Source organism: Helianthus annuus, chromosome 12 (genome assembly GCF_002127325.2).
Source record: "Helianthus annuus cultivar XRQ/B chromosome 12, HanXRQr2.0-SUNRISE, whole genome shotgun sequence".
Lineage (NCBI taxonomy): Eukaryota > Viridiplantae > Streptophyta > Magnoliopsida > Asterales > Asteraceae > Helianthus > Helianthus annuus.
Window position 1 is genome coordinate 54,021,800 of NC_035444.2, and position 72,089 is coordinate 54,093,888.

Below are 72,089 nucleotides of genomic sequence, written 5' to 3' on the forward strand. Positions count from 1 at the left end.
CAAAGGAGTGCCGGTACGATGGCGTCGAGCTGTGCGAGGTGGAATGCCTCGCGGGTTCGTAAAGGTCTCTTCGCCTCTGTGGTTCTTCACTCCTTGTAGTCGAAGGAGCTTGCGTACCAGAAGGTCCGGCTTCGTGATCGTGATGAGTAACGATCTCTCCTCTGCCTCTTCTTCCCCTTCCTCTTCCTCAGAATATTACTGGCGGCATGTTTCCTGCTTTATAAAACTTTAAATACCAATAATAAAAGAAAAAAAGACAAAATTGGAATAACAATTCGAATTTGTCCTAAGTTCTTGTCTAGACTCAAGTATGTGCAATTGTGTCATTGAGATTAAACACAATAGGATAGTGTTTAATTCACTCAATGATGGCTCTGATACCAACCTGTCACACCCCGATTTCCACGTGTATCACCGGTGGGCCCGGTGGGGGATTACCGTGACGTAGTTGGCAACAATATAGTCAAACCACACAATTATATAAATGCACAGCGGAAGCTTAAAGATAAATATATACTTCAACCTCTGGTTGTAATATCAAATGTATTACAGAAGTCGAATGTATCCACAGCGGATCAAAATAATAATAAAATAATGTTCATTCAGATACGGCATCGAGTTTGCGAGACTATTCGTGATGCCTAGGAAGCTATTACCAGCCCATTTCGTATAGTAACTGCACTTAATCTTTTGGGGAAAAATACGTCAGTTTACACTGGTAAATACATTCAACTGACACATTTGAAAATGTTTATTAAAATTGATTTGAATGCACAAGGCACAAACTCTTTTATAACTTGGGAAAATTATTAAAATCTTGTGAACGTATTACATGTTCTTTTATGCGTTCAGTAGCCCGGATCGTGCCGGGTTAAAGATTAATAGACACACCACATTGCGTAAAACCGTAGTATAGAAACCAACGGCTACGTCTTTTAATTAAGTGTCGACAATATATACCGGGTGTACGCCTACACCGGGATGTCGAGGTCGTGGCCATTTCGTAAAATGATGCCAAGGATATCCGGGACAACGGTCATTAACCCCCCAAAGGCTTTTAAGAAACAAAACTGTTTAAATGAGCCAATCATAATATTTAATTAACCACCTAAGCGATGGAAGATATGATGCTCAATCAAGCGGTAAATATTATACCGTATCCCAAGCCCATATAGGGGAAATAAGTTAAAAGTATTTACCTTTGCAAGTATATTCCTTAATTTGATTAAATCACCGATAGCTTTTACTGGGGCTCCTAATCTGGAACGAAGGTTTTAATTAACCTCTTAGAATCCTAACGGGTCTTTATATTGGCCGTAGCCTAGACCGGTTGGTTCCGGAATATAAATATGGCTTAATCGCGTGAAAAGGCGAAAACCGAGAATGGAATGTGATTCTGCCCCAAACAAGTTCAGAGACTTGTTTTATATGGGTTCAAGGTTCACACTCTGGATTTTGGGGTCCAAATAATATAATTTGACCCGTATCGGCTAACTTATGAAAACTAGTTTCATAAGCCGAACCGTGCGCGCAATAGGCGAAACGGTTAACCATGGGAGTCTTACGCTTATTTCCTAAGTCAATATGCCTTAAAGAGGTTGTGGTATCAGTAGGATACCTACCGTGATGCCCGTAACGAGTTTAAGTTAACATTACGCCCCGTAGGGGTTTTCCGGTCATTTTAAAGACTTTTAAAGAGCTTTTCGAGTTCTACAGGAAATCTGAGTTTCCCGAACAGTTTATAAAGTCTAAAATACCTTATTTATTATTTAAAATCAGTAGTAACTGGAATCGGGTCAAAAGATGTAACACCTCGAAAAATTTCGTCCAATAATGTCTTGACACGTGTCATAAGGTTCCGTTATGTGAAAACATACTTTAGAGGGACTAAAAGTGACAAACAGTGAAAACTATGGAACGTAAGGGTCCAAAGTGTCAACAATGGATAAATAGACTCCATGATAACCCTACATAATGTTTATAACCTTAAACGGATGGTTCATGGATCATACGACGCGGAAATTGCACGAAAGTGAAGTATTGCAAACTATAGGGGCCAAAAGTGTCAACATGTTTAATTTATACCTCTGAGTGAACTTTTGGCAGACCCGAAGCTTTGTATAGCTAAAATATACTCACTAGAAAATGTGGTAAAAATTTCATGAAGTTTCGTCAACGTATGAGAAAGTTATGGCCAAAACCGTACTTAAGGGACTAAAAGCGTCAACGTCGAATTTCATGGCTTTTCGGTTGAGCGCAAAGTTATCCAAGGACATTACCATGTTGGTAAAAGTCCTAAGGTTCTTAAAAACCAAGTTTGGGGGTTTACGGGTCGAGAAAAGTAGCCGAAACATCGCACGCAAGCTCAGGGACTAAAGCTGCCAAAAATAAAAACTTGTTTTGCTGAACCAGGGTCAGGCGACCCGCCTGGTAAAGCCCAAGCGGGCCGCGAGGGACTGCCAGCGAGCAGAAAATCGGATTTGGGTCGAATTGGGTCCGAATTTGAGTGGAATCCAGTTGTCTTTGCCTCCAAATGCTCCAATTAGAAGCCATGCATGGCTAGGCAAACAGTAAACCTCAAAACTTCAGCTTTAAATCCGAATTCATCTCATTTTTGATCATTTACAATTGGGAACAAGAACTCTCAAGACTTGCAAAGGCTCTCAAGACTTCCTGGAGCTAATCCGATCATCAAAGCTGCTTTCTAGTGTTCACTAAACATCTATAGGACCTTTGTAAGCTTTCAATTCGTTCTTTAATCCGTTCTTGTTGTGTTTATTGATAAAAGTCAAACTGGGTGTTCATAACCTTTGACTTTCTGATTAAACGGATTTCTTTCAGTCATTTCTCGAATTGAAACTTGTTATAGATTGGTATTTATGTGGGAAACAAACCCTCTAAAGGGCACTATCTGATTCCCACTACATGCATGCTAAATGTCGAGTCAAACCTATTTCTAAAAAGTCAACAGAAGCGATCTTTGTGAAAAATGACATGAATAATGATATAGATGACATGCAATCTGATTGATCATCATAAATAACTTGTAATACATATAAGAATGTGTTTTAATCATCATCAACTCGACAATCTATAGTATAGCCACGAATCGGAACCGAAAGTCTTGTAAAACGATTATTTCGTAGACTATCGATTCGGATTCGTACATGCATGTTCGAGATCTGTATTGGAAAGTATTTTTGACTATTTTTATTTTAGTTAAACTTTCTGGAATTTTCGTTGATTGAGTCTATGCTTAGCCGATTCGAATGCATGTTTCCGATTTATGCATAAAGTTGACTATTTTGCCCTTTTTGATTTAAAACGGGATTTTTGGAAAAGTGAAAGGATAGAAATCTTTATTCCTAATATATGAACTTGCACCGAAAGTTTCGGATCAGTTGGTGGTCCAGATTGTGAGTTATGGCCATTAGCGTAAAACTATATTATAAATTTACATAAACGGTCCTTTTCGCATAGAACCCGTTTCTGGCCACGTTTTGGTACAAAAATTTTTACCAACTGATGTATTATAATATTCTGGGAATTTTGATGATTTTTAATTAATTTTTGGCTGAACGGATCCTAGATCGCCTAGTCATTTCGGCTTATGTCGGTTTTGACCGTTTTAGCCATAAAATGAGTTTTACACATCCTTTTGACCCGAAACCTTTTTCTACTGATTTTATATGATGAATAAATTATTTTAAGTATTCTGGAAATATAAAAATCTCAGATTTAATTTGAAAACCCGAAAACGCCCTTAAATCGCATATTTAGCGTTTTAAGCGCATAGTGAGCGTTATACTTGTTTTAAACATATAAGACCTATACCTACTGATGTGTTTAGCATATTTTCATATAAAAACAGTACGTATAAGTATATGAACTCAGATTTCCAGTTTTGGCATTTTTAGCCCTTGTGAAATTACTAAATTGCCCCTACGGTGCATAGTTTGGTTTTAAATGATAAATTTGGTATATGGGTCATACCCTACTGATATAATATGTTATATTAAGTATATTTACTGTATGAACCAGACCCGAGACCCAGATTTCTAATTTTACCCTTTTATTATCTTTTAAATGACCAAAATGCCCTTCTAAGGCATAAATTGAGTTGAAAATTACTCCGGGCAATATAGGACATAACTTACTGATATAATAGCATATTTTAAGCATATTATATCAGGGAACTTGCATTTGAATCTTTGGTCTACCCGTATTGCCCTTTTCGCGTTCGGTTCGGTTTACGTAACTAGTTTGCGTAAATTGACCGAAACGGGTCAAACGATATCATTTTTATTTCAAAATCCAGAATGTATTTAGTATACCCATATTATACAAGTATTCAAACTTGTCGGGTCTAAATCACATTCTATCCGGTCTTTCGCTTAATCGTGCGTAAACCATATCATTCCTAAAACTAACCGGTCAAAGCTTAAGCTTAAATAAAAGGCCGTTAGGAATCTAATAGGTTAATTATAAACCTTTGTTCCAGATTAGGAGGCCCGGTAAAAGCTACCAACACTTAGCATTTGTGACTTATACTTGCTCAGGTAAATACATTTTGACTTATTTTCCCTATACGGGCTTGGGGTACGGTATTTAAAATACCGCTTGATCGGGCGCACAAGTCCTGCGCCTTATAGGTGTACAGTCTTGAATAGCTTTTGCGACTTCGTTTAAACAGTTTTGTCTTACTTAAAGGCTTTGGGGGGTTATTGACCGTGTCCCGGATATCCTTGGCATTATCTTACGAGATGGCCACGACCAGAGCACGGGGTGTAGGCGTACACCCGACGTGTATAACTCTTTAATGTGGTGTGTCATTTAATCTCTAGCCCGGACAGTAGATCCCGGGCCACCAGAGATAAAAGTGCATGTAATTCGTTCACAAGTTTATATTATATAATTATCCCAAGTTAATAAAAATATTTATGCCTTGTGCATTTAAATCAATTTTCAATCATTTTCAAAATGAGTCAGTCGATTTGTATTTACCAGTGTAAACTGACGTATTTTCCCAAAAGGTTAAGTGCAGGTACTATACGGAAATAGGCTGGTTGTTTCCTAAGAGCGTCCGCTATAGTCTCGCAAGCTCGGACGACAATATATCTGTTGAACTATTTTTATCTTATTTTATTTGATCCGCCTGTGGATCCATTTCAACTACTGTGATATTTATTATTGCACTTTATTTAAAGTTGAAATGTTTCTATTCTGCTTCCGCTGTGCATTATTATATTGTGTTGATTGTCTATGACGATGCCAACTACGTCACTGTACCCCACACCGGGCCCACCGGTGACACGTGGAAATCGGGGTGTGACAAAAGACCTTGTAGAACTCAAGTTTTGGCCGAAAAGGGCATATTCGGTATTTACCGAACCGTAGCCATAACCGCAGGTTATGAGCAAGGTAAAAATTATTAAAAATCTTTAAAATTCCAAAAATATTATTTTATAACAGTGGGTAAAAGTTTTGGTGACGGAAACTTGGTTTAGATAGGGGTTATGCTAATTGCGCCGTTTATTACAAAAGTTTCTTATAAATGCGCTATTTAGCATAACTCTCATTCTAGACCTCGGATTGACGTGAAACTTTAAGGACATGCTTATAATTTAATAAGCAAGGTTATGGTCTGTTCACGTGTCCGAAATACTCGTTTTATTTTTAAAAGGCCGTTACGGTCAACTTTTAGGCGATTAACGGAAATGCGTAAAAGACTCGGACAAATCATGAACCGGTCACAGAGGGTTATACCATCATGAAACCTGGTCCTAAGAGAGTCCTAAGGCATATCTATACCTTACTAAAACGGGTCAGAACTGAAGTCAAAGCAAAAGTCAAACTTTTGCGACATTCGGCTCCGAACCGGGTCAATATAGCAAATGGTCGATTCAAATGAGCGTAAACAAGTTTATATACTTAATATCATGTTTTATGAGTGTCAAAACAGATTTCATAGCATATACATTACAGATTATGTATAAAACGGCAAAATAGCTTTCTGTTGACTTTTTAAGTGCACGTTTGACTCGACATTTGACATAGTTAGAGTGGTGATCAGATGGAACCCTTTTAGGGGTTTATCACCCACATAAATACCAACTCATAACTACTTTTGATCCGACAATTCACTGGACCATTTGTGAATTATCGCTATGACAACCGTTAGTTACGACGGTTGGGTTTATAAGCTAAATCTATGGAAATACAAGACCACAATGGATGTGAACGACTTACAGAAGTTGTGTCTTGCTTAGGGAGCAGAGAAGAATGCTTGAGAGCTTCTTAGAATGATCAGTTGAGTGTATTTGAGTTGTGTGATAGTTATGAACCAAATGTGGCTATTTATAGTGAAACAAGGCATCTAAGATCATCACACAACCCCTACAACTGATCATGGATGATGGGCAGGTGTCCCATAGAGCTATGGGTCGAATAGGGGGCGCCCATGCTTCACTAATTGATGGTTTGATCGTTAACAAGCTCAAAAGGCATAAAAATCCAAGTTTTCTGCATCTGGGCGTCCCACGCGGCACGCATGGAGGATCCATGCATGTTTTAACGCAGGCCGCCTGAAGTTTAAATCCAGGCGCGTACAATTAGAAGGCTCGCGGCCCGCTTTCACTTAACCCGAAACTTAATGCGGGTCGCGAGAGGTTAGATTTTCAAGTTTTTAAAATCTTTTGTAATGATGACGAGAATCTGGTAATTAATAACGAAATCTTTCGTAATTATTAACCTGACCTTTCGGGTTTGAAGGGGTAACTTTGCGGTTTGGCCCTCGGTTAATTACAACTAAGGACCTCGTGTTATTTACCCGCGTTGTTAAGTCCCCGATTAGTTTATTAATTATTCGGAAAGCCTTAACTTTCATTATTGACGCTTTTAACCCTTCTTATACGAATTCGATCATAACTTTCTCGTTTTAAAACGGAACTTCGCGGAATTTATACAGTATGTTCTAGTGAGCGTATAATACTGTTACAAAGCCTTGGGAACGTTAAAGGGTCACTCAGAGGTATAATTAAACATGTTGACACAGTTAACCCCTGTAGCTTGTAATCTCTCACTTTCTTCCGCGTTTCGCTTCCGTACGATCCATGATTTATTCGTTTGAAGGTACAAGCACCATCTAGGGTTACCATACAGTATATTTACCCTTGTTTGACATCTATAACCCTCGAAATTACATACATTCAAGGTTTGTCAAAATTAGTCCTTTATTTAATATCAATGCCACGTGTAATCAAATGACACGTGTTAACACATCATTGGACACAAAAATTCGAGGTGTTACACCATGTCAGCTCGTAAGCTGCATCATTCCCACGCTTGTTTCGTTCAGCAGTCCACCAATCTAGAGCACGGGACTGGAAGACGCCAGTAGCATTGAGAGTGCGGAGATTTTCGGGGCATTCGCTTTGTCGCAGGGTGACTTCGACCGAGTCGAACCAATGAAACATGGCAGTAGGGCCATCCTCACCGGTGAACTCCTCCGGTCCGCATGCTTTAAACTGCTTGAAGCTAAAGGCAGCCTTGCCGGAATCCTTAGGGGTATCAGCATGAGATCCTTCCGACGACTTGCTAGCGTTTTCATACAACTCACTCACAGCTTTCGCTACGGGTTTGGAGATGATAGCAGCGAGACGTCTGTCTCTCTTTTCTTGGCGGGTCAGACGTTGACGTGATCCAGACGACGACATGGTCTGCAATAGACATCGTCACAGGACTCAACACAACGTAATCGATTCTCACCTCACACGTCTAGATTACTAAAGCTTAGGAACACGTCGAAATACATATCGCATAATCTCATAGACACAAAAGCACAGAATCCACATAATCACAAAAGCACATAAGCAAGTAAGGCACAGAAGCACATAGTCACGAAAGGCACATACGCACTTAATCACAGAGGTAGTCAGAAAACAGAAACCTATCCTTCAAAGTTCGCGTGTCGTTCGTATTGCATATCGAATAGCATCATATTCGCCTAACTTAGTCGCACAGCATAACATAGCATAATATCGTCTGGATGGCAGCAACTGGAGATCGAATGAGGATAGAATAACAGTACGAGTCGTGTGTGTTGATCGAAATGGCAGTAAAATCAAATAATGACCAAAATATAAACACGTAAATAGATAAAGTACACAGAAACACATAAAATCAACGAGTCATCCGAGTACGCGACTGCGGTTCTCAGAATCAAAACACATAAAATCGAGAGATAGATTGTCTGTGGCTACTAGACATCGACTACCCTAGGCAACTCGACTATTCACAGTAGACTTGTCATCATTTTCGACTCTAGAGGTCGTGTTTCTGCCTCGATTCTTGGGCATTCCACACGCGTTCCCTAGGTCATACTTGTGAGTTCAGGTCGTTAGAGTCCGTCGAGGCCTTGGTGAGATAATTAAAGTCCAGAACAAACTGCCAAGGTTAGGGTTTCACCCCTTGGCTTAGTAATCTCTTCCTTGTTTGAAAAAAATTTATGGAGATTGAGCAGATAATTTCGTCGAGAGTTCACGGTATTCACACCTATTCTTGATGAAAATTCTCCTCATACATCTTGGAAAACAATGCGATAAGCATGGAATAATAGATGAAATCAGCATTAGTCAGGCAATTTGGTCAGAAGTTTGCGGCTTTCACACCTATTCCTAACCAAATCGCTTAACTTAAATTGAAATTCGGGTGCAGTGATAGTGAAGAATTGCATAATAAGGCACGTAAACTTGGTCTGATGGTTCCTAACTATAGTCTAGGTCTCTAAGACAGCGACCCGGACTAGGTCGTATCTAACCTAATTCCCTATAGTTATGGCTCTGATACCAATCTATCACACCCCAACCGATGGCGGAATCATCGGGGCGTGGCACTGGGCGAAACAGATTGTTCAGAAGTTTCCATAACAACTATTTATATAATCCAGTTAAAGATACGTCCCATACCGTATCCCGAATAAACAAACATGTCATTACAGATAATCATCCAAACAAGAAATTCCGTTCCGACAACTCAGATTCAAATATTATTACAGCAATTGTTTATCTGCTTCTAGACCCCTATTCTGTTGACTTTCTAGCTGTAATGCCAGAGGACAAGATCTACAGACAAATATGCCTTAGACGCTTGTTCTTGGCAGACAACTATTTGTTGGGGGCTTCTAGAAACTTATTCAAGCCTCGCTTTCCTAGCAAGTAAGTATCCTAATTACCTGTCACATACGTTAAAATAAAGTCAATACATAAAATGTAAAGGTGAGCATACAAGTTTGATAATAGCATATAGAGTTCGAATAGTTTACGCATAACAAGCACGTACACAGAGGAAAAAGAAGCATGTTAATTATCGACATGGACATATCGATACCAATGACTGCGGGTTGACCGTCCGAGACGGTTAGCAATACATGATTACCACCGTAATCCATGCAAGTAATTGTCCTTAACAACCCCCGTGTGAACGGGCGCTCAGTCCAAACTATAGTACTACGTCGTTAATGCAGGTAGACAGCATTCCACGTGTAAACACAATCAACAAGCATTCATTAAGTCACGTAAGACATGCATATTGGTTAGCGTTCAAATAGTTTGAGCAGTGTGATCGTTTATGTTTTGATATAGGCAACGTATGTAACACCCAAAAGTGCTAAAAGCAAAAAGGGATCGAGTATACTCACAGTGATTGATTGTGGATTGAAGGGAGCGCTGAGAGTAGGGTTAGCCTGAATAGTTTGATAGCACAACAATGAGTAACGTGGAAAGATAGAAAAGTATGAATGGATCGAATGGGCTGGTCGATCGAACGGCAGGTTCGATCGAACGGGCTATTCGGTCGGCTGGTATGTCCGTCTGGACAGTCCTGTTCGATCGGCCGGTAGGCTCGATCGGCTGGGCCATTCGAGTGGATTGTTTCTTCCTCTGGTGTGTTTGTGTTTGAGGATTTGAACTTTTGAAGTTTTCGTTGTAGTATATGAGAACACCAAAATGTTCTTACCTTTCAGGTCGGTCGATCGAACGGTCTGTTCGATCGGCTGGCTTAACCGATCGGCTGAGAACTTTTGAAGTGGCTCCCAACAGGATGTCGCTCGCTCGAATGGACTGTTCGATCGGCTGGCATTCCCTACTACGAACGAATTGTAAAATCAATCAAGTGTTGAAGCATAGTATCTCATGATCCGAAGAGTAATGTTTACCAATCGAGTAGCATACTCGATCGAACATCACTTCGTCAATACCATACCTCAAGAAGTCTGAAAAGTGAGACCATGTGCTAGCCGATCGGCTGGCCCGGTCGATCGGCTGGTATGTCCGATCGGCTGGCCCGGTCGATCGGCTGGTATGTCCGATCGGCTGGGCTGTTCGAACAGCCTAGCCGTTCGGCCAACAAGTCTGACCTGGTCGGCCTTTCGTCTAACTCTTGGCTGTTTAATTACTTGTCGTCATATCGAGGTAGTTTTGATAACGAGCTGAACTATGATATCCTCCGTTCCTACTCGTTTCTTCGACTCGGAAAGGAATCACCCAAGTCCGGCCGGTGAACGGTTCGGAACGTCGGTTTAGAGTTTAACCCATCGTCGGTGAACCTAGTATATAGAATCCGAATCTTGAACCTCTTAACTGTTAGAACGATTAGTTAGCCGGTTCAAGCTCCGTTTCTACCGGTTTTAAGGTTTTGAGTGTAAAAGGTTGAAGAAAGTTGGAATTTATCCATAAAAATGTTAAGATTTGTAAGAACCTTAGTTTGTTTATGTGGAAATCGGTCAGATCTAAGCTATTCACGGTTGAATGAGGCCAAAGTTTGGTGTTCTTCAAGAACACCATAATGACATCACCTAAGAACACTTTGATCTTGGTGATTTCACGGTTAGAAATCAAGTTTTGAAAGATAGAAAGGTGTAGAATCATGCAATGATCAAAATCGTACAAGAATTAGAGTGAAAACTTACCGGAGTTGAGAGAAATCTGAGAAAAAGGTGAAGAAGAAGGCTTGTTCGGTCAGAGCTTTCCAAAAATGGAAAGTGTGACAATGACAGCCCTATTTATAGGCTCCAAAAGAGGAAAGTGGCAGCCGATCGGCCAGGAGCTCCGATCAAATGGGCTGCTCGATCGGCTAGGAAGATGCTAGCCGATCGGCTGGCCTGTTCGATCAGGATGCCTCCTGTTCGATCCGCGACCCACTTTGAGTGTTTCGCGATGATTTTCGAGGTTTCGATTTCGATGGACGATGATACGAATACGATAGAGTTCCTAGTCAAATTACTTTCAGTCTCAACCACTATATCTAACATACAATCTTCTACAAGTCCCGTTTCGATGTCGGTTTCGGTTGAGTTCAATTGCCTTTCGAGTTTCGATTCGATTTTCGATTGATTCGCTTGAATACCACACCAAACATAAAGTAAACACGCACAAGTAACACATAAGGCGCACACACACGTATATCCATACCAAAATTTGCATAATTCGAGTCTCGAGTTTGATGAATCGATTAGCTTGATTATTGATTGATTAACTTTATCGCGTTGTTACTTTCTACTATTCACAGTCGTAAATCGGTCGCATTGATTAAACATTCGATCATTTCATTTAGACAACACTTACTCCACATAATACAAAAAGTAAAAAGAAACATTAACAGTCAAAGAAGTCAAAGTTGACTTGGACTTTGACTTTGACTTTGACATTCGAAAACACGGGGTGTTACAGCCTCCCCTTGTTTAGGGAATTTCGTCCCGAAATTAGGTCGAAGGCTACACAACGCCGTGATTTACCAATTTGATGCTTCAGATCTATTTATTTAAACAACTGCGGGTACTTGGCCTTCATGTCGCTTTCGAGTTCCCAAGTGAACTCCGCCTCGTTTGCCTTCCCATCGGACCTTCACGATCGGGATGCGAGAGCGCCTGAGTTGCTTGGTTTGGAGATCCATGATTTCGACAGGCTTTTCCACTAAGTGCAACGTTTCGTTGACCTGAAGATCGTCGAGCGGTACGATTAGATCATGATCAGCAAGGCATTTTCGGAGGTTAGAGACGTGGAAAGTCGGGTGGACGTTACTGAGTTCCTCCGGTAGTTCGAGTCTGTAGGCGACTTTTCCGATTCTTTCCAGAATCCTAAAAGGTCCAACATATCGAGGCGCTAGTTTCCCTTTCTTGCCGAATCGGACTACACCCTTCCAAGGTGATACCTTTAGGAGTACGTAGTCACCAACTTCACATTCAAGGGGCTTGCGTCTTTTATCGGCGTAACTTTTCTGTCTGTTCCGAGCTTTTACCAAGTTGTCTCGAATCTGGTGGATTTTGTCAGTCGTTTCTTGTAAAATCTCGGGACCGGTTAGTTGCGAGTGACCGATCTCGTGCCATACAATAGGCGATCGACATCTTCTACCATACAAAGCCTCGAAAGGTGCCATTTGAATGCTGGCATGATAGCTGTTATTGTACGAGAATTCCACCAATGGCAGGTGTTTGTTCCAACTACCACCAAAATCTATGACACACGCTCGGAGCATGTCTTCAAGAGTACGGATCGTTCTTTCAGTCTGTCCGTCGGTTTGAGGATGGAATGCAGTACTCAGGTTAAGCGACGTACCAAGGGCCGCTTGAAACGTTTCCCACAATCGCGAAGTGAACCGAGCGTCACGATCTGAAATGATGTCACGAGGCGTACCATGATTACAAATGATCTCGTCGGTGTAGATTTGGGCTAGTCGTTCCACCTTGTAGTCTTCTCGTATCGGCAAAAAGTGGGCTGATTTCGTTAGACGATCGACTATGACCCAAATACTGTCGTGACCTGATGGCGTGGGCGGGAGTTTTGTTATGAAATCCATAGCTATACTCTCCCACTTCCATATAGGTATCGGCGGTTGTTCGAGTAAGCCAGAAGGTCTTTGATGTTCAGCCTTGACTCTTGCACAAGTTAAGCAACTTCCAACATAGAGGGCGATATCCCGTTTCATGCCCGGCCACCAGTACTTGTAGCGTAAGTCCTGGTACATCTTATCTGCGCTGGGATGAATAGAATACCGGGACTTGTGGGCTTCATTCATGATAATCTTTCGCAATTCGGTCCGCTTAGGGATCCAAATTCGATCCAGATAATAGAATATCCCATCGGATTTGCTTACCAACTGAGCTCCATCGTGATAGATCCTCTCTTTCTTTAATGTACGCTCGTTAAAGCAAGCATGTTGAGCTTCGCGGATAAGGGTTTCGAGGTTGTGCTGGGCTTGGACGTTTCGGGTACTGAGCACGTAACTCTTTCTGCTGAGCGCGTCGGCAACCACATTCGCCTTTCCTGGGTGATAACGAATCTCACAGTCGTAATCGTTAAGAAGTTCTACCCATCGGTGTTGACGCATATTAAGCTCTCTCTGATTAAAGATGTGTTGTAAACTCCTGTGATCAGTGTAGATTGTACACCTAGTGCCATACAGGTAGTGTCGCCAAATCTTCAATGCAAAGACAACCGCGCCTAACTCGAGGTCATGGGTTGTATAGTTCTTCTCGTGGATCTTGAGTTGGCGAGATGCATAGGCTATAACCTTGTCTCGCTGCATGAGGACACAGCCGAGACCAAGGTTAGAAGCATCACAGTAGACAATGAAGTTGTCGCTTCCGTCGGGTAGCGTAAGAATCGGAGCGTTGCACAGCATATGCTTGAGGGTTTGAAAAGCGGTCTCTTGTGCGTTTCCCACACAAAAGGCTTGTCTTTATGAGTAAGAGCGGTAAGTGGCACAGGGATCTTGGAGAATCCTTCAATGAATCGTCGATAATTGCCCGCTAGTCCGAGAAAAGAACGAACTTCAGACGGGTTCTTAGGTGTAATCCAGCTTTTGACGGCTTCAATCTTCGCGGGATCAACATGGATACCCTGACTATTCACGATGTGCCCCAGAAACTGAACCTCCTCCAACCAGAATTCGCACTTGGAGAACTTGGCATAGAGTTGGTTCCCCTGGAGTAACTCGAGAACCAAACGTAGATGTTGCGCGTGTTCGGCTTTCGTTTTGGAATAAATCAAGACATCGTCGATGAACACGATGACGAAACTTTTATTAGCAAATTTGATTTTATGTGTCAAAATAACGTTTGGGATTTGGTTGAATTACCTAAATCCAAATGCATACGTTAAGACACTAAAATCAATATTGATTGTTATGCTCAGAAGAGAATTATTTATCAAAGAATCATCTTACTTTTCTTACAAAATATTTCTTTGAGGATCATTGTTGTTCTAGTGGCTTATAATCATTTAGAGCTACATAATATGAACATTAAAACAGATTTTCCTTAAACAAAGACTTACATATTCATAAAACAACCTGAAAGTTCTAAACTGAAGGTCAAGAACACTTATTTTGTAAGTTAATTAATTCCATGTATGGGTTTAAGGCAAACATCAAAATGTGATGAAATATTAATGCATTCTTTTCATCAAGAATTAAGTGGATTTATGTACTTACCTCAAGATGAGTGGGAGCAACTAATGTAAACTTGTCCTTATATAGATAGCACTTTTTGGATAAGTATATGTTACACAAATCAAATAATTTCTCACATATATTTTGATATAATGAATCTCGGAGATACCACTTACGTGAGAGATATCAAAATATACCGAGATAGACCCAACGGGACATTAGTTTCGTCCCATAAGCCTTACTCTAAAGCGGGCTCTTACATGTGTAACAAACAATATAACTCTCCTTTAGAGGATAAAATAATAAATGAGATTATTTCCTTATGCTTCATTGATTAGAAGCCTTACGAAGGTTCAAGTCTATACTCGTTTAGATATTGCTCACATTGATGAACATTAGACCACTCTAGTTTATCGTGAAGCATCTTACGATATCTTTAAGAAACGAGAAAGACTATAAAGAAGAGGTTGATTATTCTTACCTTGATTTTGTAATATTCAAAGGAACCTAAAAGTCAATTTGGGGTAATCCTTATGTTTGCAGACAAATTTATCTTATGGAGGAGTCATAAGAAACTGTTAACAACAACCTAAATTATAATGACATAATATGTTGTTAATTAACAACGCAATTGTCACTAAATGTTGGTGGAATTTTATCAGTAGACTCATAAACTTATTAACTCCATATAAATACTATATTGAAGACTTACTGTGAAAAGTCAGCTACCTTATTTCCTCAAACAGTAACAGCTCGAGAGGTGCTGCATTAAACTTTGATACAAAATTATTGTTCGTTTATGGACAAAAAGAGGAAGCTAATTATTTGTATCGAATACATTACATTCATGATATGCTTGCGGATCCGATAACTAAGGTCTACACCCAAAGTCTTTTTAAGAGCTCATAATAAAGACGGGTTTTACTAAAGGCCTAACATAATAGCATATCGTATGAATGATTAGTTATTATTTTTCCTCAATTATACAATTTGTTTGTCTATTAATACGTATGTGCACCTAATGACGTATAGACAAGAATTATACAAATTTATTTTAAAGGGCTTACCTCAGTCATCTTGGTCTTAAATTTACGTATGTTTTGATTTGGGGTTGTAACATGATTAGTGGGGGTCTTGAGTTGAAAATAACTCAATGACTGTATTTTTCTGTTGCACTTTCAATTTGAAACATTGATTAATGTTTTAACTTGGCCAAACTTACTTATACTTATCACAAATGATCACTCGGCCAAGTGGAAGAATGTTAGAAATAACCCATTGATGTGGCCTTACGAATCATTTGGTAACATTACCAATATGACATAACTAGTCCCTGACAATTACTTGACGGTAGTAATTGTAATTATTGATTAGTATAAGGGGCAATTATGATTTCCTTTTAGGTACCTTTAATAGAGAATGTAAAGAGTTTTCATAACCTACCATCTACCATCACTTATGATCATTTTATATTGATCATTGGTATTGATAAAAGGTTATGAAAAACTCCTTAAGAACACCAACACTAAAATTCTCTCTAAGGTGATCCATCAACCCAATGTACCATAACGGGAATCATGGCCTTATCTTGGTCTTCAAAGATGACCACTCCCACAAGTAAGTGTCTCTAATTTGGTATATATATTCACGTTATGATTGAATAAACATGATTAGGTTCTATATTTTGATCCATGTTTATAGATATAATCAACATGCGCAAGAATCTACTATTCATTAAGCTTGGATTCGTCTTCAGAAGATGCCTACACTAGAACAAGAATCTACCAATCTTAAGCTTTTAGCCATCCCGTTTTAAACGCCAGTTGTCAAAGACTCTGAGAACTGGCTGATCAATTCTCTGATGTGGAGCAAGCATAATGTCACTAAGAAATGTCTAGGCCCAACCTTGGTAGCCTTATCCTCACGACCAGTCATATCCTTCTACTCATGTCCCACTATTACATTTATCTGAGTTAGACCTCTTACCGGTGTTTTACCCGTAAATACCAGTATCAAATATACCCAGTACGGTTTGGTACCAGTTCGGTACCGGTACCCGGTACCAAATGCTCATCCCTACATGTGTATGATGCTTTACATGTGATATACAATGCAAGAGGTTGAATTCATGCATGGGAGGCTTAGATGGTGTGCGGGGAGGACTTCCCACAGGGTCCATGATTTCGCGGGGCATATGTTAAATTTTTTTTAAAACGTAAACCCATACAATTTCAAGGCTCATTTACAAATATTTTTCGTAATTGCATTGTTTATCCTTAAGGCATAAGGGCACATTTTTTGAGCTCGAACAGGGTACATGAATTCTTAAAGACGCCACTGAATTCATGCATAGGAGGGAATGTTAAGCCTGTAGTGTGTGGTTGTGTGTTTATATGTGTGTATATTGGACCTGTATACATACGGGTTTAAAACAAAAACATATTACATACATCTTATTTCTCTGTTTATGTGTTCAGCTTATCATTCACATATTACACACCTTAAAACTATAAGAATTTCATTCAGTTGGAAAGTTCTCATATACATATTGTTGGTATCATCGTCATCGGAAACCCAGGACCATTCGGAACGGACGGTGTTGTGACCGCACACACAATCGTTTTCAAACAACCCACAATAATCACAGTGCATCATTATGAATCGAACAAAAAAGAACTTCTGAATGATAACAAACTAACCGAACAGATCTTGAAACGAACTTGAACTTTGAATAACAATAACTTGTAAATACAGAAACTTAACGAACTGTCTTATTGGAACAAGGATTTGCAGCCGTATATATGTGCAACGAAGGGGTACGTCTCATACAGTCACAACGTTTCAACGAAGAGATATGACGTTTCCATGATAACCGCTCATGCGGTTATTTGCTTTGGACGTACCGGTTCGTTCTATATCGGCCCAACCCACTTGTTTTCCAACACAACATAACCTAACTGGACTTAACGTATTGTTCGACCCACTAGACTTGGCCTCCGGCCCAAATACATAATATAAACATAAAACAGTTTTGACCCATTACTTAACTAAAACAAATAATAAACGATACCGGCCCGAACACCGTTTTCGGATGGACTTGATTATTGATCTTCATTCACCGCCCTAAGCAAGAACATCCGAGTCTTCGGCCGTGATCACTCCTTGCGATTGTTGGTGGCCTCTATCTTGACCACCACTTCGTCGTCGCTTGATTCGTCGAGCCAACCACAATTGTTGCTTGAATTTCCAGCCATGCCATCTTCCTTTCTCTCACGCTCTTTCTTCATGTAGTCGAAGTACCACTCGACTAGTTCCAAGTAATAGATGTAGGCGACTTTCATCTCGTATGCATCATCCGGTTCGTAGCCGTACTTGGCCGCAATCACATCCCAACTATTTTTCTCCATCACTTCTTTGAACCCTCCGTTGTGCTTTACGATGCGGTGTAACAATATGAGACTAAGGTCTCGGCCATCGATCAGTTCTGGCGGTATTGCTTTCTCACATACGATCCCGAGAAAATCCGAAATAAACCAAACCAAGACTTCTTCGAACGGTGCATCGAAGAACCTTTGGTGTTTCTTTATTTCCTCGTGCAATGTAATAAGATCTCCCGGTTCCACACAACTTTCCATAATCATGTTTCTTTCAACGACGTCCTCCTCGAGTTGTGAGAGAATTAACGCTCGTTCCCGAAGCGTTTCTCTTGATTGACGCGGGTTATCTTTCTCGCCTTCAATGTAAATCAAAAGTGCCTTTTTCGCTTTCTTGGAATACACAACTTCCTTCTTTCTAACCTTTGAATTTTCACCGTACACTTTCTTCTTGTTTCTTGCTTTCTCGAATTCCCTTTCGTAGTATTCACCCAAACACTCTTGGAATTCTTTCTTCTCCTTCTTGTAGCCGTTGTCAACGCCAAGATTATCATAGAAAGCGTTGAGATAATCTTGTTCCAAGTCGACTTCCGACTTGTCTTCATAAATGTCGAACCCTTTCGAACGACAACCAAACATTTTCTTTAACACACACGTATCCCCCATGGTAACCGTTTCTATCCCTTGAAACAACAGTTGTTCTAGACTTAACACATTCTTGTCTAGACTTGGAGCATAACTTACGCACGGGATCGTCTTGTCTTTGCCGTCCACCGGCACTCTAACTTCTCCAATACCATGTACAAACGAAAAGTCCTTTCTACTTTCGTTTGTCACAACCCCAAAGTGTCTCTTGAAACACTTAAACATATTCCGGTTTCCCGTCATATGTGTTTTGAACGTAGGATCAACAACCCATATTAAATCCCATTTGCCACCACAAGTATCTTTAACAACATAATCACTTTAAATTGGTAACGGTGATAACTTGATATACTTACTTGGGCAAATCGAGGCGATGTGACCAAATTCCTTGCACTTGAAACATCGGACTCCCGGTTTCCTTGGCCTACCCACTGGTGTATTTGATTTCTTACTGGACTTCTTCACGAATCCCTTTGGAACCACTTTCCTTGGAAACTTCTTCACCGGTGATTTCCCGGTTCGCATGGTTGGCTTCCCCTGCGCGTACTCATCCTCTTCCGCCGCCCGGCCGCACTTTCCACTACGAACGATAACATCTTCACCGTAATCGGTTTCCACCGATTTTCCCTTGTCTCCACAAACCCGGTTCCCATCTTGATCACAACTCCTTCCGCTTCCTGTTAAACCTTTGGCTCTGATACCAATGTTGGTATCATCGTCATCGGAAACCCAGGACCATTCGGAAAGGACGGTGTTGTGACCGCACACACAATCGTTTTCAAACAACCCACAATAATCACAGTGCATCATTATGAATCGAACAAAAAGGAACTTCTGAATGATAACAAACTAACCGAACAGATCTTGAAACGAACTTGAACTTTGAATAACAATAACTTGTAAATACAGAAACTTAACGAACTGTCTTATTGGAACAAGGATTTGCAGCCGTATATATGTGCAACGAAGGGGTACGTCTCATACAGTCACAACGTTTCAACGAAGAGATATGACGTTTCCATGATAACCGCTCATGCGGTTATTTGCTTTGGACGTACCGGTTCGTTCTATATCGGCCCAACCCACTTGTTTTCCAACACAACATAACCTAACTGGACTTAACGTATTGTTCGACCCACTAGACTTGGCCTCCGGCCCAAATACATAATATAAACATAAAACAGTTTTGACCCATTACTTAACTAAACAAATAATAAACGATACCGGCCCGAACACCGTTTTCGGATGGACTTGATTATTGATCTTCACATATTTGTTAGAATCACATTGTCGGAGGGCGCCACGATGGAACACCGCCACGGTGGAACACCGCCACAGGTGACGTTAGAGAAGAGCAATGTGGCAGAGGGCAAGGTTGGCTATGATGTTTTGTGGATTGATTCAATGGTTCGAACTCTACACAGTTTCTACAGGCTGACCTGTTTTGGTATGATTTTGGTTTCCCTTCACCATCGTATCTCGATTTAGCCATGTAATAATTTGTCTTGATTATTGTATACTTGTTCAAGTTATACCATGTTTGATTTGTATACGAAACTAAATTTGGTGCGTGGGCATTAAGGTTTTGGGGTTTCGTTATTGATAATTGCTTTTAAATTACATACGTTCAGGTTATGATTATTTACCTAAAAACTATATATTATTTTGATGTTTTGACTTGAAAATGCTGATCTTTGTATATTTTTATCAAAAAAACCTCTTATATAAACAGAGAATGCATGCTGCATTGGTGGTTAAAATGTGCTTGTTTAGCGTGCAGGGACGCGGATTGTTGTTTGGATCTTTAAGTGCCTTTATATGTAAAGAAAAAATAGGAGTCATAATTGAAAGAAAAATTAATAGTTATAATGGGTTGTTGTAAATTTTTTTGAAATAGAGATTCCCTATTTTATCTTATCTATAATTTGAACAAGAACATTTACAAAGAAATGTGGAAGACGAAGAAGCAAAGCGAATTGAACTTAAAGAAACGCATAAAAGTTTTATTTTGTTTTCTCTATAAAGTTTCGGGCATGCTAATGTTTTTGCGGTTTAACGTGTCGCAACGCGCGTGGGTTTTCCACTAGTATTTTTTATACTATAATGATATTCATATCTCATCTCATGATCCATATATCTAAAAATAGTATTTATATCAACTTATCAAGTATTATTATATCATTAATATACATAGTGGAATTTAATTATGATTCATTTACCATAACCTCATAACTTATAATTATTTTTAAAAGTACTTACAATTTTATAATCATTATGTTTTATTTTTTTAGTGTTACTTTTTTTAAGTCATATAATAAGATGAATATAGTATCTCATGAGATAAGGAAAAACTTCAAAAATTATTTTGAATAACTGAAAATATAACTGCTATTTTGTTTTACTTTTTTATCTAATAAGTAGGGCTGACAATTTTACACGAATACACGACACGAACCTACACGAAGTTAACAGGTATTGTGTATGGTCGTAACAGGTATCGTGTACCAAACAGGTAGACACGAGATTACCTGTTAATACCAGTTAGTACATGATAAGAAATTAAATTAAATAAAAGTCATTAGCCATGTGCGTGTGGGTTCCCTAATTCCTTTCTATTTTCATTCCTCACTCAATTCAAAAAAATAAAACTCTAAACTCCCTCTGTAACTCTCAAATAGCATGTCGTGTTCGTGTTTGTGTACGTGTTAACAGGTATTACACAGGTAATTTTCGTGTATAATAGTCGAACAGTCGTGTTAACAGGTATTAACAGGTAATTTTCGTGTATATCGTGTCGTGTTCGTGTTTGAAAAAAAGGACACGATAAGTTATCGTGTCGTGTTCGTGTATGGGATTTCGTGTATCGTGTCTTATCGTGTACGGGTATACACGATATGCCAGTCCTACTAATAAGTCATTTCACCAATAAAGGATTTACTTTTGTAGTATCTAATGAGATAAGTCAAAACTTAGAAAATTATTTTGAATAACTGAAAATATAACTGTTCTTTTGTTTTACTTTTTTATCTAATAAGTCATTTCATCAATAAGTAAGGATTATATACAAGTTTATAATTTATATTTTCTCGTCATTCAAGTGTGTTATTTTGACGTTTTTTTTTTACAAAGCAATGGCAGGTAGTCGGGCAACAAGTTGCGCCGCCACCCCCTTTTAAATAGAAAAACCAATTCTACTAAGGGCATGTTTGGCCAAGCTTTTCAAAGTAACTTATTGACTTATTGGCTTAATCAAAAAGCCAATAAGTCATTTTAGTGTTTGGCAAATTGAAAAGTGCTTTTGAAAATGGCTTTTTGAGATGAATGAAAATGAGCTTTTAAGAAGTCACAATATTGTGACTTCTTGGCCAACTTATAACTTTTCAAGCTTCAAATTACCAATATACCCCTTAGACTACATGGTATGGTGATGGACCATCCTTGGAGGATGATCCGCCACGTAGGGGCCACGTCACATTCCTCTCTAAGATGGTCCATCCTCCAAAACTAGAAGGCATGGTAGGATGATCCTAGTCATAGTCCTCCACCACTTTTTATGTTTTTTTTAATTTTTTTAGTATTCTATTTTTTTTTAACATTTAACAAATATACTAATAAAATATTTTCATTAATATTAAACCCACATTACATAAATATTAAAAAACAAAAACATAAACTTAAAAAAAAAAAATCTCCACATCGTCTTCGGGTTCGGATTGGGTCGGGATCGGTTGAGGTTGAACGGGGGGTGTGGGGATCGGTTGAGGTTGGACGGGTGGGAAGTTCCAAGCACCCCGCATCATCATTTGTTGAAGGACTTGATTTTGGGAGATTTGAGTGAATTGGTTTGGCGAGTGTTGGAATGAAGCAAACGCGTTCGATGAATATTGGGAGAATTGGTTCGGTTCTAGCGTTGGATAATATCCCGGAACCGAAAAAACATTTGGTTGGGTCGGATTGTTGGGAGTATTCAGGTTGTTCGAAGTGTTCGGGTTCTCCGGGTTGTTGAACGGATCCATGAAAATTATGTGGAAGAAGGTTGAGAGAATAGTGGAAGGAGTGTAAAAATTATATGAGAAAGAGGTGAATTTTTGAGGTTAATTTGGTGTTTGATAGTGAAAATGGAAGTTATATTTATATATTTTAAAAAAGTGACCGCTTGGCATTTTCCAATTATGGTTTTTTTGTTTTTTTTTATTTTGTAACGGTCAAAAAACTGAGGTGGACCCACTATTTTTGTATCGTCGCAAACGGCAACATATGGACGGAGAGGACGGGGACGGTAGGGGGCGGCACGGTGTTTGGACCGTCGCCGACCCGCGACGGGCCGGGGCCGACCCCCATACCGTGTAGCCTTATTTACCCCCTTATATCATATAAGCTAAGCCAAACATTTTTTAAAAAACAACTTATTGACTTATTGGCTTTTCCCACCCAATAAGCTAATCCAAACACTTTTTTTAAAAACTCATTTAAAAAAAAAATCTTTTTCCCAAAAGTCCTTTTTAACTCTAATAAGCTTAGCCAAACATGCCCCAAATACAAAATTTGAAACCTTTTAAAGCTATTTTTTGATTTAAAAAATACCTCTAATATGATACCGTCATCGATCCACCACTTGCTAAAACTAAAATTTCAGTCCGTCTATCATAATCCCATCGACGTCTCACAATAATTTAAACCACATGGCACGGATCTTTAATCTCCACCGTCGATCATTTCCATTGACCGCTTAAAATTTCAAAATCCCCAATTCCATCATCAATCCTTTTATATAAAAACCCTAATCCACAACCCAATTTAATTCAAACTATTTCTTTCAAATATCATAAACCCAACAGCTTTTGTTAATCGAAATCTTACTGCAACAATGTCTGGTCGTGGAAAGGGAGGAAAGGGGCTGGGAAAGGGAGGAGCAAAGCGTCATCGGAAAGTTCTCCGGGATAACATTCAGGGTATCACCAAACCTGCAATCAGGAGGCTCGCTAGAAGAGGCGGAGTCAAGAGAATCAGCGGTTTGATATATGAAGAGACACGTGGCGTTTTGAAGATATTTTTGGAGAATGTGATTCGTGACGCCGTTACCTACACGGAGCACGCTCGCCGGAAGACGGTGACGGCGATGGATGTTGTCTATGCTTTGAAGAGGCAAGGAAGAACTTTGTACGGTTTTGGAGGTTAATGGTCAAGTCTGTGATCTTTATCACACAGTTTAGTTTCTGGAATATGTAATTTGTGAAATGAATTTGATTTTAATGGAATCAAAGTGAAAAGTTTGTTGATTTTAATTATAAAAGCCTGGTTGAAGATATTGGCAAAATCGGTGTATCGGGTCGGGATGAAACGGGTTGGGTTTAGAAAAGAACTCTTGAGTAAACTGCAATTTGTGTCCTTGAGGTAACTAGGTAAGAGGCCGCTCTCAACTTGCGTCATCCAAATGAAAATTTCGACCATTAAGTCCCCTATTGTTTGAAACTCGCTACGATCTGAGTCCCTGTTCATTACCCCACAAGATCTGAATCTGCTCATGGTCATGAAGATCTGAATATGCTCATTGTCATCAAGAAACTCCATTTGTTGCCTCATAGTTCCTCTGCTGATGACCCAATTGTTTCAAGAATGGATTGGGATCTTTTAACGATTGTCTGAATTGGACAGGATACCTCTTGAAGACCCTAGTTTTTATATTGATTAGGAAAATTGTTTGAATAATTATTCTTTTGGTTGTGATTTTTGGGTCGGGGCTTGTTGGGTAATCGATTAGATCTAAGGGGATACGGAGTGGCATGCGGCAATCAACGGCAAACGTGTTTGCTGAGCGACAAACACCGCCGCTGGCAAACTTGGGACGCGGCAAAGGAGCAAAATCGGTGATGGATTACCGATTCGAGAAGAGGGAGAAGGAGAGAGAGGGAGGGTATTGTGGGTGGGGTCCATTCCTATCTCAACGAATCACACATTTTTCCTTTTTTAAAAAAAAAAAATAGTTTACCACTTCACCAAGTGTTTAAACCATTGCCAACATTTTTCACCAAAGTTTAAACACTTTTGCCTAATTGACATGGCGCGCTCTCATTGGTCGGTTTTTTGGTTTGCCACTTTAAAGTGTTTAACCACTCCTTATACCCTAAGGGTGTTAATTAGGGCATTGAAAAATTAGATTAGATTTGAGGGTGTTAGAGCATTCTCATCCAAATCATCAAAATATATGAGGGGTAATTTTTATATTATAAAGGGTATAAAAAATGGTAGTGAGTGGAGGAGAGAGAAAATGTTACTGTTTATCTGTATATTTGGGGGGACACTGTTCACCCAGTATAATTTTTTTAATATATATTAAAAGTGGTTGTGAGTGAAGGAGAGAGAAAAATGTAATGATAATATTATTTAATTGAAAAGGAGAAAGAAAAAGTATTTGTTTTTAGTGAAAATATATTGATATAGGAGTTGTTTTTTAGTGGAATGTATGTATAATTTGATGGATTGGATGAGAATGCTCTTATTCTTGAATTTGTTTCTATTTTTATTTTAATAACGTAAAATTACTAAAATAGCCTTTGACATAACGGTCAAACTAACATAATCTTAACGAAGGGACTTTAGTTGTAGCGAATTTCAACTTCAGGAGATTTTGGGGACTCAAGCTGACTCCGCCCGCAAAGCACAGGGACACTAATTTTCATTTTGGAGACTTAAGTTCGTTCCTAATTACCGACGTTTGGCACTTCCGAGTTTCTTCTTCGTAGGTGACACCTAAAGTTGGTATAAACATCTTGCCAAGAACCAGTTACTAGGTACTTGGCTCGAGTTTTCAAAAGCCTTGGAGTTATGGTTTGGTCCTTCCACATATGAAAATGGAATTCGAACAAATTAGCAATTGTGTTGTCGGTCTTTCCGTTAGGGCACTCTTAAATTGCTTTATCGAGTCTTCATTCCAAATCCAAAACGAACCAGTTCTCCACCACTCGACTACACTACACCAAGCATATGGGTTATCTAAATTGTTTGAAAATAAATTAGACTATCTACAATGCTAAGGGCGCACTTAGCTGCCTAATCAGCTGCCACATTATATCCTTATAAATCCTTAAAATCCCCAATTTCACCTCCAACCATACAAACATCCTTACGCATCCTTATATTTTACACATAATCACCTATTTTCCTTTAAATTTAATTACTTAAATTAAGTAAATGTATTCAAATAGTTAATATAAATAATTAAGTAGTATCAAAAAATTAAATAAAAGTTTGGTAAATGAAGTGTATATACTGAGTTGGTGAATATTAGTAAAGTTGATGAATTACAAATTAATTGAATATAAAGGATCAGAGATATATAAATGAAGTACATGTATTGAGTTGGTGAATAATATTTATGGTTTAAGTTGAAGTAATTTAATTAGTTTCTCATTTAAGTTAGAAACAATAATTTGTTAAAAAAATATTATAAAATAAAGAAAATGGCACACTAACCTAAACATATAAAGCCCTTGCAGATGGATATTTGTTTCGGATATGGACTTGGGCCATTGTGCTCCAATGCACCTGGAAAGTTGGACTTATTCCATGTCATCTTGGATGGGTTACGGATTTCACGTTGAAGATAGTCTTAATAGCCGAAGTCCTTAACCCAACCAATTCTACCTCAAAACTTCGATCATCCAACCCACTCTCAAACCAACCTTTGTTGGCTACCCCTAGCGTAAAAAAAAAACTAACACCCACCGAAATGCAGAGAACAAGGGCCGCGGGCCTTTGTTTCAATTGCCTTGAAAAATACCGACCGGGCCACCATCTTTAACAAGGCCAGTTTCTTCTTCTACAAACCGAACGGGGGCTCCTGTAGCCACCATCATAGTTATCAAAGGCGTTAGTCGTAGGGATGAGATCGGTACGATACCGGTACCGTACCGGTACCGATACCGTAAATACCGTTACTGAAATTGAGAAAATGTGGATACCGTTTACCGTACCGTATTTATAGATTCAGTACTGGTACGGTACCGGTATCGGTACCGGTATTTCGGTACTTTACCATATTGGTACCGCTTTGGTGTAATCCATTGTTTTACCTAAAAAAAAATTCATGTGCAACCCATCCATCAATTACTAATTGAACTAGAGTATAATATAGAGGAATATAAACAAAGGGAAAACATATTAAGTAGTCAAAAAAATCAAAAGGTAAACATCCATGGGTTCGACTTTTAACATCGAAATTCCAACATGTTTAAAAAATCATCATAATTGATTAAAAATAGCCATACAAAAGAAATTTGATATTGGTTTTTGTAAAACAATGTTCAAGAAAATATAACTTCATAGTGGGATCTAAGATAATAGCAAAATACATAAAGTCATTATTAAATTCGGTATTAATACCGGTATTTACCGAAAAATACCGGTACCGATACCGTTTTTTACCGATACCGAATCTTGAAAAATCTATTACCGATACCAGTACCGTTTATGATCGGTACGGTACGGTATCGGTACGGTACCGGTATGGTACCGGTACGGTACCGGTATTTCGGTAAAAAATCTCATCCCTAGTTAGTCGCACTCAGGACGCACATTTGGAATTGTGAAAACCTATATTGAATAAAGTAAATAATATCAATTCTAGGCCAAGGTGAGTGCATTTTGACATCCCATATAATTTACCTATATGTGTACTAGTACATCCTAAATTCTTGAGTTTGCGTAGAAGTGTTATTTTGAAATGTAAGAAAGATGTTAGAAGTAATATCTTGACGAATTTGTATTAATTGTGGAACTTATTATAAAATCATATATATTTATGATACATTATTTAAAAGTTAACACTTGCAAGTGAGGGGATAACCTTGGGAACACACGAAGGGCTTTGTTAATTTAATCTACACAAATGGTTTTGATGTTATATACATATTCGACTCACATCTTGCAATTTTTGTTATTTTTTGTACAACACTTTAATGTATTGCTTGCTTGGTGTTATTCTCTGCCGCTTTCGACTCACCTTGCGCCACGTGTGTACCTTAAAAAATGAGAAGGATTCTAGTTCTATCTCATCAAAGAGGAAGAAATTGGACGAACATCTAAAGACTTCACATCCCTAAATCGTGAGACGAGGAAGAAGATTTGAGAATGAAACCCAAATTGCAACTTACACAACAGAGACCGATTTTCTCGATCTAGCGCTTGGTTTAGATGTGGCCTTTGATGTTAAGGGATTATGTTTTCGACTTTGGAACAAAACCCAAATAGCGACTTACACACCTGGGATCGATTTTCCCGAGCTAGCGGTGAGGGATTCTATTTGCATCTGAATTGATTACTTTTAAAGTTGTACAATAAGATTCAATTATTAAAGTCAGTGGCGGATCTAAGATTTTTTTCCACTGGTTCCTTTTGGTAGATTTTACTAATTTTCACTATTTTTTACAAATCATACAAGGTTTCCATTAATTTTTTCTAAACCAAGAGAGTTACTGGGAACCCCCAAAACACCTCTGGATCCGCCCCTCACTAAAGTATTCCAAAAACTTGCAAGGAATGACTTATGATTTGATTTAATCTACAATATGACCAAAATCGTTATTATAAAGTTGATAATTTGTTGTGTGGTTACAGTCTGCTTTTGAAAACCTGGATGTGCCTATTTGCTACTGAGCTAAAATGCAAAGATATAGTGATTGGTAGACTTTCACTTTGCTTATAAACTAATGTTGTATTTGGTAGTCAATGAACATTATGTTTGTTTTCTTTTGAAAACTTTTGTAAATAATATATATTTTTTTACAACAGACCAGGCTAAGGGGAGGGGGTGGTCACTAGTGATAGATTTCTATCACTTCCAATATCCAATCAAATCATGCCATGTCATCACCCAATATTCTATCACTAGTGATAGAAATGTAGTGGGGGTGGCCATCACCAGTGATGGGATTCCAATGTACAAGTATTAATACACAATGTACAAGTAATACCCTATCACTCCTCAAAAGTTCAACGCGTTATATATATAACGAGTTATTCCTATCACTCGTTATGGAAGTGGAGGCGGGCGTGTTCGTGGTCCTATAACTCGTTATGGGGTGGCCATAACGGACCACCCCGCCTGCTCTAAACGAAATCAAAGGCAAGCCAATTTATCAATTCTACTGAAAACAATTTAGCTCTATTTTTCACCCAAAGGTAACTAGATGCCTTAATATCTGCCATAAGCCTTGCTATATACTAGAAAAAACAACCTCATTTCGAAGTTTCCAAATACCCCCCAACATGCTATTACTATGATAGCGTGAATGATCCTCTTCTTCGCGTCCGACCCGGAAAAATAATATATGGTTAATGAAATACGAGAACACGCGAACACAATTACTAGTTATTTATAAAAGTGTATAACTCAAAGATTATAGATTGTTTTGTTGTAGATAGGGAATGTGCACATTTTTTCATTTAATGTTGCAAGTAAATTGTAAACGACAATATGAACTACAGTATATTGTTTTGAGGTGAGTGTTCTCTAAGGATGAGCTCGGTACCTATCGGTACCGAAAATACCAGCACCAAAAATCCCAAAGAATGGAGACTGGTTCGATACCGGTATTTGAAGGTAAAACCCGATACCGGTATTGAAAACCGCTAAATGTCCCTATCGAAAATATTTTGATTCTATGTTTATTTATGTATTCTTTTATTCAAACAAAAACATATATTTGTTATTTTAAAAATATATCACCATTTCTTGACATAATTTTTGGGGGATTCTATTCGCACACCGGGGAATCTATCCCTACACTTTGACATTTCAATACGGATTGTATAGACTATAGACCTATACGATCTGTATTGGATAAAGTTAAGATATGGCTGACCGACAAGGTTAGCGTATGTCTAGAGGTTGGCTTATACGGATCGTATAGACCTATACAATCCATATTGTAGACCTATTTTTTTTAGGTTGAATTTTTGTGTGTTGGGTTTGGTTATTATTGTTTTAATGGGTTTTATAATTTTTATTATATTTTTATCGTTACATATCATTTTATAGCGTATCGTATCACATTTATAAGTTTTTAATATTTTACCGTGACGTATTATAGCGTAACGTATCGTATCACATTTTTAACCTTATTATATTTTATCGCGATGTGTTATAGCATATCGTGACGTATCGTATCACATTTTTGACTTTATTATATTTTATCGTGACGTGTCGAATTATAGCGTATCTTGACGTAGCGTATCACATTTTTAACTTTGTTATATTTATCATGACGTGTCGTATTATAGCGTATCGTGATGTATCGTATCACATTTTTAACTTTGTTATATTTTATAATGACGCGTCGTATTATATGGTATCATCCTTGTATCGTATCGTATCGTATCGTTTCGTATCGTATCGTAGTTGTATTTTGTATTATTTTTTATGTTGATGTATTCACGACGTGTGATATTGTAACATTATACCAAACATATGGGCAAGAAGGAGTCCTGCCTCAGGCATCTCCATCCAATGCTCCATGGGTGCTCTCCCAACTCCGGTAAAATTTATTCTATTTAGTTGCGCGTCGTAGTCTCCCGCTAAATCACTATCTAAAATGTACTTCCACATATCTTTGTTCGCACCCATCAACTCCTCAACTAGTTGGCTCCGAATAAACCCAAAGTAGTCTTGTTCCAACCCTAAACCCACTGTAACACCCCGTGTTCTCGAAAGTCAAAGTCAAAGTCCAAGTCAATTTTGACTTCTTTGACTGTTAATGGTCTTTTCTTATTTTTGTATTATGTGGAGTAAGTATTGTCTAAATAAAATGATCGAATGTTTAATCAATGCGACCGATTTACGACTGTGAATAGTAGGAAGTAACAATGCGATAAAGTTAATCAATCAATAATCAAGCTAATCGACTCATCAATCGAATTCGAGACTCGAACTATGCGAAACTGGTGTGGTAATATTTACGTGTGTGTGTGCCTTATGTGTTACTTGTGCGTGTTTACTTCATGTTTTGTGTGGTATTCAAATCGAATCAATCGAAACCCGAAATTCAATCGAACTCAATCAAAACCGACGTCGAGTGATGAATTACAGATGATTGTATGTTAGATATAGTAGTTGGGACTGAAAGTAATTTGACTAGGAACTCTATCGTATTCGTATCATCGTCCATCGAAATCGAAATATCAAAAGTCGCCGCAAAACACTCAAAAGGGGGTTCCTGATCGAACAGGAATCACTGATCGAACAGGCTAGCCGATCGAACATGCTGTTCGATCGAGCAGCCCAACCGATCGGAGGCCCTGGCCGATCGGTTACCACTTTCCTCTTTTGGAGCCTATAAATAGGGCTGTCATTGTCTCCTTTTTCCACTTTTGGAAAGCTTTGACCGAACCAGCCCTTATTCTTCACCTTTTCTCAGATTTCTCTCAACTCCGGTAAGTTCCCACTCTAATTCTTGTACGTTTTTGATCATTACACGATTTTACACCTTTCTATCTTTCAAAACTTGATTTCTAACCGTGAAATCACCAAGATCTAAGTGTTCTTGGATGATGTCATCATGGTGTTCTTGAAGAACATCATACTTTGGCCTCATTCAACCATGAATAGCTTATATCTAACCGATTTCCACATAAACAAACTAAGATTTGTAAGAATCTTAACATTTTCGCGGTGAAAAGGGATTGAAAGAAGAATTCTTGACTTCTTTCAACTCTTTTACACTCAATGCCTTGAAAACCGATAGAAACGCAGCTTGAACCAACCAACTAATCATTCTAACAGTCAAGAGGTTCAAGATTCGGATTCTAACTACGAGGTTCACCGATTTCGGGTTAACCGTTAAACTGCCGTTCCGAACAGTTCACTGGCCGGACTTGGGTGATTCCTGTCCGAACCAGTGAAACAAGTAAGAACCCATGTTCTATGGTTCAACTCGCTGTCAAAATACCTTGAAATCATATCAAAGCAATCAAAACAGCCAAGTGTTAGACGAAAGGCCGACCAGGTCAGAATTCCGGGCCGAACGGCTAGGCTGTTCGAACGAACAGCCCAGACGATCGGACATGCCAGCCGACCGACCGGGCCAGCCGATCGGCTAGCACATGGCCCCCCACTTTTCAGATTCATGAAGTATACTATTGACGAGGTGATGTTCGACCGAATATGCTACTCGGTTGGTAAACATTACTCTTCGGATCATGAGATACTATGCTTCAACACTTAATCGATTTTACAACTCGTTCGTAGTATCGAGTGCCACCCGATCGAGCATGCTGTTCGATCGAGTGACATCCTGCTGAGGACTACTTCTGAAGTTCCTAATCGATCGGTTAAGCCGGCCGGTCGAACCGACTGTTCGATCGATCGACCTGAAAGGTAAGAACACTTCAGTGTTCTCAAATACTACAACGAAAACTTCAAAAGGTCAAACCATCATACACAAACACATCCTTCTCAAAGGAAGAAACAATCCACTTGAACTGTCCAAACCGATCGAGCCTACCAGCCGATCGAGCAGGCTACCCGAACGGTTAGACCAACCGAACGGATAGGAATGTTCGATCGAACCTACTGTTCGATCGACCAGACCGTTCGACCCAATTACACTTGTTTGCATTTCCGCGTTACTCATTGTTGTGCTATCAAACTATTCAGGCTAACCCTACTCTCAGCGCTCCCTTCAATCCATAATCAATCACTGTGAGTATACTCGAATCCCTTTTTGCTTTAACACTTTTGGGTGTTACATACGTTACTTATCAAAATCACAAATCGAACACACTATTCAAACTATTTGAACGCTAACCGATTGCATGTATTACGTGAATAAATGTATGCTTGTTGTTATGTTTACACGTGGAATGTTGTCTACCTGCCTTAGCAACGTAGTACTATAGTTTGGACTCAGCACCCGTTCTCACGGGGGTTGTTAAGGACAATTACTTGCATGGATTACAGTGGTAATCATGTATTGCGAACTGTCTCGGACAGTCAACCCGCAGTCGTTGGTATCGATAGATCCATGTCGATAATTAACATGCATCCTTTCTCTCTGTGTACGTGCTGGTTATGCGTAAACTATTCGAACTCTATATGCTATTATCAACTTGTATGCTCACCTTTACATTATATGTATTGACTTTACTTTTAACGTATGTGACAGGTTTTTAGGATGCTTACTTGCTCTTCCTGCTGTGAAATAGAGGCTAGGAAAGAGTCTAGAAACCAAGACAATTTATATTTATGTACTTAAATCTGAGTTGTCGGAACATGTTTTGTTTGAAGGATATCTATGTCTGTAATAACTAAATTTATCTTATGGGTCACGGTATGGGACGTGATATTTAAACTATTCGGTAATAACAGTTGTTATGGAATTTCTTTGAACAATCTGTTTCGCTCAGTGCCATGCCCCGATGATTCCGCCATCGGTTGGGGTGAGACAGATTGGTATCAGAGCCATAACTATAGGGAATTAGGCTAGACACGACCTAGTCTGGGTCGCTGTCTTAGAGACCTAGACTATAGTTAGGAACCAACAGGCCAAGTTTATGCACTCTATTCTGCAATTATTCGCTAACACTGCACTCGAGTTTTCAATTAAAGTTAAGCGATTTGGTCAGGATTAGGTGTGAAAACCGCAAACTCCTGACTAAATTGCCTAACTGATATTGATTTTTTTTTTATCAATTTATCAATGACTTCTCAACAAAAATGAGGAGAATTATGCCGAAACAGGAGTGAAATCCATATTTTGATGAATAATCTCCTCAAGTTTCCTAAAAACAAGGAAGAATTTGCTAAGCCAGGGGTGAAACCCTAACCTTGACAATTTGTTCTGAAACTTATTCCATCTCACCAAAGCTCCGACGGACTCCAACGACGTGAACTCACAAGTATGACCTAGGGAATGCGTGTAGAATGCCCAAGAATCGAGGCAGAAACACGACCTCTAGAGTCGAAAGTGACGACAAGTCCACTATGAATAGTCGAACTGCCTTGGTTAGCCGATGTCTAGTAGCCGCAGAAAATCTATCTCCCGATTTTATGTGTTTCGATTCTGAGAACCGCAGCCGCGTACTCTGATGACTCGTTGATGTTATGTGTTTATGTGTGCATTATCTGTTTATGTGTTTATACTTCTGAAAGGTTATTCGATTTTGCTGACATTCCAATCAACACATACAACTCGCATTGCTATTCTATCTCAATTCGATATTCAGTTGCAATCTAGACGATACTATGCTACTCGATATGCTGTACGCGATCGCTATACGGACAACACGCGAGCTTGGAATGATAGGTTTCTGTGTTCTGACTGCATCTGTGTTTAATGTGTATGTGTTTATGTGCTTTTGTGAATCTGTGCTCTACTTGCTTATGTGCTTCTGTGGTTATGTGGATTTTGTGCTTTGTGCCTATGTGGTTATGTGATTTGTGCCGTACTCGTGTTCCTGAGCTTTAGAAGTCTAGACGTGTGAGGTGAGATTCGATTTCGTTGTGTTGAGTCCTGTGACGATGACTATTGCAGACCATGTCGTCGTCTGGATCCCGACACCACCTGACTCGTCAAGAGAAGAGAGACAAGCGTCTCGCCGCTATCATCGCCAAAAGTGTAGCAAAGGCTGTGAGCAACGTTTATGAAAACGCCAGCAAGTCGTCTGAAGAATCGCGAACAGACGCTCCCAAAGATGCAAGCAAGGCTGCCTTCAGTTTCAAGCAATTCAAAGCATGCGGACCCAAAGTGTAACACCCCGTGTTTTCGAATGCCAAAGTCAAAGTCAAAGTCTAAGTCAACTTTGACTTCTTTGACTGTTAATGTTTCTTCTTACTTTTTGTATTATGTGGAGTAAGTGTTGTCTAATGAAATGATCGAATGTTTACTCAATGCGACCGATTTACGACTGTGAATAGTAGGAAGTAACAATGCGATAAAGTTAATTAATCAATAATCAAGTTAATCGATTCATCAATCAAACTCGAGACTTGAATTATGCGAACTCTGGTGTTATTATACGTGTGTGTGTGCCTTATGTGTTACTTGTGCATGTTTACTTATATGTTTGGTGTGGTAATCAAGCGAATCAAACGAAAATCGAATCGAAACTCGAAAAGCAATCGAACTCAACCGAAACCGACATCGAAACGTGACTTATAGAAGATTGTATGTTAGATATAGTAGTCGGGACTGAAAGTAATTTGACTAGGAACTCCATCATATTCATATCATCGTCCATCGAAATCGAAACATCGAAAACCGTCGCGAAATACTCAAAGTGGGTCGCGGATCGAACAGGAGGCATCCTGATCGAACAGGCCAGCCGATCGGCTAGCATCTTCCTAGCCGATCGAGCAGCCCATTCGATCGGAGCTCCTGGCCGATCGGCTGCCACTTTCCTCTTTTGGAGCCTATAAATAGGGCTGTCATTGTCACACTTTCTATTTTTGGAAAGCTCTGACCGAACCAGCCTTCTTCTTCACCTTTTCTCAGATTTCTCTCAACTCCGGTAAGTTTTCACTCTAATTCTTGTGCGATTTTGCTCACTACATGATTCTACACCCTTCTATCTTTCAAAACTCGATTTCTAACCGTGAAATCACCAAGATCTAAGTGTTCTTGGGTGATGTCATCATGGTGTTCTTGAAGAACACCAAACTTTGGCCTCACTCAACCATGAATAGCTTAGATCTGACCGGTTTCCACATAAACAAACTAAGATTTGTAAGAATCTTAACATTTTTATGAATAATTTCCAACTTTCTTCAATCATTTACACTCGAAACCTTAAAACCGGTAGAAACGGAGCTTGAACCGGCTAACTAATCATTCTAACAGTTATGAGGTTCAAGATTCGGATCCTATATACAAGGTTCACCGATGTCGGGTTAAACATCAACTTACCGTTCCGAGCAGTTCTCCGGCCGGACTTGGGTGATTCCTGTCCGAACCGGTGCAACAAGTAAGAACCCACGTTCTACAGTTTAACTCGCCGTCAAATTACCTTAAAAGCATGACAAATAATCGAACAGCCAAGTGTTAGACGGAAGGCCGACCAGGTCAGAAATGCTGGCCGAACGGCTAGGCTGTTCAAACAGCCCAGCCGATCGGACATACCAGCCGATCGACCGGGCCAGCCGATCGGCTAGCACATGGTCTCATACTTTTCAAACTTTACGAAGTATGCTATTGATGAGGTGATGTTCGATCGAGTATGCTACTCGATTGGTAAACATTACTTTTCGGATCATGAGATACTATGCTTCAACACTCAATTGATTTTACAACTCGTTCGTAGTAGAGAATGCCAGCCGATCGAACAGGCTGTTTGATCGAGCGACATCCTGTTGAGAGCCACTTCTAAAGTTCCCAGCCGATCGGTTAAGCCGGCCAATCGAACGGACCGTTCGATCGATCGACCTGAAAGGTAAGAACACTTTAGTGTTCTCATATACTACAACGAAAACTTCAAAAGTTCAAATCATCACACACAAACACATCAGAGGAAGAAACAATCCACTCGAATGGCCCAGCCGATCGAGCCTACCGGCCGATCGAACAGGACTGTTCAACGGACATACCAGCCGATCGAACAGCCTGTTCGATCGAACCTGCCGTTCGATCGACCAGCCTATTTGATCCATTCACACTTGTCTGTTTTTCCACGTTACTCATTGTTGTGCTATCGAACTATTCAGGCTAACCCTACTCTCAGCGCTCCCTTCAATCCATAATCAATCACTGTGAGTATACTCGATCCCTTTTTGCTTTTAGCACTTTTGGGTGTTACATACATTGCTTATATCAAAATACAATCGATCACACTACTCAAACTATTTGAACGCTAACCCATGTGCATGTATTACGTGACTTAATGAATGCTTGTTGATTGTGTTTACACGTGGAATGTTGTTTACCTGCCTTAACGACGTAGTACTATAGTTTGGACTCAGCACCCGTTCACACGGGGGTTGTTAAGGACAATTACTTGCATGGATTACGGTGGTAATCATGTATTGCGAACCGTCTCGGACGGTCAACCCGCAGTCATTGGTATCGATAGATCCATGTCGATAATTAATATGCTTCGTTTTCCTCGGTGTACGTGCTGGTTACGCGTAAACTATTCAAACTCTATATGCTATTATCAAACTTGTATGCTCACCTTTACATTATATGTATTGACTTTATTTTAACGTATGTGACAGGTATTTAAGATGCTTATTTGCTAGGAAAGCGAGGCTAGAATAAGTTTCTAGAAGCCCCCAACAAATGGTTGTCTGCCAAGAACAAGCGTCTGAGGCATAGTTGTCTGTAGATCTTGTCCTCTGGCAATACAGCCAGAAAGTCAACAGAATAGGGGTCTAGAAGCAGAAAAACAATAGCTGTAATAATATTTGAATCTGAGTTGTCGGAACGGAATTTCTTGTTTGGATGTTATCTGTAATGACATATTTGTTTATTCGGGATACGGTATGGGACGTATCTTTAACTGGATTGTATGAATAGTTGTTATGGAAACTTCTGGACAATCTGTTTCGCTCAGTGCCATGCCCCGATGATTCCGCCATCGGTTGGGGTGTGACAGATTGGTATCAGAGCTATAACTATAGGGAATTAGGTTAGACACGACCTAGTCTGGGTCGCTGTCTTAGAGACCTAGACAATAGTTAGGAACCAACAGACCAAGTTTATGTGCCTTATTCTGCAATCCTTTGCTATCACTGCACTCGAATTCCCAATTAAAGTCAGGCGATTCAGTCAGGAATAGGTGTGAAGACCGCAAACTCCCGACTAAATTAGCTGACTTATGATGATTTTACCCATTTACTCATGCTTAGCCTAATATTTTCAATTACATATAAGGAGAATTATACCGAATCAGGAGTGAAACCCTCATTTTGATGAAAATTCTCCTTAAATTTTCTTAAAACAAGGAATAAATTGCTAAGCCAAGGGGTGAAACCCTAACCTTGGCAGTTTGTTCTGGACTTTATTTATCTCACCAAGGCCTCAATGGACTCCAACGACCTGAACTCACAAAGTATGACCTAGGGAATACGTGTCCAATGCCCAAGAATCGAGGCAAGGACACAAGCCTGAACGTTGAAAGTGACAACAAGTCCGTTGCGAATAGTCGAATCGCTTTGGGTAGTCGATGTCTAGTAGCCGCAGACAATCTACCTCTCGATTTTTATGTGTTTCGATTCTGAGAACCGCAGCCGCGTACTATGATGACTCGTTGATTTTATGTGTTTCTTTGTGCTTTGTCTGTTTACATGTTTATATTTGGGGCATTATTCGATTTTGCCGTCATTTCGATCAACACACACGACTCGCATTTGCTGTTCTATCTCAAATCGACATCCAGTTATCGCAAACCTAGACGATATCACACTACGTTATGCTATACGATTAAGTTAGGCTATACTATACGATGCTATTCGATATGCTATCCGAACGACACACGAGCTTTGAAGGATAGGTTTCTGTTTTCTGACTGCTTCTGAGATTAAATACCTAGGTACTTATGTGCTTCTGTGTTTTGTGCTCTACGTGCTTGTGTGCTCTTGTGACCTATGTGCTCTATGTGCCTCTATGCTCCATGATTATGTGTATCTGTGATCCTGTGCTTATATATACGTAATTCGACGTGATTCTAAGCTTTAATAGTCTAGACGTGTGAGGTGAGATTCGACTTCGTTGTGTTGAGTACTGTGACGATGTCTACTGCAGACCATGTCGTCGTCTGGATCCCGACACCGTCTGACTCGCCAAGAAAAGAGAGACCGACGCCTCGCTGCTATCATCTCCAAGCAAGTGGCAAAAGCCGTGAGTGAGGTGTATGAAAATGCCAACAAAACGTCTGAAGAATCCCGAGCTAAAAACCCTAAGGATTCAAGCAAGGCTGCTTTCAGCTTCAAGCAGTTCAAAGCATGCGGACCAAAAGAGTTCACTGGCGAAGATGGTCCTACAGCCATGTTTCACTGGTTCGACTCAGTCGAAGTCACTCTGCGCCAGAGCGGATGTCCTAAACATCTCCGTACTCTCAATGCTACAGGCGTCTTCCAGTCCCGTGCTCTAGACTGGTGGACGGCCGAACGAAACAAGCGCAGAAATGATGCAGCTTATGAGCTAACATGGGAGGAATTGAAGGCAATTATGATCGACGAATTCTGCCCTCCTCATGAACGCCAAAAGCTGGAGGACGAGTTCTGGGTAATCAAGCAGAAGGATGGAGACAACGCTGCTCTCACTGCTCGCTTCAAGCAGCTTAGCATCATTTGTCCCGATCAAGTCAAGACCTCAGATCAAGCCATCAAGAAGTACATTCGAGCCCTGCCCGACTGTGTAGCCGACTTTGTTCACGCCGCCAAGCCAGCAACGATCGAAGAAACCTACCTACTCGCCACTGAAATCAATGACAAGCGAGTAAAGTCTGGTTTTTGGGATAAGCAAACCAAGTCACTGCACCAAGCCACCGCAGCACCCACCGACTCATCTGCTCAATCTTCCAAGTCATCGAGAAGAAAGAAGAAGCACAACAACAACAGCTCCAGCAACAAGAATTGTGCGGTGACAACCACTACTGCTCCTCTACAAGCTGTACCAGCTCAACAGCAGCAACAGCACCGCTCAGCTCCAGTGATCAATGCACCGCCAGCGAAGCGTGCATACACAGGACCTCACCCACTCTGCCCAACGTGCTCGTATCATCACCCAGTGGGCCTAGCCTGTCGTTTTTGCGCTCACTGCAACCTTTACGGTCATTTCACTGCGAACTGTCGCTATGGTCCCCGTCAAGTCCCAGTTCAAGCCACTGTCAACCAAGCTCTACTCCCTGCCCCTCAAGGCCAACAAGCAGCTCAAGCACCAGCAGCAAATGCTCGAGTCTGCTTTGCATGTGGTGACCCTAACCACTTTGCAAACAGGTACCCGAACAGGGTGGTTAAGCAAGAGCCCCAGCAACAACAGCCCCAGCAACAACAGCAGCCTCAGCAACAGCAGCAAGCAGCCCATGCCCGAACCTTCAACATCAATGCCCGTCAGGCTCAGGCGGATAATAACGTGGTTAATGGTACGTTCCTTGTGAATGGTATTTATGCATCATGTTTGTTTGATACTGGAGCCGATAACTGCTTTGTGTCGTTTGAATTCGAGAAGCTCCTTAGTCGTAAGCGCTCTTATCTGTCCTCGTCATTCGAAGTCGAAGTCGCTACGGGAAGAACTATTGCCGTTAATTCAGTACTCCGTGATTGTACTCTCGAACTCAACAATCACATCTTTCCAATCGATCTTATTCCAATGCAACTCGGAAGCTTCGATGTCATAATAGGCATGGACTTTCTTCACGAAAACCATGCTGAAGTTGTGTGCTTCGAAAAGATGATTCGATTCTCGCTCGCGAATGGTGATCTATTGTGTGTGTACGGTGAAACAGCGTCGAAAGGTCTCAAGCTTATGTCATGCGTCCAAGCTAACAAGTATCTCCGCAAGGAATACCGAGCCTTCTTGGCCAACATTGTAGTAGCGGAGAAGGAAAAGAAAAAGAAAGTTGAAGTCAACGACGTCCCAGTGGTTCGTGAATTTCCTCAGGTGTTCCCTGATGATCTTCCCGGACTACCACCAAGTCGTGATATCGATTTTCGTATCGACCTCATTCCTGCAGCTAACCCCGTTGCCAAAGCCCCTTACCGACTCGCACCATCCGAAATGAGGGAACTCTCGAACCAACTCCAGGAATTACTCGAAAAAGGCTTTATTCGCCCAAGCACCTCTCCTTGGGGCGCGCCAGTCCTTTTCGTCAAAAAGAAGGACGGATCGTTCCGGATGTGCATCGACTATCGGGAATTGAATAAGCTAACCATCAAGAACCGATACCCCCTGCCCCGAATTGACGATTTGTTTGATCAGCTACAAGGCGCATCATGTTTCTCGAAGATCGACTTACGCTCAGGCTACCATCAATTGCGGATTCAAGAGGAAGACATCCCCAAAACCGCTTTTCGAACCCGTTATGGCCATTATGAATATGTTGTTATGCCCTTTGGTCTAACCAACGCACCCGCGGTTTTTATGGACCTGATGAATCGCGTGTGTAAGCCTTATCTTGACCGTTTCGTCATCGTGTTCATCGACGATGTCTTGATTTATTCCAAAACGAAAGTCGAACACGCACAACATCTACGTTTGGTTCTCGAGTTACTCCAGGGGAACCAACTCTATGCCAAGTTCTCCAAGTGCGAATTCTGGTTGGAGGAGGTTCAGTTTCTGGGTCACGTCGTGAATAGTCAGGGTATCCATGTCGATCCCGCGAAGATTGAAGCTGTCAGAAGCTGGATTACGCCTAAGAACCCGTCAGAAGTTCGTTCTTTTCTCGGATTATCGGGCTATTATCGACGATTCATTGAGGGATTCTCCAAAATCGTTGTGCCGCTTAGCGCTCTTACTCATAAGGACATGCCTTTTGTGTGGGGAAACGCACAGGAGACTGCTTTTCAAACCCTCAAGCATATGTTGTGCAATGCTCTGATTCTTACGCTGCCCGACGGAAGCGACAATTTCATTATCTACTGTGATGCTTCTAACCTTGGTCTTGGCTGTGTCCTCATGCAACGAGACAAGGTTATAGCTTACGCATCTCGACAGCTCAAGATCCACGAGAAGAACTATACAACCCATGACCTCGAGCTAGGCGCGGTTGTCTTTGCATTGAAGATTTGGCGACACTACCTGTATGGCACTAAGTGTACAATCTACACTAATCACAGGAGTCTACAACACATCTTTAATCAGAGGGAACTTAATATGCGTCAACGCCGATGGGTAGAACTTCTCAACGATTAGGACTGTGAGATTCGTTATCACCCAGGCAAGGCGAATGTGGTTGCCGACGCGCTCAGCAGAAAGAGTTACGTGCTCAGTACCTGAAACATCCAAGCCCAGCACAATCTCGAAACCCTTATCCGCGAAGCTCAACATGCTTGCTTTAACGAGCGTACATTGAAGAAAGAGAGGATCTATCACGATGGAGCTCAGTTAGTAAGCAAATCCGATGGGATATTCTATTATCTGGACCGAATTTGGATCCCTAAGCGGACCGAATTGCGAAAGATTATCATGAATGAAGCCCACAAATCCCGGTATTCTATTCATCCCGGTGCAGATAAGATGTACCAGGACCTTCGTTATAAGTACTGGTGGCCAGGCATGAAACGAGATATCGCCCTCTACGTTGGAAGTTGCTTAACTTGCGCAAGAGTCAAGGCTGAACATCAAAGACCTTCTGGCTTACTCGAACAACCGCCGATACCTATATGGAAGTGGGAGAGTATAGCTATGGATTTCATAACAAAACTCCCGCCCACGCCATAAGGTCACGACAGTATTTGGGTTATAGTTGATCGTCTAACGAAATTAGCCCACTTTTTGCCGATACGAGAAGACTATAAGGTGGAACGACTAGCCCAAATCTACACCGACGAGATCATTTGTAATCATGGTACGCCTCGTGACATCATTTCAGATCGTGACGCTCGGTTCACTTCGCGATTGTGGGAAACGTTTCAAGCGGCCCTTGGTACGTCGCTTAATCTGAGTACTGCATTCCATCCTCAAACCGAAGGACAGACTGAAAGAACGATCCGTACTCTTGAAGACATGCTCCGAGCGTGTGTCATAGATTTTGGTGGTAGTTGGAACAAACACCTGCCATTGGTGGAATTCTCGTACAATAACAGCTATCATGCCAGCATCCAAATGGCACCTTTCGAGGCTTTGTATGGTAGAAGATGTCGATCGCCTATTGTGTGGCACGAGATCGGTCACTCGCAACTAACCGGTCCCGAGATTCTACAAGAGACGACTGACAAAATCCACCAGATTCGAGACAACTTGGTGAAAGCTCGGAACAGACAGAAAAGTTACGCCGATAGGAGACGCAAGCCCCTTGAATTTGACGTTGGCGACTACGTACTCCTAAAGGTATCCCCTTGGAAGGGTGTAGTCAGATTCGGCAAGAAAGGGAAACTGGCGCCTCGATATGTTGGACCTTTTAAGATTCTGGAAAGGATCGGAAAAGTCGCCTACAGACTCGAACTACCGGAGGAACTAAGTAACGTCCACCCGACTTTCCACGTCTCTAACCTCCGAAAATGCCTTGCTGATCATGATTTAATCGTACCACTCGACGATCTTCAGGTCAACGAAACCTTACACTTCGTGGAAAAGCCTGTCGAAATCATGGATCGTCAAACCAAGCAACTCAGGCTCTCACGCATCCCTATCGTGAAGGTCCGATGGGAGGGCAAACGAGGCGCGGAGTTCACTTGGGAACTCAAAGGCGATATGAAGGCCAAGTACCCGCAGTTGTTTAAATAGATCTGAAGCGGCAAATTGGTCAAACGACTCACGGTGATGTGCAGCTTCGAGCCTAATTTCGGGACGAAATTCCCTAAACAAGGGGAGGCTGTAACACCCCGTGTTTTCGAATGCCAAAGTCAAAGTCAAAGTCAAAGTCTAAGTCAACTTTGACTTCTTTGACTGTTAATGTTTCTTCTTACTTTTTGTATTATGTGGAGTAAGTGTTGTCTAATGAAATGATCGAATGTTTACTCAATGCGACCGATTTACGACTGTGAATAGTAGGAAGTAACAATGCGATAAAGTTAATCAATCAATAATCAAGTTAATCGATTCATCAATCAAACTCGAGACTCGAATTATGCGAACTCTGGTGTTATTATACGTGTGTGTGCGCCTTATGTGTTACTTGTGCATGTTTACTTATATGTTTGGTGTGGTAATCAAGCGAATCAAATGAAAATCGAATCGAAACTCGAAAAGCAATCGAACTCAACCGAAACCGACATCGAAACGTGACTTATAGAAGATTGTATGTTAGATATAGTAGTCGGGACTGAAAGTAATTTGACTAGGAACTCCATCGTATTCGTATCATCGTCCATCAAAATCGAAACATCGAAAACCGTCGCAAAATACTCAAAGTGGGTCGCGGATCGAACAGGAGGCATCCTGATCGAACAGGCCAGTCGATCGGCTAGCATCTTCCTAGCCGACCGAGCAGCCCATTCGATCGGAGCTCCTGGCCGATCGGCTGCCACTTTCCTCTTTTGGAGCCTATAAATAGGGCTGTCATTGTCACACTTTCTATTTTTGGAAAGCTCTGACCGAACCAGCCTTCTTCTTCACCTTTTCTCAGATTTCTCTCAACTCCGGTAAGTTTTCACTCTAATTCTTGTGCGATTTTGCTCACTACATGATTCTACACCTTTCTGTCTTTCAAAACTCGATTTCTAACCGTGAAATCACCAAGATCTAAGTGTTCTTGGGTGATGTCATCATGATCTTCTTGAAGAACACCAAACTTTGGCCTCACTCAACCATGAATAGCTTAGATCTGACCGGTTTCCACATAAACAAACTAAGATTTGTAAGAATCTTAACATTTTTATGAATAATTTCCAACTTTCCTCAATCATTTACACTTGAAACTTTAAAACCGGTAGAAACGGAGCTTGAACCGGCTAACTAATCATTCTAACAGTTAAGAGGTTCAAGATTCGGATCCTATATACAAGGTTCACCGATGTCGGGTTAAACGTCAACTTACCATTCCGAACAGTTCTCCGGCCGGACTTGGGTGATTCCTGTCCGAACTGGTGCAACAAGTAAGAACCCACGTTCTACAGTTTAACTCGCCGTCAAGTTACCTTAAAAGCATGACAAATAATCAAACAGCCAAGTGTTAGACGGAAGGCCGACCAGGTCAGAAATGCTGGTCGAACGGCTAGGCTGTTCAAACAGCCCAGCCGATCGGACATACCAGCCGATCGATCGGGCCAGCCGATCGGCTACACATGGTCTTATACTTTTCAAACTTTACGAAGTATGCTATTGATGAGGTGATGTTCAATCGAGTATGCTACTCGATTGGTAAACATTACTCTTCGGATCATGAGATACTATGCTTCAACACTCAATTGATTTTACAACTCGTTCGTAGTAGAGAATGCCAGCCGATCGAACAGGGTGTTCGATCGAGCGACATCCTGTTGAGAACCACTTTTAAAGTTCCCAGCCGATCGGTTAAGCCGGCCGATCGAACGGACCGTTCGATCGATCAACCTGAAAGGTAAGAACACTTTAGTGTTCTCATATACTACAACGAAAACTTCAAAAGTTCAAATCATCGTACACAAACACATCAGAGGAAGAAACAATCCACTCGAATGGCCCAGCCGATCGAGCCTACTGGCCGATCGAACAGGACTGTTCAACGGACATACCAGCCGATCGAACAACCCGTTCGAAGACCAGCCTATTCGATCCATTCACACTTGTCTGTTTTTCCACGTTACTCATTGTTGTGCTATCGAACTATTCAGGCTAACCCTACTCTCAGCGCCCCCTTCAATCCATAATCAATCACTGTGAGTATACTCGATCCCTTTTTGCTTTTAGCACTTTTGGGTTTTACATACGTTGCTTATATCAAAATACAATCGATCACACTACTCAAACTATTTGAACGCTAACCAATGTGCATGTATTACGTGACTTAATGAATGCTTGTTGATTGTGTTTACACGTGGAATGCTGTCTACCTGCCTTAACGACGTAGTACTATAGTTTGGACTCAGCACCCGTTCACACGGGGGTTGTTAAAGATAATTACTTGCATGGATTACGGTGGTAATCATGTATTGCGAACCGTCTCGGACGGTCAACCCGCAGTCATTGGTATCGATAGATCCATGTCGATAATTAACATGCTTCATTTTCCTCGGTGTACGTGCTGGTTACGCCTAAACTATTCAAACTCTATATGCTATTATCAAACTTGTATGCTCACCTTTACATTATATGTATTGAATTTATTTTAACGTATGTGACAGGTATTTAGGATGCTTATTTGCTAGGAAAGCGAGGCTAGAATAAGTTTCTAGAAGCCCCCAACAAATGGTTGTCTGCCAAGAACAAGCGTCTGAGGCATAGTTGTCTGTAGATCTTGTCATCTGGCAATACAGCCAGAAAGTCAACAGAATAGGGGTCTAGAAGCAGATAAACAATAGCTGTAATAATATTTGAATCTGAGTTGTCGGAACGGAATTTCTTGTTTGGATGTTATTTGTAATGACATATTTGTTTATTCGGGATACGGTATGGGACGTATCTTTAACTGGATTGTATGAATAGTTGTTATGGAAACTTCTGGACAATCTGTTTCGCTCAGTGCCATGCCCCGATGATTCCGTCATCGGTTGGGGTGTGACACAAAGAGTTCACCGGAGAAGATGGCCCTACTGCCATGTTCCATTGGTCCGACTCAGTCGAAGTCACTCTGCGCCAAAGCGGATGTCCTGAAAATCTCCGCACTCTCAACGCTACAGGCATCTTCTAGTCCCGTGCCCTAAACTGGTGGACGGCCGAACGGAACAAGCACGGAAATGATGCAGCTTACGAGCTAACATGGGAGGAGTTGAAGGCAATTATGATCGACGAATTCTGGCCTCCTCATGAACGCCAAAAGCTGGAGGACGAGTTTTGGACCATCAAGCAGAAGGATGGAGACAACGCTGCTCTCACTGCTCGCTTCAAGCAGCTTAGCATCATATGTCCCGATCAGGTCAAGACCCCAGATCAAACCATCAAGAAGTACATTCGAGCCCTGCACGATTGTGTAGCCGACTTTGTTCACGCCGCCAAGCCAGCAACGATTGAAGAGACTTACCTACTCGCCGCTGAGGTCAATGATAAGCGAGTGAAGTCTGGCTTTGGGATAAGCAAACCAAGTCTCTTCACCAAGCCACTGCAACAGCATCGACCGACACCGCCACTGCTCAATCCTCCAAGTCATCAAGAAGAAAGAAGAAGCACAACAACAACAGCTCCAGCAACAAGAGCTGTGCTGCTGCAACAACTGCTGCTCCTATACAAGCTATACCCAGGGCCGTCTCCGAGAACGATAAAAAAAATTTGGGCCTCGGGCGAAACAAAAAAGTTGGGCCCACTTATTATAATATAAACTCATCAGTTATATATCAAGAAACCACAATACGACGATAATTGTTACAAAATAAACAAAATAAACCAAAAGTGGTGTATTTCATAAAATATGTTTATACACCCATGTATATATAAATATGTGAATTGTTAACTAATCATATAATCATCTTGTTAACTAGATCAAACTGTTATTAATTAAGTCGATTGATAAATAAAAACGCAGGAGCCTAATAGTTGAAAATTGTTTAAATAAAAATGAACGAGAGGGGATTAGAACTCGTGACCTTGGTTTTCAAATTTGGGTGTCTTAACCATTGAACTAGCTTCATTTTTTGTTATTGAACTCATTTATTAAACATTTAACATAACGGTGCTCACCTAAAAATCTATTCCTTGAAATTTTGTCGGGCCCTATAAACCGTCTGGGCCTTGGCGTCTGCCCGGGCTGCCCAGCCCTAAAACCGGGCCTGGCTATACCAGCTCAGCAGCAACAACACCACCGCTCAGCTCCAGTGATCAATGCACCGCCAGCAAAGCGTGCATACACAGGCCCTCACCCGCTCTGCCCGACATGCTCGTATCATCATCCAGTGGGTCTAGCCTGTCGTTTTTGCGCTCACTGCAACCTTTACGGTTATTTCACTGCGAACTGTCGCTTTGGTCCCCGTCAAGCCCCAGTGCAAGCTACTGTCAACCAAGCTCTGCTCCCCGCCCCTCAAGGCCAACAAGCAGCTCAAGCACCTGCAGTTAATGCTCGAGTCTGCTTTGCATGTGGTGATCCTAACCACTTTGCAAACAGGTGCCTGAACAGGGTGGTTAAGCAAGAGCCCCAGCAGCCCCAGCAGCAACAACATCAGCCTCAGCAACAGCAACAAGCAGCCAATGCTCGAACCTTCAACCTCAATGCCCGTCAGGCTCAGATGGATAACAACGTGGTTAATGGTACGTTCCTTGTGAATGGTATTTATGTATCGTGTTTGTTTGATACTGGAGCCGATAACTGCTTTGTGTCGTTTGAATTTGAGAAGCTCCTTAGTCGTAAGCGCTCTTATCTATCCTCGTCATTCGAAGTTGAAGTCGCTACTGGAAGAACTGTCGCCGTTAACTCTGTTCTCCGTAATTGTACTCTGGAGCTCAACAATCACATCTTTCCAATCGACCTTATTCCGATGCAACTCGGAAGTTTCACGTCACAGTAGGCATGGACTTTCTTCGCGAAAACCATGCTGAAGTTGTGTGTTTTGATAAGATGATTCGATTCTCACTCGCAAATGGTGATCTTCTATGTGTATACGGTGAAACAACGTCGATAGGTCTCAAGCTAATGTCATGCGTTCAAGCCAGTAAGTATCTCCGCAAGGAGTACAGGGCTATCTTGGCCAACATTGTAGTAACGGAGAAAGGAAAGAAAAAGAAGGTTGAAGTCAAAGACGTTCCAGTGGTTCGTGAATTTCCTCAGGTGTTTCCTGACGATCTTCCTGGACTACCGCCAAGTCGTGATATCGACTTTCGTATTGACCCTATTCCGGGAGCTAACCCTGTTGCCAAAGCCCCGTATCGACTCGCTCCATCCGAAATGCGGGAACTCTCAAACCAACTCCAGGAATTACTCGAAAAAGGCTTCATTCGCCCGAGCACCTCTCCTTGGGGCGCGCCAGTCCTTTTCGTCAAAAAGAAGGACGGGTCGTTCCGGATGTGCATCGATTATCGGGAGTTGAATAAGCTAACCATCAATAACAGATACCCTTTGCCCCGAATCGACGGCTTATTCGATCAGCTGCAAGGTGCCCAATGTTTCACGAAGATCGATCTACGTTCAGGCTACCATCAATTGCGGATTCAAGAGGAAGACATCCCCAAAACCGCTTTTCGAACCCGATATGGCCATTATGAATTCGTTGTTATGCCTTTTGGTCTAACTAACGCACCCGCAGTCTTTATGGATCTGATGAATCGCGTGTGTAAGCCTTTCTTAGACCGTTTCGTCATCGTGTTCATTGACGATGTCTTGATCTATTCGAAATCGAAGACCGAACACGTATAACATCTACGTTTGGTTCTCGAGTTACTTCAGGGGAACCAACTCTATGCCAAGTTCTCCAAGTGTGAATTCTGGTTAGAGGAGGTTCAGTTTCTGGGTCACATCGTGAATAGTCAGGGAATACACGTCGATCCCGCGAAAATTGAAGCCGTCAAAAGTTGGATTACGCCTAAGAACCCGTCTGAAGTTCGTTCTTTTCTCGGACTAGCGGGCTATTATCGACGATTTATTGAAGGATTCTCCAAGATCGCCGTGCCGCTTACTGTTCTTACTCATAAAGACAAGCCTTTTGTGTGGGGAACCGCACAAGAGTCTGCCTTTCAAACCCACAAGCACATGCTGTGCAACGCTCCGATTGTTACACTGCCCGACGGAAGCGACGACTTCGTTGTCTATTGTGATGCTTCCAACCTTTGCCTTGGTTGTGTTCTTATGCAACAGGACAAGGTTATAGCTTACGCATCTCGTCAGCTCAAGATCCACGAGAAGAACTATACAACCCATGACCTCGAGCTAGGCGCAGTTGTCTTTGCATTAAAGATTTGGCGACACTACTTGTATGGTACCAAGTGTACGATCTTCACCGATCACAGGAGTTCACAACATATCTTCAATCAGAGGGAACTTAATATGCGTCAACGCTGATGGGTAGAAATCCTCAACGATTACGACTGTGAGATTCGTTATCACCCAGGCAAGGCGAATGTGGTTGCCGACGCGCTCAGCAGAAAGAGTTATGTGCTCAGTATCCGAAACGTTCAAGCCCAGCATAATCTCGAAGCCCTCATCCGCGAAGCCCAGCATGCGTGTTTTAATGAACGCACCTTGAAGAAAGAAAGGATTTATCACGATGGAGCTCAGCTTGTAAGCAAGGCAGATGGGATTTTCTACCATCTGGACCGAATTTGGATCCCTAAGCGGACCGATTTGCAAAAGATTATCATGAATGAAGCCCACAAATCCCGATATTCTATTCATCTCGGCGCTGATAAGATGTACCAGGACCTGCGTTATAAGTACTGGTGGCCGGGCATGAAACGGGATATCGCTCTTTACGTTGGAAGTTGCTTAACTTGCGCAAGAGTCAAGGCTGAACATCAAAGACCTTCTGGCTTACTCGAACAACCTCCAATTCCCATATGGAAGTGGGAGAGTATAGCTATGGATTTCATAACCAAACTTCCTACCACTCCATCTGGTCACTACAGTATCTGGGTCATTGTTGATCATTTGACCAAATCAGCCCACTTCTTGCCGATACGAGAAGACTATAAGGTGGAACGACTAGCCCAAATCTACACCGACGAGATCATCCGTAATCATGGTACGCCTCGTGACATCATCTCAGATCGTGACGCTCGGTTTACTTCGAGATTGTGGGAAACGTTTCAAGCAGCTCTTGGTACGAAGCTTAACCTGAGTACCACATTCCATCCCCAAACCGACGGACAGACTCAGAGGACGATCCGTACTCTTGAAGACATGCTCCGTGCGTTTGTCATAGATTTTGGTGGTAGTTGGAACAAACACCTGCCGCTAGTCGAATTCTCGTATAATAACAGCTATCATGCCAGCATCCAAATGGCACCATTCGAGGCGTTGTATGGAAGAAGATGTCGATCGCCCATTGTGTGGCACGAGATCGGTCATTCGTAATTAACCGGTCCCGAAATACTACAAGAAACGACTGACAAAATCCTCCCGATTAGAGACAATTTGGTAAAAGCTCGAAGTAGGCAGAAAAGTTACACCGATAGAAGACGCAAGCCCCTTGAATTTGACGTTGGCGACTACGTACTCCTAAAGGTATCCCCTTGGAAGGGTGTAGTTAGATTCGGCAAGAAAGGGAAACTAGCGCCTCGATATGTGGGACCTTTTAAGATTCTGGAAAGGATCGGAAAAGTCGCCTACAGACTCGAACTACCGGAGGAACTTAGCAACGTCCATCCGACTTTCCACGTCTCTAACCTCCGAAAGTGCCTAGCTGATCTTGATCTAATCGTACCGCTCGATGATCTTCAGGTCAACGAAACGTTACACTTCGTGGAAAAGCCTGTTGAAATCATGGATCGCCAAACCAAGCAACTCAGGCGCTCACGCATCCCTATCGTGAAAGTCCGATGGGAAGGCAAACGAGGCGCGGAGTTCACTTGGGCACTTGAAGGCGCCATGAAGGCCAAGTACCCGCAACTGTTTGAATAAAGATCTGAAGCGTCAAATTGGTAAACGTCTCACGGTGATGTGCAGCTTCGAGCCTAATTTCGGGACGAAATTCCCTTAACAAGGGGAGGCTGTAACACCCCGTGTTCTCGAAAGTCAAAGTCAAAGTCCAAGTCAATTTTGACTTCTTTGACTGTTAATGGTCTTTTCTTATTTTTGTATTATGTGGAGTAAGTGTTGTCTAAATAAAATGATCGAATGTTTAATCAATGCGACCGATTTACGAATGTGAATAGTAGGAAGTAACAATGCGATAAAGTTAATCAATCAATAATCAAGCTAATCGACTCATCAATCGAACTCGAGACTCGAACTATGCGAAACTGGTGTGGTAATATTTACGTGTGTGTGTGCCTTATGTGTTACTTGTGCGTGTTTACTTCATGTTTTGTGTGGTATTCAAATCGAATCAATCGAAACCCGAAATTCAATCGCACTCAATCAAAACCGACGTCGAGTGACGAATTACAGATGATTGTATGTTAGATATAGTAGTTGGGACTGAAAGTAATTTGACTAGGAACTCTATCGTATTCGTATCATCGTCCATCGAAATCGAAATATCAAAAGTCGCCGCAAAACACTCAAAAGGGGGTTCCTGATCGAACAGGAATCACTGATCGAACAGGCTAGCCGATCGAACATGCTGTTCGATCGAGCAACCCAACCGATCGGATGCCCTGGCCGATCGGTTACCACTTTCCTCTTTTGGAGCCTATAAATAGGGCTGTCATTGTCTCCTTTTTCCACTTTTGGAAAGCTTTGACCGAACCAGCCCTTATTCTTCACCTTTTCTCAGATTTCTCTCAACTCCGGTAAGTTCCCACTCTAATTCTTGTACATTTTTTATCATAACACGATTTTACACCTTTCTATCTTTCAAAACTTGATTTCTAACCGTGAAATCACCAAGATCTAAGTGTTCTTGGATGATGTCATCATGGTGTTCTTGAAGAACATCATACTTTGGCCTCATTCAACCATGAATAGCTTATATCTAACCGATTTCCACATAAACAAACTAAGATTTGCAAGAATCTTAACATTTTCATGGTGAAAAGGGATTGAAAGAAGAATTCTTGACTTCTTTCAACTCTTTTACACTCAATGCCTTGAAAACCGATAGAAACGGAGCTTGAACCAACCAACTAATCATTCTAACAGTCAAGAGGTTCAAGATTCGGATTCTAACTACGAGGTTCACCAATTTTGGGTTAACCGTTAAACTGCCGTTCCGAACAGTTCACTGGCCGGACTTGGGTGATTCCTGTCCGAACCAGTGAACCAAGTAAGAACCCATGTTCTATGGTTCAACTCGCTGTCAAAATACCTTGAAATCATATCAAAGCAATCAAAACAGCCAAGTGTTAGACGAAAGGCCGACCAGGTCAGAATTGCTGGCCGAACGGCTAGGCTGTTCGAACGAACAGCCCAGCCGATCGGACATGCCAGCCGACCGACCGGGCCAGCCGATCGGCTAGCACATGGCCCCCCACTTTTCAGATTCATGAAGTATACTATTGTTGAGGTGATGTTCGACCGAATATGCTACTCGGTTGGTAAACATTACTCTTCGGATCATGAGATACTATGCTTCAACACTTAATCGATTATACAACTCGTTCGTAGTATGGAGTGCCACCCGATCGAGCATGTTGTTCGATCGAGTGACATCCTGCTGAGTACTACTTCTGAAGTTCCTAACCGATCGGTTAAGCCGGCCGGTCGAACCGACCGTTCGATCGATCGACCTGAAAGGTAAGAACACTTCAGTGTTCTCAAATACTATAAAGAAAACTTCAAAAGGTCAAACCATCATACACAAACACATCCTTCTCAAAGGAAAAAACAATCCACTTGAACTGTCCAAACCGATCGAGCCTCCCGGCCGATCGAGCAGGCTACCCGAACGGTTAGACCAACCGAACGGATAGGACTGTTCGATCGACCAGACCATTCGACCCAATTACACTTGTTTACATTTCCGCGTTACTCATTGTTTTGCTATCGAACTATTCAGGCTAACCCTACTCTCAGCGCTCCCTTCAATCCATAATCAATCACTGTGAGTATACTCGAATCCCTTTTTGCTTTAGCACTTTTGGGTGTTACATACGTTACTTATCAAAATCACAAATCGAACACACTATTCAAACTATTTGAACGCTAACCGATTGCATGTGTTACGTGAATAAATGTATGCTTGTTGTTATGTTTACACGTGGAATTCTGTCTACCTGCCTTAGCAACGTAGTACTATAGTTTGGACTCAGCACCCGTTCTCACGGGGGTTGTTAAGGACAATTACTTGCATGGATTACAATGGTAATCATGTATTGCGAACTGTCTCGGACAGTCAACCCGCAGTCGTTGGTATCGATAGATCCATGTCGATAATTAACATGCATCCTTTCTCTCTGTGTACGTGCTGGTTATGCGTAAACTATTCGAACTCTATATGCTATTATCAAACTTGTATGCTCACCTTTACATTATATGTATTGACTTTACTTTTAACGTATGTGACAGGTTTTTAGGATGCTTACTTGCTCTTCCTGCTGTGAAATAGAGGCTAGGAAAGAGTCTAGAAACCAAGACAATTTATATTTATGTACTTAAATCTGAGTTGTCGGAACATGTTTTGTTTGAAGGATATCTATGTCTATAATAACTAAATTTATCTTATGGGTCACGGTATGGGACGTGATATTTAAACTATTCGGTAATAACAGTTGTTATGGAATTTCTTTGAACAATCTGTTTCGCTCAGTGCCATGCCCCGATGATTCCGCCATCGGTTGGGGTGTGACACCCACAACCATAGCCCGAAACCCATGGGCGGACCCACGTTAAGCGGAACGGGGTCCCCGGACCTCAATCTTTTTTTTAAAAAGTAGTAGAAGCGGTATATAAAATTTTCTATTGACCCCATAAAATAATTTAGTTGGACCCCATAACAATGAGATTGAGTCTGGTGTAGTGGTAAAACCCCTTGTTTGCACACAAAAGGTCTTGGGTTCAATACATGTTTGTTTCATTTTTTTGTGTTTTTTTTTAAACCTGATTTTAAATTAATCACTCTATTTTTTTTTCCTATTTCATTTTTTCTCACCTATGTTTAGCTGAATGTGTAGTAAATAAAACTTGTAATTTAGTTATGATATTGTTTTCTATTATGTTTCTCGACCCGAACAACGACCGACCCAAAAAATTTGAACACCGGAAAAATTGGACCCCATTGTCCAAAAATCCTGGGTCCGCCACTGCCGAAACCCACATGTCCATCCGACTGGACATCTTTTATTCTTGAAATGTGGGGGTGGAACACTTCTGGAATTTGATTTTTGAATCTGAGAGCATATTCAAGCGTTCCATCATCAGTGATTAATGGAAACTCATGGTCCTCGCAAGGCTCTATTTTTCGTGAAGCCGTTGAGCAACTGCGTCGCATTAACGACCTTTGAGACTTTTGAGACAATGCAGATGTAGATGGTATTAGAGAATCTTGCGACTGTACGTAAGAGTTGTGTCGAGGAGGGTCACACCTACTCTGTCCGGAAGGCCCAACTGAGCCATTTCTAGTAGCTTGTTTTCTCCTTTGTTGTTAGACCTTGGAAGTTGGACGCTCGCGAGTGTTTTCTTGTACTACAGGCGGTTTTTTGTCGCTCATAAATGGGTTTATCACCGCCTTGATCTTGATATGATGTTTTTCTTCACTTGCGGGGGTTGGGAACACATTTTCTGTTTCACATCTTCGAATTCTTTTTCTACATCAACCTCTTCATCATCAATTATTGATGGATTTAGGTCAAGTTTTCTCCAGAAAAATGTCTATATCATCGAGGTGAATAATGCGTTCAGCAAAAAAAGCATTACACATGCATATTAAATTAATACAATAAAACATTTTTTTATAAGTCTATAACTACCTGTATTTTGCAATCTTTCCAGACGACAGGCACATAACAACCCGTAACTCGTGTACAGTTGGCAGCCACATGTTGATCCAAATGACCGCAGCGTGCATAGTCTCTGTGTTAGCTCGTTTTCTAGTTGGTTAAGAGCATGGATGGAAACTTTATAAAGTAGGTTGCGAAACAAAGGTATCTCAAGGTGGTGGTTCATTCGCTTGGTGTGACTTTCTTCCAAACATTTCTTTATTTGTGTATATTGTTTTAGTACCAAGGTGTCCACCTTTTTCACCAAGGTTTCCATACTACATTTCGGTGTATTAAGTTGTTTCTTTAATGCAACATGTGCGTCTTCAACTCTATTTGTCGTATTTTGGTAAAATGTTAGCGTTTGATTGGTCCATGCAGTTACAAATTTACAGCGGGATGTGTTTAACCAGTTACCCACAGGTAATCCAAAACATCTGAAAAAAATTAACATATTATATATCTATTTAAATGAATGTATTAACTTAAGAGAAAACGTACGTTTACGTTGTTGATTGAGAAGGTGTCTGTGAAGGTTGACGAGGTTATGATCGTATAACTCCTTGTTAGCAGAATCACACACTGTTTTCCACTGACGAACAAAGTCCTCCCAATCTGGTTAAGTAAATGAATTCTTGCAGTGCTTTACGATATTTTGTAAGATGTTGCACCTGCAGAGATATCTATGTGCAGCAGGCAATATTTTTTTACACGCATTTATTAGTGCTTAGTCTCTGCCCGTAAGAATTACACACGACTCCATACAATCGTGCAACAAAGACCTGATCCTCTCCAGGACCCAAACGTACGTTACCTCCTGCTAGTTTGAAAAAAATGCATGCACAACACAAATGGTTTGGTTTGTCGACGTCATATCCACAACTTGCAAAAATGGAATATTGTACATGTTAGTTTTGTAGGTCGCATCGATCATAAGCACATGCGGGAATGCCCGCCACATTTCAAAGGACTTGTCGTGACAGAAAAATATATTCTCAACGACATTGTTGGAAGGTTCCTGTAACACCCCGAAAACTTAAACTCTTTTATTACAAATATGTTGTCGGTAAATAAGCAAAATAAACTAACTAGGAATGACACTAACCTAGTTAGATAGTGACTTATGAGTGGGTTAAACACTTAAAATAAAATAAGAACGAATTTTGAGGGACTAAATGTGTTAAAATTGAAACTTGATTCAATAAAATAAAATAAAATGCACCAAACACACACAAAAGTGTGTGTATGGTCGATTGAAACACAGAGGGCGACACAGAGCTCCCCTTCAAACCCTAAATCCTCACAAATCTCACAAATTGAAGGTCAAGATGAATTCCAAAACGAAATTCGAGCCTGGATTAGTGATCTCCATTGTAAGGGGGTCATAAGGTATGTGAAATTTGATAGAAAATCTCTAATTGAAATTCTCATGAACTTAGGGAATTCGAAATCTGTTGATGCATTATTGTTATATGGATAGAATAGGAACGATATAGTGTCTAGGAGTAAACCCTAGACAACAATATGTGAAATCATGTTTAATTTCTGAAAATTTCATGAACACCGTGAAGGTGATTAGTGGGTTTTGTGGAACTTGATAAACACTAGGATTTTGATTGTTGTACTAGTGTAATCTAAATTCTATGAAGTGAATTCTGATTGATTGATGTTAAATTTGATGGGAAATTGCCCGTTTAATGTTAATCTTGGCTAGACAACAAGCTACGAAATTGATAATGAATTGTGAGAAATTTGTGCCTTTAAGGTGTTTGTAAGAACGCCTTAAAGAAGGCTTAAAACTGTAAATTTGGGTTAAAACGCGTATTTGTAAATTTCGGCAAACTATGCGTTATGTGTTAAGAAAAAAAATTCTAAACGGGTTGTGGTTGAACTCTATAGGAAAGGATACCGGAGCGTCAAGTGGACACGCCAGTGGCGACTTGCGTTTAAAGGGCGTGCTTTGAAGGTATGTAACTTGTTATGTTACAATATATAAATTAGATATTTAAATGTTCATAGCCGTATTTAGAATAAAGGTTGGTATTAGTTGAAGTGACATTGTTCACTATTTGATTGAATGAGTTGAAATTAGATTAGGAAGCGTTTGGTAGTCATTAGAAATGGAGGATTCCGTAATTGAGCCAAACGGATCCTATAATTGGTTAGTAGTAGCAAAAGTGTGTTTTGATTGTCATTAGGCGATGACGGATCACAAGAGCGTGAAGCCATAAGTTGGTAATGAAACGCCGGTGGTCGTAAGCCCTGGAAGTTGGGGTAAATACGCCTTGTAGCCATAAGTTTGTTACTAGTTAAATTAGTACAAAAACTGAACGGGTCAAATAAATACATTGTGCATTTATTGGTTCCCAGCCGTACATTCTATTTTTGACCGAATGATTATGATAGACGCGTCGTTAATTTTATTACAGACATATAGGAAAAAGAATCACTTAAAACGGATTATCGGATTGAAAGTTATGAACAATTGAAGTTGGATTTGTGCTAAAACTTAGAGCTGGGAATTTGCAACTCAAAACATGAAACAGACTGTGAAAAATAGGGTGTCGCGCCACGCAACACCGAATTAACAACATCGTCGCGCGACGCGACGGCAGTGGCGGGCCGCGAAGGCTGAGCCGGTAGCCGTCGCGGGGCTCGACAGCCTCAATAAGCAGCATGTTTGTTTTTCATTGTTTAAGCCATATAACTTGTTTATACTTGATTTTAAGATGTCAAAATTAACAATTTATGTGGTTTTGACCATAGGTGATGATGGACTTAATCCGGATGGCGATCAAGCATCTTTTCAAGAACCGAACACAATCTTTTGAAGCTTTCGCGATTAGTTAACTCTGTTTATGACAATGTTTATGTTGTTGACACTTAAATACTTGTTTTGGCATTGTTAAACTAGTAGTAGTTATCTAGTATGTTAACTCTATGAAAATTTCCTTATGAATGATTTGTCAAACGAAGTTTTTGGTATATAAAATGCTTAGTTTATATTAAATTATTATAAAAACAAGATGGGCGTTACAGTTCCGCCTGGATGTAATAGGCCATCCTTTTCTACTGGAGGATTTGTTCCAGTCTCTGCATGGGACTCATTTTTTATCGAACTTTGAGGCCCTAATCTTTTGGCGAGCATTGCGCATATCCTTCAGAACACATTTGTTTTCAGGGTTCTGTTCGGTTACGGCTTTCCAGATTGTATAGATTGTATGGGGTTATATGTCTTGATCTGTCAACTCTTGTACCAGTCTAAACTCATTAGGAGTAAGTATTCTGACATATGCGTAAAACCCTCCAGATGTTCAGCAGGGCCATTGTTATGCTTCTCATTAAAATTTTTGTGCAGATAATCTATCTGCCAAGCTCGACGACTTTGGTCGAGACGACCTATCACCATAAAAGGGTATGCGCATTTTTTGTTGCGGGTTTTCCTAACCGTGGGCTTACTCTCATGCTCACCACTACGACAATATTGGAGCCATGTCTAGTGATCCTTGGACCGAATAGTAACAATAACGTAATGGTAAATTTAACAAACTAAAAAAACAATGGGTAAAACGTAATGGTAAATTTAACGCCGAATACAAAAAAGTAAATAAATACTTACCTCGTTGAGGTCTGGCAACAACGATTCCTTATGATGGAGACGAAAGCTGGACATGACCTCCCCCGCGTAATCATCATTTCCTCTCCCATCGTAAGAATCAAGGACAACAGGCCCCTCCTAAAACAAAGGGTGTTCTAAGTATTTCATAAACAAAACAAGTTAAAAAAAATGCTATACCACACTACTTCCCGAAATAAACGTGTTCGTGTTTGTGTCAGATCGCCGAAAATGTAATTAAGGTTGAACCAAGACATCGTGGAATCGAATATAAAGAAAAAATAAAGAGAGCGGAATGATTTTGTGAATCTTCATCTTCATCGTTTATAAAGGCTAAGCAGAATGCAAAATCACATACCAATACGGGTCGTATAGGCCTATACGACCCGTATATGGCTGACGTAATATTGTTTTCCATCACTTTATGTCACTGTTGATTGACAGAAAGCTACCTTGTACATGATACAGATCGTATAAGCCTATACGATCCATATAGGGTTTGCATGTGAACCCTGTCTGTCAGAATTGATAGGCAACCTTTTACCAATACACATCGTATTAGAAGAGCATACAACAACAACAACAACAACCATACCCAGTAAATCTCACATCGTATTAGAAGAGCATTTGAAGACAATATCAACCTTTGATTGACCTTGGAAGTTAAAGTTACCCTAATACAGATTATACAGGCCTATACGACCCGTATTATTGGTGTCAATTTGTTTCGGCAAAGTGTGCGAACCATAAATATTTATTATGCCGTCGGTAATATAAGAAATTTCAAAATATGAAAAATTCTAGAATCCATACACATACCACGTCATCGATCCACCAGTTATTTAACAAAAACTCCAGTCCGTCGATCCTAACTCCATCAACGTCTCACAATGATTTAAACCTCACAACGCGGATCTGTAATCTCCACCGTCCATCATTTCCACATAAAATTCAAAACCCCCAATTCCTCCAGCAATTCCTTTATATAAACCCTAATCCACTACCCAATTTCATACCACAAATCAATACTTTGTCAAATCGAAATCTCACTGCAACAATGTCTGGACGCGGAAAGGGAGGAAAGGGGCTGGGAAAGGGAGGAGCAAAGCGTCACCGGAAAGTTCTCCGGGATAACATTCAGGGTATCACCAAACCTGCAATCAGGAGGCTCGCTAGAAGAGGTGGAGTCAAGAGAATCAGCGGTCTCATATACGAAGAGACTCGTGGCGTTCTGAAGATATTTTTGGAGAATGTGATTCGTGACGCTGTTACCTACACGGAGCACGCTCGCCGGAAAACAGTGACGGCGATGGATGTCGTCTATGCTTTGAAGAGGCAAGGAAGAACTTTGTACGGTTTCGGAGGTTAATGGTCAAGTCTGTGATGATATTATATGGAATATGTAATTGTTGAAGTTAATCTGATGTTAATGGAATCAATGCTCAAGTTTTATCATCGAAGTTTATAATTCGTTCTGATTTTGTGTTATTTTTATGCTTTTGAAACTGGATAAAAGTGACACTTCAAATTGCAGATCTAGAGTTTTATTGAGAAGCTAAAATTGAGCTAGTTGGAATGGGTTGGATCGAATAAACAATATATTGATAACTTGTAAAATAAGTATGTAGAAAATTTTCACTTGTGCTGGGTCTTAAAATGGAAGAAATTGGTAAACGTGGTCAAAGCATTGGTTGCAGTATTATCTTAAGCTACAAAACCATAGGTAAATTGGAACAAAAAAGCTGGGTTTTTTTTTTTTTTTTTAAATGTAAAACGTAAGACTGAAAAAAATGTAAATGAGGGGGCATTCCGAGAATTGAACTCGGGACCTCTCGCACCCTAAGCGAGAATCATACCACTAGACCAAATGCCCTTTATATGACAACGTTGAAATGAAATCTTATAACTAATAATTCTACTTTGGTTTTGGGTTTTATGCATATTTTAGTGTTATGTTTTTCTAGAATTCTTTAAACATATACTAGGTTAGAACCCCGTGTAATACACGGAGTTAAATAAATGTTGTTTTATACACGGGATAATAACAAAAAGTTATATTTTTAAAAACCTCGTTAAGATATTGCATTACATGGGTTAAATAAACCTGTGTATCGTTAAGATATGTTTAAAAAAAATAAACTTTGATTTACTATTTATTTACTAAAATATGAGAGGATTAAGTCCTATTGGAATCCTATTTTAATCACAAAATTAATAATGCATTGCATGGGTTTAATAAACCTGTGTATCGTTAAGATATGTTTAAAAAAATAAACTTTGATGTACTATTTATTTACTAAAATATGAGAGGATTAAGACCTATTAGAATCCTATTTTAATCACAAAATAAATAATGCATTGCATGGGTTTAATAAACCTGTGTATCGTTAAGATATGTTTAAAAAAATAAACTTTGATGTACTATTTATTTACTAAAATATGAGAGGATTAAGATGTATTAGAATCCTATTTTAATCACAAAATAAATGATGCATTGCAATGTATTAGAATCCTATTTTAATCACAAAATAAATAATGCATTGCATGGGTTAAATAAACCCGTGTATCGTTAAAATATGTTTAAAAAAAAATAAACAATATTTGAAAAAAACACATTTTATCCAAAAATTAATATGCGTGGCAACAAACCTTTAATCAAAGATAGGAAAAATACATTTTATTTTAAAATAATCAAATTTTTAAAATGGATGCTTATCATATTTATTTAATTTTTAAAAATTAAGTATAGATGGATGAGATATATTTATCATATCTATTTAAATTTTAAAAATTAAGTAGATATAAATATTTGAAAGTTAATATCAACTTTGGAATTCGTATGAATTCTTATTAGATTTAATTAAATATTATTGATAATAAAAATTTGTATTAGATTAGATTTTAGATTTGATTAAATATTATTAATAATAAGAATTTGTATTAGTTAAAATATGTTTAAAAAAATAAACAATATTTGAAAAAAACACATTTTATCCAAAAATTAATATGCGTGGCAACAAACCTTTAATCAAAGATAGGAAAAATACATTTTATTTTAAAATAATCAAATTTTTAAAATGGATACTTATCATATTTATTTAATTTTTAAAAATTAAGTATAGATGGATGAGAGATATTTATCATATCTATTTAAATTTAAAATATTAAGTAGATATAAATATTTGAAAGTTAATATCAACTTTGGAATTCGTATGAATTCCTATTAGATTTGATTAAATATTATTGATAATAAAAATTTGTATTAGATTAGATTTTAGATTTGATTAAATATTATTAATAATAAGAATTTGTATTAATTTAGATTAAATATTATTTTTTTTAGTATTATTAATAATTTTAATGGGTGGAGATATAATAGGAAGTTTATTTGGCTAGGAAGGATAGGAAGTGATCTTGACCATCCATTAAGTTAATCAAAGGCTAAGATTAAATCAGGGAAATTGAAAGGAAGAAAAGAGGCGCGTGAGTTTATTCAAGGGCATTCTAGTCAATCCAAGCCAATAGTTTCTCTCTCCTCCAATTCCCCCCCATTTTTTAAACGTTAATAACTCTTTCATACGACATTATTTTTTTATAAAAATTGCACCAAAAAAACGAGCGTTTTTTTATCTTTAAAACGAGTATACTATTGCTATATTTTAAAAAAAAATTTTAAACCCAGTTGCGTAAAACGCAATAGAAAAACCACGTAAAACTCAATGAAAAAAAAACCTAAAAAATGACATTTTTCTAAAACGCAATGCACCAAAAACACAAAGAAATGACTTATTTGTAAAACGCAATGGCCAGAAAACACATAGAAATGTCTTATTTGTAAAACGCAATGGCCAGAAAACACATAAAAAAGTGTTTTATCTAAAACGCAATGCACCAAAAACACAAAGAAATGACTTATTTGTAAAACGCAATGGCCAGAATACACTTAAAATGTCTGTTTTCTAAAACGCAATGGACTGAAACACATAAAAAAGTGTTTTACCTAAAACGCAATGCACCAAAAACACAAAGAAATGTCTTATATGTAAAACGCAATGGCCAGAAAACACTTAAAAATGACTCATTCTAAAACGCAATGGACTGAAAACACCTAAAAAATGTGTTTTACTTAAAACGCAATGACTAAAAACACATAAAATTGTCACACCCCTTTCTGTGGCGGAAGCACGAGGTGTGATCATGAAAGGTTCTCATTGCATACGAAAGGTAAACATACTATATGCTCGAAAATAACTTTAAACATTACATTACCGAAAACATAAGTCAAGTGTTTACAACACATGATAGCATATTGTCTTAAAAGTTACAACTTTATTTAACGATAAACAAAGCGACATCCACGAGCATGCGTAGGACCACGCGCACATCCACCTTTAGTTACCTGAAATACATGTGAGTTTTGGAAAAACATCAACATAATGTTGGTGTGAATTCATGCAGTGATTGTTTTTGAATGTTTAATATCCTTGAATGAAAACATAGTATAAAACTGGTAGAATGAATGAATGTTTGAATGTAACTCGTAAAACGTATGTATAACTGGGTACTATGACTGTTTGAATGTGTGAGTTTTGCTAGTGGTTTGCAAGGCCACTAACATATGTCACGACATAGGAAGCCACCAAACCTAGGCATTTTTGTCGACTTGACTGAGACACAGAAGCACTCATTGGTAGAAGTAGGCCAAGAGTGGGGTTGCCTGAAACCCATTAGATCTAACCTTTTGTTCCGCGGTCTGAATGTATACGTTGATTAATGGTGCTTATGGTACCCTATTCGAGACATGGTCTGGAATGTTTCACTTGAATGTTTTTGTACCCATCATAACATATGCAAACAATATTCAATTTGTGACATGTATTTCACCCCCGAAGTGTAAAACAAAAACAGTTAAAGAAAAGGGGGAGCATGAACTCACAACTTTGCGTTCCTTGCGTCGTAAACTTCACCGGATTTGCTTAATTAACGTCGTAACCTATACGCGTTTTCTTATCGTTAGTCACTAGACTTGCGTCGCACAAGTTCAGTCACTCACTTTTGTGTATATTTTCTTGTGTTAAAAATATTTTATATTTTTAACTAAATGTCTTACTTATATTATTTTCTCACAAATAAATATAAGTCTTTTGTGTTTTGTACTTTGCACCCGAATTATGTGTCTAGTATATTGTATGTGTATCTTCATGTTTATACTCCTCATGAGTATTTAGTGTATTTTTTTACGTCTTAATACGCTAGCATGTATAACACATATGGTATACACTTAGCACAAAAGTTGGTGATAAATAATATATATATTTTTCTTTCAAAAATGCATACTTATATCCCTTTTTATGCTTGAAGAAATCCTCATTTCTTATCACCAAAAATTAGGGAAACCTTGGTAATACTCTTAAATACATTTTTAGGGAATAAGTTTCTCAAAAACTTATATTTTTCTAAGTGTCAAGATTTATAAAAATTTTGACAGAGTTTCCCCTAAAAATGGAGGTTTCCCATGTTTTCAAAACATGTGTTTATTTTCTTTTAAATCGTCAACAATCATCAACAACAATTATCAACAATAATCATCAACAACAATCACTAATTTTCCCCATTTCATGAACTTGAATACTTACCAAAATTGTGTAGTAACTTACTAGCACATTTAGTAAGTCTTGTTATCTTTATAAATAAGTTTGATTTCTTAAAAACCTTATTTTTAAAGAATATGAAGTTTCACAACTTCTAGTCAGTTTTTACGAAAATTATTTCTTTGCTAAAAACTTTTGTTACACAAGTGTCCACACACTTGTTTGTTCACAAAAATCACTTTTGTTTGTGTAAGATCCGGTTTAGAACATGTGATTTCTTTTGACGCTTGGTCTTTTGAAAATACCACTTGTAGATACATAGATCGGCTAGTTTTAAACACTATTTCACAAGTAAAACGCTTTTACACAAGTTCATGATTCGTATGTGGTAGAGCTTCACCCTTTAACCCTTGTTTCATTCAAAACAACCTTATGTCATGATTCATGATCACGACCAAACCGGGTTAAACGATGATCCGAGCTACCACAACATAGATCGGGTCTAAATAATCACAAATTTCAATTACTACAACATTTACACAACTAGTGAGCTTTTAACCATCGTTTTTCATGTTTTTAGTAGACTTTAATGAACCATTTTGTAAGATTTCGAGTTTTAATCATTACACATCACATTAACCACTTCAAAATAGTTCAAGAAGGTGTATTAAGTAACATACCACTAGCTCGAGGCTAGGGAGGAATCTAAGCGCAAATGAAGTGGATAAAAGCTAGAGGATGAGGTCCTTCGATCTCCGAGTGTACCAAGCCTTCTTATGCGTGACACTTGACACTTGTATGATGTTGGAATGTGAAGAACAAAATCGAAAAATATGATGGATGATCAAGGGGTGTTTGGCCGAAAGTTTTGAGGGAGAGGAGAGAGTAGTTTTATGGTGTTGGGTGGTGAATTGTCTAATGTGCCATCTCAAGGTATTTATAGACATTCCATATGGCATATTCCTAGCATATTCCTGGCATATTCCTGGAATATTCCTAGCATATTCCTGGCATATTCCTGGAATATTCCTAGCATATTCCTGGCATATTCCTGGAATATTCCTAGCATATTCCTGGAATATTCCTGGAATATTCCTAGCATATTCCTAGGTTTTCTGCGTTGTCTGCGTTTTGCAGTGTAAGCACTGTGTCGCGTAGGAACACACGGTACGCGCTAAAACATGAAAAAAAAATAACGTTTTTAAGCGTTTTCACTTATTTTTTTCAACACGAACCTGATTAAAATTAAATTTTAATCATAACAGAATATTTGTGGGATTAAATATTATCCGGGCGGCCATCAACGTTCGTTTCGCAGTTTTGTCGTAATTAGTTATGCTCTTAAAGTGTGTTTCGGGTGCTTTTAGTGCTTATTTTTGCTTTCGCAATGTCTATAAATTAAACCCTTATATGTATTCTCGGGTTTTAATGTATTCTTGTCGTAGGACCTACACCTAGGCCTCCATTCTAATGTCTGTCTGCTTTCTGCAGTTCTGTTGACACATTGTGTCTTACCGGTGAGTTTGCTTAGTATTTTTTGACGCAACGCTCTCGTTTATGCATAAAGCAATATTTTGTAGTATACAACGTGCATGAATTCACTTGTTTAACATGTGTTCAGACATTGCTGACAATTAAGCACATAATTGTAGTTATTAAATAATAATTAAAGTGTACGGAAGTTACCGGTTTGGTGCTAGTTGTCACAGTCTCCCCCCGTTAAAAGAATTTCGTCCCGAAATTCAGGATGGACTAACCCTTGCAGGAGTCTCTTTGAATAGGTGGGGATACTTTTCTTTGAACTGGTCTTCACGTTCCCACGTGTACTCGGGTCCGTGCTTAGAGTTCCAACGTACTTTGACAAGCTTCACACTGCTCCTCCTGGTCTTGTTGACCTTCCAGTCGGTAATCTCAACGGGTTGTTCTGTAAATCGGAGGGCTTCATCAATATGCACTTCATCCATTGGGATGATCACGTTTTCTTGTGTTGGACTCTTCTTCAGGTTGGATACATGAAACGTATCATGTACTTCATTAAGTTCTTCCGGTAACTCCAACTTGTATGCCACGGTACCAATTCTTTTCAATATTCTGAATGGTCCGATGTATCGTGGATTCAGCTTTCCACGCTTTCCAAATCTGACTACGCCCTTCCAAGGTGAGACCTTTAACAACACTTTGTCTCCCACCTCGAATTCTACTGATTTTCTTTTCGGATCAGCGTAGCTCTTTTGTCGATCTCGAGCCGCCTTAATGCGCTCTCGGATCTGTGCAATCTTGTCAGTTGTCTCTTGAACGAGTTCAGGACCAACCATACGTTTATCTCCGGCATCTGCCCAACATAAGGGCGATCGACACTTGCGGCCATACAGAGCTTCGAACGGCGCGGCCTTTATGCTTGTATGATAACTGTTATTGTAGGAAAACTCAACTAAGGGTAGGTGAGTATCCCAGCTGCCGCCTAGATCCATGACACATGCGCGAAGCATATCTTCTAACGTTTGTATAGTCCGTTCGCTCTGGCCGTCTGTTTGCGGATGGGATGCCGTGCTTAGATCTAACTGAGATCCAAAGGCTTCCTGAAATGATTGCCAGATTCTTGAGACAAAGCGTCCATCTCTGTCTGAAATGATTGAGATAGGCACTCCGTGACGTGCCACAATTTCTCTTAAGTATATTTCTGCAAGCTTTCCAGTGCTGTCCTTTTCTCGGATTGGTAGGAAATGCGCAGATTTGGTCAACCGATCAATTATTACCCATATCATGTCGTGCCCTCTCGGGGTCCTGGGTAATTTCGTTATGAAGTCCATCGAGATTTGTTCCCACTTCCACACGGGAATCTCTGGTTGTTGTAGTAGACCGGACGGTTTTTGATATTCGGCCTTAACCTTAGCACAGGTTAGGCATTTTCCAACATAGACAGCAACATCGCTTTTGAGTCTCGGCCACCAATAGTACTCTTTCAAGTCTTGATACATCTTGTCCGATCCTGGGTGGATCGAATACCTCGATTTGTGGGCTTCATTAAGGATGACTTCTCGTATGCCACCATAGAGTGGAACCCAAATACGCTTCTTGAAGTATAAGGCTCCCTCTTCATTTGGCGCCATGTACTTCAATGCACCTCGGAGGTATTCAGCTTTGCGGTTCTCTCCTTTAAGAGCTTCTTGTTGTGCATCACGAATGCATGCAGTGAAGTTCGTTCGAATGGTCATTTCTAACGCTCGAACTCTTAGGGTCTTACCCCTTTCTTTTCGGCTCAATGCGTCTGCTACAACGTTTGCCTTTCCTGGGTGGTACTTAATCTCACAGTCGTAATCATTTAGCAGCTCGACCCATCGCCGCTGGCGCATATTCAATTCCTTCTGATCAAATATGTGTTGCAGGCTTTTGTGATCTGTGAAGATTGTACATCGAGTACCATATAGATAGTGTCGCCAGATTTTCAAGGCGAATACCACTGCGCCCAGTTCAAGGTCATGAGTGGTATAATTTCTTTCGTGCACCTTCAGTTGCCTTGACGCGTAAGCGATGACTTTTTGGCGTTGCATGAGCACGCAACCCAAGCCTTGTCGCGAAGCGTCGCAGTATACCACGAAGTCTTCCGTGCCTTCGGGTAGTGACAATATTGGTGCATTGCATAGCTTGCTTTTGAGTAGCTGAAAAGCTTCCTCCTGTTTAACACCCCAGTCATACTTCTTGTCTTTCTGCGTAAGGGCAGTTAGCGGCTGAGCTATTTTCGAGAAATTCTCGATGAATCTCCTATAGTAGCCCGCTAAGCCAAAAAATTGGCGAACTTCAGTTGGGGTTTTGGGAGCTTCCCAATTCTTTATTGCTTCTATCTTGGACGGGTCTACATGAATGCCCTTCTCATTCATAGTGACCAAGAAATTGTACTTTGCGAATCCAGAATTCGCATTTCGAGAACTTTGCATAAAGTTTCTCCTTTTTCAGTAGTTCCAAGATGGTTCTGAGGTGTTGCTCGTGCTCTTCTTTCGTCCGAGAGTAAATTCGGATATCATCGATAAATACAATCACGAATTTATCGAGATATGGTTTACATACACGGTTCATCAGATCCATAAAGACCGCTGGTGCATTCGTCAGCCCGAATGGCATCACAAGAAACTCGTAATGTCCATAGCGTGTTCTGAATGCCGTCTTTGGTACGCTTTCTTCTTGTATCCTTAACTGATGATATCCAGATCGAAGGTCGATCTTGGAATAGTAGCTTGACCCTTGTAACTGGTCAAACAAGTCGTCAATCCTCGGTAGTGGGTACCGATTCTTGATCGTTAGCTTGTTCAGTTCCCTGTAATCGATACACATCCGCATGGTTCCATCCTTTTTCTTCACAAACAAAACTGGAGCTCCCCAGGGCGAGAAGCTTGGCCTTATGAATCCTTTATCCAACAACTCCTGGAGTTGTGTAGATAATTCTTGCATTTCGGATGGCGCAAGTCTATACGGTGCCTTGGCTACAGGAGCAGCTCCCGGAACCAAGTCTATACGGAATTCGACTTGTCGTTGCGGAGGTAGTCCTGGCAGATCCTCAGGGAACACATCAGGAAATTCCTTCACCACAGGAATGTCTTCGAGTTTCGGCTCCACAGCCTTCTTGTCTATCACGTGTGCTAGGAAGGCAACACATCCTTTCCTTAAGCACTTCTGTGCCTTCATACAACTGATGATTCTTAGAGGCGCGTCTTGTTTTTCTCCATGCACGATGAGAGTTTCATCATTCGCCAAAGGGATGCGAATGATTTTCTCATGACAAATGACTTCAGCTTTGTTCTTGGATAGCCAGTCCATTCCGACTACTACATCAAAGCTACCCAATTGAATAGGTAAGAGATCGATGCTAAACCTTCGCTCACCAAGTTCGAGTGTGCAGTTTCTAACAACTTCGCCTGATTCAACAAGTTTTCCATTGGCTAATTCTATGGAATATGGAACTTCTAATCTACTAGATTCTATTCCGAGTATGCGTTTAAATTCCACAGACATGAAGCTATAATCGGCGCTAGTGTCAAATAATATGGATGCAAAGTGATTGTTAATGAGAAACGTACCGGTGACCACGTTAGGGTCCTCGCGTGCGTTCTTTGCTCCAATCACAAATGCCCGAGCCTGAGCATTGTCTTTCTTTGGGCAGTCCCTCATGAAATGATCGTTGCTTCCACACTTGAAGCATCCTTGGTTTCGCCCGGCTTCATTTCCAATTCGGTTATTGTTGCCATCCCCATTTCCGCCATCGTTACGGTTTCCATTCCCGTTCCTATTACCATTGCCATTGCGGCCTCCAATACCTTTACCCCAACAATCTTCAGTACGATGGCCTGACTTTCCGCAGTTCCCGCACTTCCCAACATGACAATTTCCCACATGATGGAAATCACAGCGGTTACACTTGGGCAGAGTGCCCTGATACTTCCTAGTTCCAGACTCATTTGCAGCTGCGAAGGCTTTTGCCTCCCTAGGTGGGTTAGTGTCACGCTTCTTGTTGTTCGAACCCTTGTTGTTGCGAGTTGCTTGAGTCAGAGTCGAATGCTTCCTCTTCTTGTCACCGGACGACTCAGCATGTGTCTCGGTCTTCTCTGTTGGGTTTAATGATAACTTCTCCATACGAACACAATCCTCAGTAAGACTGACAGCCAGAGTTACAGCCTCGGTGATTGTTTGAGGTTTGGCTGACGTTACCATGCCGCGAAACTCTGGGGCCAGTCCCCAAATGTAGCGTTCAACGCGCTTAAATTCCGGAGTCACCATGTAGGGAATCACTCTGGATAAATCATGGAACCTTCGAGTATACCCAGTGATGTCAGCACCCACCATAGTCAAGTGCCAGAACTCTGTCTCCAAACTTTGGAGTTCAGCACGGGAGCAATACTTCTCTCGCATTTTCTCTTTCAGTTCATTCCAAGTCATGCCATACGCAGCATCATCGCCTAGGGTTTGGACTTGTAGGTTCCACCAAGTCAAAGCTTCATCGACAAATAGCCCAGTAGCAAAGGTGACTTGTTGATCCGCGGTACACTTGCTCATGCGGATAGTGGCCTCCGTCTTCTCCGTCCAACGCACAAATGCTACTGCTCCTCCAGTGCCATCGTAGTTCATTGGTTTGCAGTCGAGGAACTGCTTGAAGGTGCAGCCTTGGGCTACGTTTCCTCCTGACGAATCTCCATGTCCGTCACGTCTAGTATTGCTTGGTCCTCCACTGTCTTGGGTACGGTTTGCCTCGTACTGGGCGATGGCAGCAGAGATTCTCTCTTCTTGTAGAGCGTTCAACTCTTCAGCAGTTCTTGGCAGTGGGGGAGGAGGAGGTTGATTATCATTACGAGCATTCACAGCTCTCCTGGGTGCCATGTTCTGGCAGAACATAACACTACAGGGTTAAACATTTGCTTGATATCGTCACCCTAGACATTAGTAGCATATATATTCACAGGTATATATACCACATAAGTGACATCAAACAATTATTACTCCAACAGAGTACATAGTAGGCTTGCACTAAGGGAATCTATACGTGACAAGACTTGCTGTGATTTCTGTGCACTGAATTCCATAATTATGTATGCATCCATAATTACGTAACTCCTTGCACAGTCTGCACAGTTCGTTTCATCCTCGTGTTTCCTCCTTCAGTTAAGTCATTGTTTTCAGGCAAAGTCATGTATACTAGTGGTATTCTACATCTAGTACATGTATATGCTAATTATCACAAATAATTGCAAGTAATCCTTAATCATAGACAAGTGCTACCCCAGTTCACCCTAAGTCACGTAGCGTCTTTTCTAGACTCATGTATACAGTTTCAGGCAGTGGATGTCGCGGGATGTTTTATGCAATGAAAACACTTTGAAAAATTGTTTTCGTGATAGGATCCTAGAGATTGTAGACTAGACTCGAGAAGGAATCCTGGTTCACTACAATCGCAGCTCTGATACCAATCTGTCACACCTCTTTCTGTGGCGGAAGCACGAGGTGTGATCATGAAAGGTTCTCATTGCATACGAAAGGTAAACATACTATATGCTCGAAAATAACTTTAAACATTACATTACCGAAAACATAAGTCAAGTGTTTACAACACATGATAGCATATTGTCTTAAAAGTTACAACTTTATTTAACGATAAACAAAGCGACATCCACGAGCATGCGTAGGACCACGCGCACATCCACCTTTAGTTACCTGAAATACATGTGAGTTTTGGAAAAACATCAACATAATGTTGGTGTGAATTCATGCAGTGATTGTTTTTGAATGTTTAATATCCTTGAATGAAAACATAGTATAAAACTGGTAGAATGAATGGATGTTTGAATGTAACTCGTAAAACGTATGTATAACTGGGTACTATGACTGTTTGAATGTGTGAGTTTTGCTAGTGGTTTGCAAGGCCACTAACATATGTCACGACATAGGAAGCCACCAAACCTAGGCATTTTTGTCGACTTGACTGAGACACAGAAGCACTCATTGGTAGAAGTAGGCCAAGAGTGGGGTTGCCTGAAACCCATTAGATCTAACCTTTTGTTCCGCGGTCTGAATGTATACGTTGATTAATGGTGCTTATGGTACCCTATTCGAGACATGGTCTGGAATGTTTCACTTGAATGTTTTTGTACCCATCATAACATATGCAAACAATATTCAATTTGTGACATGTATTTCACCCCCGAAGTGTAAAACAAAAACAGTTAAAGAAAAGGGGGAGCATGAACTCACAACTTTGCGTTCCTTGCGTCGTAAACTTCACCGGATTTGCTTAATTAACGTCGTAACCTATACGCGTTTTCTTATCGTTAGTCACTAGACTTGCGTCGCACAAGTTCAGTCACTCACTTTTGTGTATATTTTCTTGTGTTAAAAATATTTTATATTTTTAACTAAATGTCTTACTTATATTATTTTCTCACAAATAAATATAAGTCTTTTGTGTTTTGTACTTTGCACCCGAATTATGTGTCTAGTATATTGTATGTGTATCTTCATGTTTATACTCCTCATGAGTATTTAGTGTATTTTTTTACGTCTTAATACGCTAGCATGTATAACACATATGGTATACACTTAGCACAAAAGTTGGTGATAAATAATATATATATTTTTCTTTCAAAAATGCATACTTATATCCCTTTTTATGCTTGAAGAAATCCTCATTTCTTATCACCAAAAATTAGGGAAACCT

General features: G+C 40.2%; 2 protein-coding genes and 1 non-coding gene across 3 annotated transcripts; 2 read left to right on the plus strand and 1 right to left on the minus strand.

The window, feature by feature from the left end:
* Positions 1 to 23,259: 23,259 nt before the first annotated feature.
* Positions 23,260 to 23,772, plus strand: LOC110894927 (histone H4). The gene has a single exon (XM_022142181.2). The coding sequence runs from the start codon at positions 23,332 to 23,334 to the stop codon at positions 23,641 to 23,643; it is 312 nt and encodes a 103-aa protein (XP_021997873.1). The 5' UTR covers positions 23,260 to 23,331; the 3' UTR covers positions 23,644 to 23,772.
* A 35,532-nt stretch (positions 23,773 to 59,304) lies between these two features.
* Positions 59,305 to 59,777, plus strand: LOC110894926 (histone H4). The gene has a single exon (XM_022142180.2). It carries the CDS (start codon positions 59,359 to 59,361, stop codon positions 59,668 to 59,670), a length of 312 nt encoding a protein of 103 aa, XP_021997872.1. The 5' UTR covers positions 59,305 to 59,358; the 3' UTR covers positions 59,671 to 59,777.
* A 325-nt stretch (positions 59,778 to 60,102) lies between these two features.
* TRNAP-AGG lies at positions 60,103 to 60,174 on the minus strand. The gene has a single exon. It is a non-coding gene; the product is annotated as a tRNA-Pro (tRNA).
* Positions 60,175 to 72,089: the final 11,915 nt, after the last annotated feature.

What these genes read in the sequence shown, in the direction of transcription:
- LOC110894927 (XM_022142181.2), top strand. Translation starts at nt 23,332, where the DNA reads ATGTCTGGTCGTGGAAAGGGAGGAAAGGGGCTGGGAAAGGGAGGAGCA.
- LOC110894926 (XM_022142180.2), top strand. Translation starts at nt 59,359, where the DNA reads ATGTCTGGACGCGGAAAGGGAGGAAAGGGGCTGGGAAAGGGAGGAGCA.